Below are 72089 nucleotides of genomic sequence, written 5' to 3'. Positions count from 1 at the left end.
AAGGCCGAGCCACAGGGTGAAAACCCACCGGGAATGTTCCTGGTCCTCGGCCTGCCACAGGAGGAAGTTGATAAGATCAAGGCGAGAGATCGACGAGTCGCCTACAGAACAGGCTCAATCTACGTCCTCTTCTTCAATGAGGCGCACGGAGGTGGTCTCCATAGTGAGTCATCGAAGGCGCCCATTGATAGTGCTGTGAGGGAGGCCCCAACGGGCCCAGACCCCACGGCTGTGGCTACCAGCAGTCACGGCGCAGCACTACCTCATCCGAGCTCGCAGCGCCAGACCATTCCGGCAGCGGAACGGAGCGATCCATGCTCGGTGAATGCATCCGGCGCGGTCTCAGGATCGCTGCCCAGTGCACTAACCGAGTGGGACGAGCGGTTGATGACCGAGGAGGACGTGGAAGCGATTCTGGGACGTAGCGATGGCTCCCCCTGCTCCTCTCCCTCTCCCTCCCCCCGCCTTGAGGACTAATGTCCTCCAAACAAACCTCCAGCACAGCCAAACTGCAACGGCTACCCTACGCAGAGTGCTGGAGGTGGAGACAGAGACCATTGCCCTGATCCAGGAGCCGTGGATCAGGAAAGGCAGGATTTGTGGTCTCAATAATATCGGTGGAAAAATTCTTCTGGATACCACCGTAAGTAATCCACGTACATGTATTTTTGTTCCCAAACATGTGCGTACCAACTTATTATATTAAAGGTTAATATTGTCAAAAAAAATTACTTGTTTTCGTCCCGTAAGTGCAAAATGGCGTTAAGTAATATTTTTCTAAATGAAGTAAGACTTTAGAAACAATTGATTTCGTAAGAATCAGTTTAGAAAAGTAAAGTCAAGTTGCACTTCATCAAGTACTAGTTAAGATAAATTTTACTTCAATTGTCTAGGAGTATACCCACTTAAGACAAAAAGTATTTAGTGAATTCCTACTTAAAACTCTTATATCTAAAGTTATCCTCTATTTTGATTTAGTGAAGTATTGTCGTAAAATCATGTTTGTTTATTTTGTGCCAGAATTAGCTATGTAACAAGTAACAATTAAAATCGAACAAGCTTTTAAAACGTATGGAAAGTATGTTTGTTTAAGAGGTAAGTTTTTCGACTCGTGGAAGATAAACAATATTGTTATGCTAAGTTCTTACTTGGATAGGAATGTGATTTACTTAATTGTTTAATATTTATCAGAAATGGAACTAACAAACATAAACTCAATTTGCTAATGAGTCTCCGCGCATACATTCTCATAGGTTACCTACATGGTTCGCTGACGCAAAGTAGGTACGATCACCGCGCTTCTAATTGCCAACGGAAACAATGTGATTATTGTAAAAATTTACGAGTGTCCGTTGAATATTGTATATACGAAGAACCCTTGCAATTTGATTAACGTCGTGTGTGTGCGCGGTAGTTTCTAATCCCACCAAAAACATTATTGTTAATAAAGGCGGCCAAATTCCCGATGACTTTTATCAAGCTAAAAACATATTGGAATCGAATCTAATGCTCACTTTAAATGCATTTAACCATACACAAAACTTAAAATGTATTTATGATTGTGAATAAAGCTTAGTTAAAAATAGGTACATTTTTAAAATTATTAAAAGAAATAATGAAATGAAAGAAGAAAGAAAAGTATCTAGACACGCGGTAGCGTGTCAAGCCAAGTTCAAGAAATAGAACTGGCGAGCCGCACCGTGTGTAATATTACACGAACCATCTGGAGCCACTTTTGACCCCCTCATAAATCAAAAACTATATCACATAAACGTATCAAATTTGGCTCATATATTGAGACTTGCAACATACATATGTGTTCTAAATTTCATAAGCTTATCTCAAACGGTTATTTAGATATTAATATCCAAAAATCCTCATTTTTATCATTGACTGACTGACCTATAGATCAAAACTCTAACCCAGTTGCAGATGACCTAGAAAGTTAAAATTTGGTATGCAGATAGGTAATTAGATGAATACAAAGGAAAAAAAACTAGCAACTTTTAAATAATTAGATTCTATTATGAACGCTTAACATAAATACCTAATTAGTGCCTGTACCTAACTATAGATGTAAGAATCAGTAAGTAATCAAAACTCATGACAGCCGGTCTTTTTGTGGTAGGTATGTAGATTAACTTAACATAACATATCACGCCTATATGCCCTATCGGGGTAGGCAGAGCACTAAGTGATCATGGAACCACTTGATGCCACATTCGACAAGTACTATGAGGGTAGGTAAGCAAGTTGGAACATGTGTTTAGCGGTGATAGGTTGTCAGCTTTTCGCCCATGATACAACACAACTCTCATCCATTTTACTGGCATATATTTTTTTTAACTTAACGTGAATCTTAAACAAGTTTAATAGGTATTCAAATGTTTTATTTTTATAAAGTCGACTTTTAGTTTTGAATTTGTCCTTTTAAAAGGACCCACGCGTTACGAGGATATGTACTTACCTACAAAAAGTAATGATATCCAATCAAAAACATAAATGTGAAATGAGAGCCAAGTTCAATATTATCGTTAGCAAAGTTTTTTAGTTACAAACAAACTCAATTTGCTAACGAGTCACCGCGCATACATTCTCATAGGTACATGGTTCGCTGACGCAAAGTTGGTACGATCACCGCGCTTCTAATTGCCAACGGATACAATGTGATTTTTGTAAAAATTAACGAGTATCCGTTGAATATTGTATACACGAAGAACCCTTGCAATTTGATTAACGACGTGCGTGTGCACGGTAGTTTCTAATTCCACCAAAAACATTATTGTTAAAAATGGCGACCAAGTTCCCGATGACTTTATCAAGCTAAAAAAATATTGGAAGCGAATCTAATGCCCACTTTAAATGCATTTTACCATATACAAAACTTAAAATAGATATGTTTATGATTGTCAATGAAACTTTGTTAAAAATAGGTACATTTTTAAAATTATTAAAAGAAAGAATGAAAGAAGAAAGAAAAGTATTTATTTATTATTAGACTAATAGGTACCTACTTTTAAATTTGAACTTAGCAGGTTTTTAATATAAAACTCGATTTTTCATGGTGTAGTGTTGCCGTGCGCTTAGACTAGGTTAGACTAGTTTAATCATTTTTGAGAAGATTTGTGCGAGACGTAGGTACCTGGGCCGCCACACGCTGGTTCGGAATTGAAAAACAGGAACTTACGATTTTTTTGACAAAATTGAATGATTGTGTTATACTAATCGATAGAAAAAATTGATAGCAATGAAGAAGATATCGCATCGCTAACAAAAACAGTAGGATGTGCATTATCACAGGTTAATTTTCTGTATTTAATTTTCTGCATTCGAAAACCACCAGATCTTTTTATTTTTTGAACTTCGTCCATCTTTCTGCTTGCTTCTATTTCGATTTTATCGTCCAGTGAATAGACTTTTCTTATGTTTTACTTATTGTAGTCAAAAACGAATAAAACAGTCTTGTATAAGAGCAACAAATAATCTTAACTAATCTAATCTCAAAGCTTAGTATTAAAATTGCCTTAAGTATATCTAGGCAATTCATTTTTTACTTTACAAGACTAAACTGATACTTCAGTAAATCAATTTAGTATTAAGTGAGCCTTCAAATAATCTGAGTAAAGTAAAAATATACTTTTAGACTTAACAGTAGGCTGAGATAAGACTAAATAGTTTTGAGAATACTTAACTTGGTTTTGTGTATTCTAAATTATCTAAAGTAGGATTTGTTGAAAACTATATAGTATTAAAGAAGGAAAAGAATTTATGAAGTCCTAATAAGTCCTATTTGATTTGGATAAATCTCACTTTAGCTAAAGTTTAGACATATATGACTTAATCACAATTCTTGTTTGCTACTTGGGCGCGTATAAGTTGGTGTGCGATCTAATAGCTCCAAAAAAGGTCGATTCCTTGGGCTATGGAGAAATAATCAAAGAAATTGATAAACATTTACTACCTAAGAAGTCTTTGTTCGCGGAAAGACACTATTTCCACAGTGCCACACAGAGGGTAGGAGAAGATTATACACAATGGGCGGCTCGAGTCCGTCAGCTGTCAATGGATTGTGCGTTCGGATCGACGGTTGACGACATGCTGCGAGATCGATTTATTTTGGGCATGCAACCTGGAGCCGAAAGGGATAAGATGTTCATGGAAGACCCGGATTCACTAACATTTGTCAAAGCAATAGAAACGGCAGTGGCGGTGTACAGTGCGCGACAGGCCGCGCGTCGATCCACAGTGGCGCCGGCGCAAGCCGCGCCTTCGTTTCCCGTACAGGCTGAAGTTTTTAGAGTAGAATCAGATCCTAAAGTGATGCAGTGTGAGGTATGCGGTTATAGAAACCACGGTGGGGAAAAGTGCAGGTTCAAAACTTATACGTGTAAAAAGTGCGGCAAAAAAAGGTCATCTTAAACGAATGTGCAAGGATAAGCGTCAAGTAAACAATATAAACATGTTGCAAACGGCTGACGAAAGTCACGACGATGACGGTAAGCGATTTACTATCTATAATATACGTAGCTATAGCGGCGAGGCGATGAAGCTGTCCGTTGAGGTATGTGGGGAATTAATTGATTTCGAGGTAGATAGTGGATCTTGCGCAACAGCTATTCCGATAGAAATATATAATCGTCATTTTAGTCGTATTCCATTGTCGTCGCCTAGGACAATATTAAAGTCGTATTCAGGTGAAATTGTAAACGTAGCTGGTGTTTTAAATGTTCCAATTAAATACGAATCTGAACGTAGAAATGTTGACATTTACGTTGTGAACGGTCAGGGGCCGGCTTTATTGGGTAGAGACTTTTTATCTTCCTTTAACTTACAACTATCAAAAGTAAATCATTGTTCGGAAAAATCAGAAGTTGATTTTTATATAGAAAAATTTCCTAAACTTTTTTCAAAGAGATTAGGCTGTTTGAATAAATTTACAGTAAAATTAACTCTTAAGCCAGACAGCCAACCAATTTTTTTTCGACCACGCCCAGTTCCCTTCGCACTTAAAACAAAAATTGAACAAGAGATAGATAGGTTAGTGGAGGAGGGAGTTTTGCAGCCGATTGACAAGTCAGATTTTGCTAGCCCAATAGTACCAGTTTTAAAACATAACGGTGAAATTCGCTTATGCGCGGATTTCTCAGTTACACTGAATAAATTGCTGCAAATAGAGAAATATCCACTACCTAGAACAGAAGAATTGTTCTCTAAACTTCATGGAGGCCAGCAGTTCTCTCAGTTAGATTTGAGCAAAGCTTGTCTGCAACTTTGCCTAGATGAGGATTCACAGATTTTGACAACGATAAACACCCATAAAGGGTTGTTTAAATTCACTCGGTTAGTGTTCGGCCTTGCGAACGCGCCAGCTATTTTCCAAAAACCAATGGAAAATTTGTTGGAAGGTATTGATGGAGTACTGTGTCTTTTAGACGACGTTTTAGTGACCGGAAAAACAAAAGAGGAACACTCTGAAAGGCTTGAACTGGTGTTTAACCGTCTTGAAGAAGCCGGGTTAGTGCTAAATAAAGATAAGTGTCATTTATTTCAAGACACAGTTACATACTTAGGGTTTCAAATTGATAGGCATGGGATACATAAATGCCCAGACAAAGTGAAGGCCATGTTGAGCGCTAAACCACCCAGTAATATACACGAATTAAAATCTTTTTTGGGGCTGGTCAATTATTATAGGGGTTTTGTTCCCCAAGCCTCATCAATATTATTTCCGCTGAATAATTTACTTCAAAAAGATGCGAAATGGGAATGGACCAAAGTACATGACGACGCCTTTAATAAAATAAAAAAAGAGTTGGCTTCGGACGTATTTTTGGCTCATTACGATCCGCAATGTAAGTTGGTTTTGACAGTTGATGCTTCCCCATGGGGCTTAGGGGCGGTTTTAGCGCAGCTTGAGGGTGACAGCGAGCGTCCAATAGCGTACGCGTCGAGGTCACTAAACAGTGCGGAGAAACAATATAGTCAGATACAAAAAGAGGCAACCGCAATTATATTTGGTATAAATCGGTTTCATCAGTACTTATACGGATTAGATACACCCTTCATATTACGTACAGACCACAAGCCCTTAATATATATATTTCACCCCCATAAAGGCTTACCAGAAGTTAGCGCGAACCGGTTACAACGGTACGCTTTATTTTTACACAGCTATAACTACGAGATACAGTACGTAAACACGACTCAAAACTTTGCGGATTACTTAAGCCGTTCATCAGCTGATAGTAGTAGTAAACAGGTTCCGGATACGTCATCGCATTCCATCACCGCGCACTGCAGTTCGTTACCTATTCAACCACAGAGGTGCATTGTTGTAACTATGGCGGATCGAGCGACTTACATTAATTTTATTACAGAAGGCGATCTACCTATCACATTAGAACACTTACGTAATGAAACACAAGGTGATCCCTTGCTGAAATTAATTTGTAATTATGTTATGAAGGGTTGGCCGGCTAAAAATAAACGTATAGAATTGCAGACATTTTTTAGTTGTAGACGTGAATTATCCTTGGAACAAGGATGTTTAATGCGGGGACATAAAATAGTGGTGCCTAAAAATTTACAACCAAAAATATTACGGGAACACATTTTGGCGTTAATAAAACAAAAACGGAGGCTCGTTCTCTATTTTGGTGGCCTAATATAGACCGTGATATAGAAAATATGGTAGCAGAATGTCCTGTCTGCATGCAATTAAAGCCGACCCCTCCCCGCGCCCCGCTAACCCCATGGCCTTTCCCACCAGCACCGTGGTATAGGGTTCACATGGATTTTTTTGGCCCACTACAGGGTAAAATGTTTCTTATATTTGTGGATGCGTATACAAAATGGATCGAATGTTTTCCACTCTGTGGGAGTTATAGTTCGACGGTAGTTATAGAGAAACTACAAGAAGTGATGTCGCGGTTCGGAAATATTCATACATTAGTGTCAGATAATGGTTCGTCCTTTACATCTCAACAATTTCAAGAGTACTGCATATTAAATGGAATTATACATCTCACGTCACCGACGTACTCACCGTCCAGTAACGGACAGGCAGAAATATGTGTAAAAATTATAAAAAACCACATTAAAGCATTATTTATGGAAGGCAAATCTTGGTCCGAGGTTAATGCAAGAATTTTAGAATTTTTATTTAGGTACAGGAATTCCAAACATACCACAACGGACAAATCGCCCGCCGAGTTAATGTTGGGCAGAACACTTAGGACGCGTTTTGATTTATTGAAATCACGTACAATAGAATCATCGTCGTCACTTACGTCACGGGAGTTAGCTAATCATGTGAATGATAAACAGTGTTCGCAGATTAAATATTATGATGAAAAAAGGAAAGTACAAATACAGTTAAACGATACTGTGTTAATTAAAATACAAAATAATAATAGATGGATTAAAGGAATTGTAACAAAAAAAATTGGCAAAAGTTTATATTTGATACATGTACCAGAATGGAATCAAACCATAAAAAAACATATTAACCAATTGTACAAATTCAAAGAAAAACAAGATGGGCTGAGGGATGAAACGCAGTGGACCTTCATGGACACAAACGGTCAAACAACAAACCCACCCTCCGGGCAGCTAATGCAGCAGCTAGTCACAACGCCGCCACCGTCGTCAACCACAGGACCCGGATCGGCACCTGAATTGGAAGGGGAAGAGGAATGGTCCGACGCTGACCCGGCATTACAAACTGGAATGACACAGGGCACTTCTACGGAATACGATCAATCAGAGACTCCTGGCCACAGCCTTAGAAACGTGTCACCATTAGCGGTGAACCCTCGAACTGTAATTGGTTCTAATTTAGTTTTAAGAAGTTTGCCTAAAGTTAATTATAAAAAGTATTTTTAATAAATTGTTGTACTTAGCAAAATAAAGGTGGAGGGATGTTGGGTATTTGCATTATGTGTATTTAGTAGGTAGTCGGAGTGCATTAAACGAACTTGAACCGTACGCACGTCGTTTCATTCACAACAGGTGGGTTTAAAATTTCAATATATGGCAGTTGCCTTTGGGTCTGAAGATTCACTTCTATTTTGACTTTTTTGATGTCTTAGCCACCTGAAAATCCTGGTTATCGTCAGCTGAAGGCTGCGACTGCTCACCCTGCTCGTAAGTTACTTCGGATTGTTCTTCATATACAAAGTTCGTATTATCGTACTCATAACCGTTATGCGAATCATAAGCCGTGTAATAAGATCCCTGCTCGTAATACTCCGGCTGATAGTAGGTTGCGTAATCGTCATATGGCATACACTCGTTTACGTTTACATCGTTAGGATATATGGCGTGAAGATTAGGTTCTCTATTTTTACGCATATTTTTTTATGTAATAATTTACCATGGCATAATGTTACTTGTCCTATTATTAGTTACGCATAGTATCAATTTGTCATAACTTTTTAAGCATAATTTTGAAACTCATAACTACCATAAGCATAATAATTAATGACAATAATGACATATAAGCATAAAAACTATACTCCGAATAAGAAAAGTTTTGGCACAACTTTGAACATTTCCGGAACTTACTTTTTCCTTGGCTGCATTTGGTTCATGATTGTGACTTTTTATATTTTTTGACTCTATTTCATGCTGTTGGTGATCATTCAGTATACTTTTCGTGTGTAAGATAAACATGCTGGCGGCGTAGGCCGCCGCACCCTAACCTACTACTGTTATGCCTTGTAAAAATTATGACAAAACACTATTATTCTAAAAAAGAATTATGGATACCTATTTATATGCGAAACAAAGGAGAATGGTGTAACGCACCCCCCCTTACATATATTACTTAAAAACCCCACACACTCAACTCCACTGACTAAACTGACCAGGATTCGACCCTGGGTTATAGTCAAATTAAGTGATTAAAATGGCCATTATTATTGTTGTGATCGTCTAGTATAAAGGTAGGACCTTATGTTGTGTTTTGTAGTAACTCAAATTCTTTTATATGAAGGTAGCTGAGTCAGATATGAATGCATGTTATTGAGGGCATGTAAATAAAGAATAATACTAACTTAATATACTACATATATACTTAATAACAATAAAAATAGGTTATAATTATGTCACTATGGTATATGAGAAAGTCAAGTAAGTATCTAAGTAATAGGGCAATGGGATGTGAGATATTATAAGTATTTATAGTTTAAAAACAGTCAAATCAACGCCAAGCAAACCTAAACTTAATGACACTGATTAAAGCTTATAATTAAACAAGAGAGACTTACAAGAAGGTAAGAAATTAGTTAGTTATTTCAAATATGATTAGGAATTAAGTTTTATTATTGTAAAAGATCCAGGAACACAGGAAAAGGATTAAAATACCATACCAACAATGTAATAGTATAGGGTGCCGTTTCGAGCCCCGACCACGCTCACCGGCGAATGAGGCCCTACCCTGATTTAGGCCCCTCTCCGAAAGAAACATATAGGTTTTTATGGAATGATAAGCACAAAAATGTGACATATCAGGAGCATTAGGTAAATAGTTGGTAGGTAAAGGGAAGAGCTTCCCAACACCAATTTCACATATGTAATAAAATTATTTAAGTTAGACAGATTTACATCCAATCTAACAACACAACTCATTGTGATGCATAGTTAGCACCATAGCCATGGCGCAAAAAGGTAAGTATGTGAGCGACTTAGCAACCGGAAGCCAATATGCAGCTACTCATCACTGTCCTCCCCCCAATACACCACAGTGCAAGAGGATCAACAGAAGCAGTGACTACCGAACTGGATTGACCCCAAATATACTAAGCAAAAGGTCCCTAACAAAACGAATGAGCGACTTAGCAACCGAAGGCAATACGCAGCTACTCATCACTGTCCTCCCCTCAATACACCACAGTGCAAGAGGATCAACAGAAGCAGAGACTACCGAACTGGATTGACCCCGAGTATACTAAGCAAAAATGTCCCTAACGTCCCTACTATGGCTTCAGCGGCATTGCAATAACACCAGCCATAGGAATAAGTATGATTGTGAGATGGATGGTCATGAATATGACACCAACCATGAATCACAAGAATATATGCAGTCAAACTGGATGTAATTGTTATGCATAAATGCATTATAGCAATAATATTGCATGTTAGTAAGCAAACAAGTTGCATAGTGAAATTAGGCCAGGTAAACCCCTGGACAAGGTATAGGTTGTAAAGTTAGGTATGTCACAAACTAGCAGCAGTGACATTAAGGTATTATCAGGTAGAAGAATAGTAAAATAACACAAATAAATTGTGTTGAATTGGTTTGTATATCAGTGTAATCAAGCCAGGCAGGCCCAGACAATGCAAGTAAGTAAGTAAATATATAAGAAGTCATGTTAAGTCACATAGGTGAAATAACAACACAGATTCAGAGTATATAAGTTTATTCAAAAGCCATTATCAATACCATTACCTTCATCTCATGGTATCCAGACTTTTATAATTCAATTCAAATTAGTAATTAATTGTATTATTTACATGACTTAATAAGCCACAATGAGCTGATAGGTCCAGAGTGGGTCATAATAAATTTACATTATAACACAAGAGGACAAAGTTGACCCATACCATACAATACTGATTATATGGCATCGGCTAGAGTCTTCATACTCGAAAGCATCGCCACGCACAACCGCTCATCAGGAGGAGGCAATCCAACCTGACTATCCAAGTCGCAGCGCTGGCTCGATACTGATTATCTAGCTTCATCTCATATTGGCGGATGGTCATCCTGTCCCAATATCAGAAAGAAGGTCATGGATAATAATATCTCACCGCCCCACTCCTGTAGATAGCTGTATCTCCCAAAGCACCACTATAGAACAATCCAGAACCATGTTACAGTGGTAACAACAACTGTTCCTACAATTATTCTACATTGACACAGTGAGGTAGCAGGCCGTAAACCATAAAGGTTCACCCTGTGTAACTTCAGATTGGTTTTCGAATAGAATCCTCAGGGGAATTCTAACTACAATAAAACACAGCAAGATTACAATCCAACCTGGACCAACAGTCTAGGTTCACAGTATAAAGTAAAAATCTAAATCCATGAGGTTACCTCTAAAACAAGGATACCTCATTCTGCATACTGATCTCCCCATCTCCAGGCAATAATTATATTACCTCGAAATGCGAATCGCAACACACAGAACTACGAGAACATATTTTGTTCAGTCTATGCGGCAATATGTACAATTTTCATTGTAAACATTGACACACAGCCCGAACATAACCAATAAGAAAAATAAAGTCCAGTCAGAATATCGCAAGCAGTCATTCCCTACGCGTCAGTAAAATGTCAGTCAAAAAGTTAAATAGATAAACATACATAAACTACATAAAATAACATAAATAATAACAAAACACAAACAAAGGTAAACAATCACAAACAGCACATGATCCCTACGTTCGCAAGCTTCCCTACACACTTTTGACACATCCTACTCCTATCGGGCCCTATCTTTAGCGTAAAATTGTACCTGTCGTCTGAGATCTGATGATCTCAGACCTGTTTCCAACGATGCCTGTAAGAAAAAGGTAATTAGTACACCACACTTCCTATTTTAAAACCTAACAAGGTCCCTACAGCGCACTCCGCGGACTTTTGTCGGACAAAACCTACATAATTTCACGTAATCTACGCACGGAAGCTAATTCTAATCCCTATTCTAACGCGGTAGACGATCAGCTACACCACGGAAGGTTCGAATAGCTGATTAAAGAGCAAATTTACATATTTTGACAAAATAACAATCGCGCACTGTAATCCTGAGCTACGGAGCTCTCAAAAGTCGCGACAGCTGGTAATCCAGCAGAACGGATCCCTACCAACTTACAGAAACTCTAGTCCGACCTGAAATTCCTAAACCGGCAGCACCTCCTGCTGTCGTAGTCACCAACGAAGTTCCTCAAAAAATCGTGCAAAACCCCTTTTATACCCGTTATGCTCCGTCTCATCTCTCAGGCAATCGCGATATTGCTACCACTCGCGCCTCAAAAACATCCAAATGACATTTACCCGACATTGACAATCGAGGTATTTATTGAAAATCTCATACTTCTTATTGACATAAAAATATTCATTTAATTTTATTTTTATTCTTAAGTAGACTATAATACTAATGATGTTATTTATTTAATCAAATTCTATTTAATTTATCAAATCAGAACTGCAGAATTTTAGATAAAAAATATATCCAATTTTGTAGAATTTCTAAAAAGCCAAACACTCGCTCGACCATTTGCCTGACGTTTCTCGCACACATCTGTAATTTACATAATCTACACAAACCAAGCTCCTCAACCTTATTGGCTGTTTCTCTGTGTACGCGAAAAGTGGCGTGACTTCTGGATTGTTCTATTTTAGGGTCTAAAACGCGTACAATACAACACCTTGTCAACAATCCAAAAACGGTTCCGTTTTTGGAGACAAAAACCATGAATAATACCTAAATTCCTCTATATCTCTTAAACTGTGACAATTAGGTAGCTGAAACTTTCAAAAACAATGCATCTCCATTGCCATCACAACTACAAATTCAAAGAAACACAATAAATCAAACATTTAAAAAGATCCCCCACTCTACAAACCCGATCCTCCAATGCATGTTTTGGCTTGTCATTAACAACGACAACATACTAGCAATATAAAATTCACGATCAACTCACGTTCATGTTTTTGTTCACTAAATGTTCTTTCAATTGTAGGCACGGAACCCCTTAAAATAATGCGATTCACACTTGGCATTATTTTAGTTTTACTTTTTTTTCCATGATTTTTTCAATTTTCACGAATTACAGTTCTAAAAAATTAGAATAATATTTTAAACGATAGGTACGAACTTCGTATGCTTTATAAATCAATTTCAACAAGAAATACTACGTAATATAGCTATTATTTTCAATTTTGTAAAATATACCAGCTCAAAACCCTTCATTCATATATTTTTACATCGACACCCTTTAGGTGCTTGCTACTCCCGCGAAAATTCAAACTATCCTAATGTCTATTTTTGTATTTTAAATAATTTTATTCCATAAATTCGTACATATTCTTTCAAAATAACATCCCTATCTCAAATCCTAATTAACAAACTCTAAAATTTCGTATACCTTTTTATAATCTATGTATTCCTGTGACGTAAACTGAACATATCCTTCATTCGTTCTCACAGTTAAACAAAACACTTGAATCAAGTAGTGTGGTTTGTATTGTTTGGACAATTAGTGTACTTATGTGTTAAATATAATTATGAAACCTTTCAGATCGTGTTTAATACGACTACAGAATAGTGGGAAACATAATGGAAGGAAGACAAAATAAGATGCAACGTACGGGTTTTAGCTACAATAATTAGTAAGATTGAAGACTTCTTGACGATGTTTATAATGTATCCTATAAAATATTCACTCACCAGGTAAGAAATTAATAAATACCTTTTGTATTCGTTAAGTATTTTATAGAGAAATTCGTAGTGCAAAAAGTCACTGTTTCAACCATTTATTCCAATTTTTGTTACGATAATTTCAACTATCAAACAGCAATCAAGCCAAATTTTATTACTTAACTCCATGTGTGGGGAGATAGTTCTTATCAGGACTACAAGAATTATTTGAATCTGTTTAGGATTTAATGAGATATTAACAGATGAAATTTTTCAAATATTCCTTAGATTCCTACACATGCTCAGTCACTAACAACCTTGTTTTATTGATGAGTAATATAATAATTAGTAAATTACATACCTACCAGACATGAAATCAACCAATAGTTTCTGGACTGATAAATAAAATATAAAGTTATTAGCAAAACGGTTTCGGTTAAAACTGGCTTTCATGATGAGATTTGATCTCCCTTCATATTGTTTTGAGAATAAAAATGAATCCTACTCCTATTGTACTTACGTGTTTTTATTAGTTTATTAGAGTCCTGTGAGTCATAAATAATATCTGTAGAAACAATAAGTAAATGCAAGTCATCGTCTTAGTAGGTACTAGACAGTGATTATGCTCTTACATAAAATTTACCCCTAATTTCAGTTATGAATTACTTTCAGAATCGTCCAAAGATCCAGTAGAGACAGATATCTACTCCAAACCTGGAATCTGTTGCAGAATATAAAAAAAATTATGGGAAAACAAATGTGAATGACGGACAGATTTAGCAAGATGAAAGATTTAAGCCTACAAGCACGCTACTGTTTCTCACATCAAAGGTACATTGTTAATTATGCGCATCAATATTAAATAAAGCAGTTTTGGAGAAAAATAGTATGTTTCATTAATAATACCCTGGTTGATTATTTTTATTGATATCGTACAGCTCCATCTATTGGCAAGCTATGGTACTACAATGACTTCTAGCTATCAAGCTGCCTAGAAATGAAGTCCTGCTTTTCACAAATGTCAGTCCTTTTCCCACTCCATCTATGTACGAGTAGACGCACTTATCCAAATCTATTCCCTAATAGATGGCGTTAAATTTATAAAAATAATAAAAAAATTGCCTTATAGAAACACTAGATTCGAATTAAGAAATAAGTATTTACATAATGGTATAATCACTAAAAAATCATTATCACTTCCATATAGGTTTGTGCATACATACACACATACATAAACTCACGCCTACCTTCCACCAGGACAAGCAGAGACCACTGAATTCCATTTGTTTGTAGATCTATGAAATTATGAAACCTAAAGGTGAAACAAAGCCTACATGTTTCTCAAAGTTCTAATTATGTTTTTCCTGTCTAAAGTCATAAAAACAAAAGAATATTATAATAATAAAAATATAAATTCAAAAAAAGACGAAAATAATAAATAAATGTCGAAAAAATATTTCACCCCATAGCCAAACCTTTTAGTTACAGTTAAGTACTAACTTTTAGACAAATATTTGTACACATTATTGATGTACGTTAAAGTTTATTGAAAATAAACTAGATGACTCCATCCGCGACGATTATTGTGGTGCGTTCTGTTACAATCGCCCCCTAAATTATTACGTAGTTTATCGTAGTGATAATTTATAAAATAAAAAGAAACACCACAATAAGCTAGCCTTAGAGAAATAAATAAAGCAAACTTTCATATTACTATAATAAGACTTCCAAAAGAAGATCTTATTCAACCTTTATTAAATCTTATATACAATGACAATTTATCTAATTTCCCCCCAGGAATGACCGTCAACTCCCCTCAAGAGTAAATAAATACTAAAATAATAGCGATATTTGAAAATCAAATAAGTAAATATAATACTTTATTTAAAAAATACTGTAACCATAATGATATACAAGTACAGTCATGTAAGTATACAGGTATACTAAAAATGTTTCCTAATTACTTACCTAAATATAAGATATAAAATAAAAATAAATACATAATATTATATACTACTGCTTACTCCTTTGGGAACACGAGCGTGATGTCAAAATATTACTATATATAAAAAAAAATATATATCATAATTATACATCAATAATATTATTAAATAACCATAATAATTAATAATATACTAATTATTTTAATAATTAAACCTTTGCTGAATATAATAATAAATTTAATAAATATCTCTTATAACAATTCCCATAATAACAATAAAAACGTAAAAAAAAAACAAAAATAAATAAATAATTACTCAATAATTGAGTAATAAACAAAACAAAAGTAAACTATTTAAAATTATTTAAATTAAATCTATCAAATTCAATTAAATCTAAACATAAAGATAGATTTCAAAACTACTAGCGCCATCTATGAGAGAACATTGGAACTAATGGAAGTAGGTCAAGTCAATAACCTAACCTATAATCCGGTCAACGACCACTTATCCCTGACCTCTATCAATGACCTCGACTAATGACCCCCGGTATCAATGACCTTGACCAATAAAACCGATCAATGACCCCGTGTCAATGACCCGGTATCAATGACCTTGACCAAAAAAACCGATCAATGACCCCGTGTCAATGACCCGGTATGAATGACCTTGACCAATAAACCGATCAATGACCCCGACCATTGACCCTTCCGATTATTGACCTTGATCAACACTAACCCTAGCTAAATTACCTACCTTGGTCAACAATAACCCTATTTAAATTACCCGCGTATCACAACCGCGGTCATCAACACGTTTACGTTAATAAACTAAACATACAATAACAAGCAAATAAAACATTTAAAATCCCTATCTAATTTTAATCTAACTTATTATATAAAATAAAAATAAAAAATACGATAAAAAAAAACAAAACAAAACAATTAAATAATACATATCAACGCTCTCTAACGGTGAACAACGGAACTAATAATTTGTCCGTCGATATGAGACTCTATGCGAAGTCTATCTAATAAAATGTCAAACTAATACTCTTACTCGTCACCAGATGGCAGGCAAAATAAAGCATCTATACACGAACCGATTAATATCGATTTTAGTTTAGATCGATCGATTTTGTTAATTATTTTATTATATTTTTATTAAAAGTAAGATAAACCTACATCAAAACGCGCCAATTACATTCTATAGCTTTAGATAAATTGTATCTATAAAAATACTAAATAAACACGCTTATTTAATAAAAAATGTTTGCCTTTGTCAAAGTATGAACCTAAAACAAGGCTGTATGTAAGATGATCCTTGTCTACGTACTTAGATGAACCAAAAACAAACAAATTTAATGTCAGATTGACAACTGGAGAGAACCATCTGTTGTAATACGATTATTTCGTCGTGATTATTAAAGAAATCATCGTAAATAAGAAGATTCTACCTAGTAAAAACATATAAAAGATGACACAAGGTAATTATAAAAGTTTGGTTACTTAAAATAATACGTCTGTACGTTGGAAAACCTTCACTTGCATCTTGTTCACAACACGCTTACAATGCTATTTTATTTTGTTTTCAGTTACGCGCATGTTTCTACATAACCTACAGCTTCGGAATGATAATATAGCCCTGCCTAACTATGCAAGAATGAAACCCTACAATGCTAGCAAGTCAAACTGCCTATCGTCCTACAGCCCTAGCCCTAGACATACCTACACAGAAAATATATAAATAGATACATAGGGCGGGATACCTGCACCATGAGACCTAAGGCAACAGGCGGATAGTGGAAAGGAGAAGGTGTAGGAAGGATTTTCTTACTGCCAATCACACAGACTCATGTGACCGTGGTTAGGCTAAAGGTGTCTAGGCCACAGTAAGAGGATACTGAAAGTGACACATAGAAAATAATATAAGCATGCACAGTGAGATAAAACAAAAATTATATGAACATACACAGTGAAATTAAAGTGAAATAATAATAAATAAAAGCAAGCAGAATATGACACCTGTACTTATTATAAAATTAAATAATATTAAAATGTTGATGATAACCAGTCTCTTATTTATAATAATTGATAATTAAACCATAAGATGGAACCGTTTTAACACAAACTTCACCCCTTTATGATATCAGGGTTGGCAGGTTAGTCTCAGACCCTTACTATTCACAAAAATAGAACGCCCCTGCTGGACATTTAAGATACATACATAGCTTCACGCCCCCACATAATTCTCTAAGTACATACATAGCTTTACGCCCCCATATAATTCTTGAGATACATACATAACTTTACTCTCCACATAATTCTTGAGGTACATACATAACTTTACGCCTCCACATCATTATTGATGTACATACATAGCTTTACGCCTTTCCTAGGTTACATTAATACATACATAAACATTTCACACATTTATAAGCCATAGTTTTACATACATACATGTACATTTTCACGCCCCCACTTTATTTTAACCATACATACACATCTTTATGTCTCCCTAGATTACACATACATAAACATTTCACATCTTTATAAACCCCTAGTTATATACACGTACATATCAAATTTCACGCCCCCAAGACATCCAATCTTTTCCCAGCATTTGAGACCTCATAATCCTGGTCACGGCACCAAATTGTAACGCACCCCCCCTTACATATATTACTTAAAAACCCCACACACTCAACTCCACTGACTAAACTGACCAGGATTCGACCCTGGGTTATAGTCAAATTAAGTGATTAAAATGGCCATTATTATTGTTGTGATCGTCTAGTATAAAGGTAGGACCTTATGTTGTGTTTTGTAGTAACTCAAATTCTTTTATATGAAGGTAGCTGAGTCAGATATGAATGCATGTTATTGAGGGCATGTAAATAAAGAATAATACTAACTTAATATACTACATATATACTTAATAACAATAAAAATAGGTTATAATTATGTCACTATGGTATATGAGAAAGTCAAGTAAGTATCTAAGTAATAGGGCAATGGGATGTGAGATATTATAAGTATTTATAGTTTAAAAACAGTCAAATCAACGCCAAGCAAACCTAAACTTAATGACACTGATTAAAGCTTATAATTAAACAAGAGAGACTTACAAGAAGGTAAGAAATTAGTTAGTTATTTCAAATATGATTAGGAATTAAGTTTTATTATTGTAAAAGATCCAGGAACACAGGAAAAGGATTAAAATACCATACCAACAATGTAATAGTATAGGGTGCCGTTTCGAGCCCCGACCACGCTCACCGGCGAATGAGGCCCTACCCTGATTTAGGCCCCTCTCCGAAAGAAACATATAGGTTTTTATGGAATGATAAGCACAAAAATGTGACATATCAGGAGCATTAGGTAAATAGTTGGTAGGTAAAGGGAAGAGCTTCCCAACACCAATTTCACATATGTAATAAAATTATTTAAGTTAGACAGATTTACATCCAATCTAACAACACAACTCATTGTGATGCATAGTTAGCACCATAGCCATGGCGCAAAAAGGTAAGTATGTGAGCGACTTAGCAACCGGAAGCCAATATGCAGCTACTCATCACTGTCCTCCCCCCAATACACCACAGTGCAAGAGGATCAACAGAAGCAGTGACTACCGAACTGGATTGACCCCAAATATACTAAGCAAAAGGTCCCTAACAAAACGAATGAGCGACTTAGCAACCGAAGGCAATACGCAGCTACTCATCACTGTCCTCCCCTCAATACACCACAGTGCAAGAGGATCAACAGAAGCAGAGACTACCGAACTGGATTGACCCCGAGTATACTAAGCAAAAATGTCCCTAACGTCCCTACTATGGCTTCAGCGGCATTGCAATAACACCAGCCATAGGAATAAGTATGATTGTGAGATGGATGGTCATGAATATGACACCAACCATGAATCACAAGAATATATGCAGTCAAACTGGATGTAATTGTTATGCATAAATGCATTATAGCAATAATATTGCATGTTAGTAAGCAAACAAGTTGCATAGTGAAATTAGGCCAGGTAAACCCCTGGACAAGGTATAGGTTGTAAAGTTAGGTATGTCACAAACTAGCAGCAGTGACATTAAGGTATTATCAGGTAGAAGAATAGTAAAATAACACAAATAAATTGTGTTGAATTGGTTTGTATATCAGTGTAATCAAGCCAGGCAGGCCCAGACAATGCAAGTAAGTAAGTAAATATATAAGAAGTCATGTTAAGTCACATAGGTGAAATAACAACACAGATTCAGAGTATATAAGTTTATTCAAAAGCCATTATCAATACCATTACCTTCATCTCATGGTATCCAGACTTTTATAATTCAATTCAAATTAGTAATTAATTGTATTATTTACATGACTTAATAAGCCACAATGAGCTGATAGGTCCAGAGTGGGTCATAATAAATTTACATTATAACACAAGAGGACAAAGTTGACCCATACCATACAATACTGATTATATGGCATCGGCTAGAGTCTTCATACTCGAAAGCATCGCCACGCACAACCGCTCATCAGGAGGAGGCAATCCAACCTGACTATCCAAGTCGCAGCGCTGGCTCGATACTGATTATCTAGCTTCATCTCATATTGGCGGATGGTCATCCTGTCCCAATATCAGAAAGAAGGTCATGGATAATAATATCTCACCGCCCCACTCCTGTAGATAGCTGTATCTCCCAAAGCACCACTATAGAACAATCCAGAACCATGTTACAGTGGTAACAACAACTGTTCCTACAATTATTCTACATTGACACAGTGAGGTAGCAGGCCGTAAACCATAAAGGTTCACCCTGTGTAACTTCAGATTGGTTTTCGAATAGAATCCTCAGGGGAATTCTAACTACAATAAAACACAGCAAGATTACAATCCAACCTGGACCAACAGTCTAGGTTCACAGTATAAAGTAAAAATCTAAATCCATGAGGTTACCTCTAAAACAAGGATACCTCATTCTGCATACTGATCTCCCCATCTCCAGGCAATAATTATATTACCTCGAAATGCGAATCGCAACACACAGAACTACGAGAACATATTTTGTTCAGTCTATGCGGCAATATGTACAATTTTCATTGTAAACATTGACACACAGCCCGAACATAACCAATAAGAAAAATAAAGTCCAGTCAGAATATCGCAAGCAGTCATTCCCTACGCGTCAGTAAAATGTCAGTCAAAAAGTTAAATAGATAAACATACATAAACTACATAAAATAACATAAATAATAACAAAACACAAACAAAGGTAAACAATCACAAACAGCACATGATCCCTACGTTCGCAAGCTTCCCTACACACTTTTGACACATCCTACTCCTATCGGGCCCTATCTTTAGCGTAAAATTGTACCTGTCGTCTGAGATCTGATGATCTCAGACCTGTTTCCAACGATGCCTGTAAGAAAAAGGTAATTAGTACACCACACTTCCTATTTTAAAACCTAACAAGGTCCCTACAGCGCACTCCGCGGACTTTTGTCGGACAAAACCTACATAATTTCACGTAATCTACGCACGGAAGCTAATTCTAATCCCTATTCTAACGCGGTAGACGATCAGCTACACCACGGAAGGTTCGAATAGCTGATTAAAGAGCAAATTTACATATTTTGACAAAATAACAATCGCGCACTGTAATCCTGAGCTACGGAGCTCTCAAAAGTCGCGACAGCTGGTAATCCAGCAGAACGGATCCCTACCAACTTACAGAAACTCTAGTCCGACCTGAAATTCCTAAACCGGCAGCACCTCCTGCTGTCGTAGTCACCAACGAAGTTCCTCAAAAAATCGTGCAAAACCCCTTTTATACCCGTTATGCTCCGTCTCATCTCTCAGGCAATCGCGATATTGCTACCACTCGCGCCTCAAAAACATCCAAATGACATTTACCCGACATTGACAATCGAGGTATTTATTGAAAATCTCATACTTCTTATTGACATAAAAATATTCATTTAATTTTATTTTTATTCTTAAGTAGACTATAATACTAATGATGTTATTTATTTAATCAAATTCTATTTAATTTATCAAATCAGAACTGCAGAATTTTAGATAAAAAATATATCCAATTTTGTAGATAGATAGATAGATAGATAGATAAATCATTTATTTGGTCTACAATCACACATGCATACAATACAAATCAACAACAATACACACGACATACAAAATGTTTAACACAGGCTAGGTATGTATGTGTGCTGCAGCAGCGCAAAACGGTCATAGCTCAGCGCAAGTTTTTGCCCTTTGGAGCAAATCGCTGATTTTCAGCTACAACCCGGATAGAGGAAACCGCGGATACGGTAACCGAACTAATTGACGATGTTTACAAATAATAAATAATGCATGCAGAAGATAATCGTAAAAATGCGTTGTAAAATTAGTGATATACCTACGTACATAATAAAGAGATACTTGTTTGATATTTATATATGTATACAATAACAATCTAAATGCATAGATAAAATAACTATAAAGTAGTATTCGCTACCTATGCAAGAAGTTGTGAATTTTCTTGTTTCTGACAATATAGAAGTATTTTTTTTACTTTTTCCTTAAAAGATAATTTTGATGTAAGAGCTCTTATTGGTGGTGGAATATTATTCCAACACTTCGTTGCATGGTAGCGAAAACTGCCAGTGAATGCTACTGTTCTGTGTTGATGTACACTTAAAGGGGGGCGTAAAGTTCGGGGCTCATTCCCACTTTTGTATAGTTTATCAAAATGTGGGAATTTCAGTTTCGAAAAAAGATAATCGGGATTTTTGAATTTTATTATGTCGAACATTAAGGAAGCGATGTGTAACTGTCTACGATACTGCATATTAAGTATACTGGCATTATTTAGAAATGGTGTAATATGACTCCTCGGCGGTACATTAAAGATGTATCTACAACATGCATTCTGCACGCGCTGTATTAACCGACTTGTTTTATATAACAGTCGAGGGCCATATACAAGATCTGCATAGTTGAGACGAGACAACACTAGTGACTCACACAGGGTAATTCTTGCTTCTACAGATATTATGTTTCTAATTTTATACAAAACCTTCAACCTATAAAAACAGTTCCTTACGAGATTTTCAACATGTTGTTCGAAACGCAGTCGACTATCCATCAGAACACCCAAATTTTTGGCTTCCTCAACCCGGTTGAGGGTTATGTCCCGAATGTTTACCACCGGTTGTCGAAATAGAATTTTTTCAATTTGTACCTTCGACCCTAGCACCATGTACTGTGACTTATGAGGATTCAAAACTAACGCATTCCTGTCCGACCATTCAGCTATACGTTTCAAATCCTCATTGAGCAAATGTATTGCGTCTGGTATTTTACCCGGAACGTCTGAAATATATAACTGAACGTCATCTGCATACAAATGATATTTACAGTTCTGTATCTCTTTAACCATGTCAGCACTGTATAAAATGAATAAAAGCGGACCTAGTATGGAACCTTGAGGTACACCGCGTCGAACCACCTGAGAGCCGGAAACCAAGCTAGTACCATCATGCTTTTTAAGTCTTACAGACTGGTGACGGTTATGTAAATAACTACTAAACCATTTTACGGCCTGCGAGTCCAGTCCATAATAGGCTAGCTTTGACAATAAAAGAGAAATCTCAATGCTATCAAAGGCACGAGAAAAGTCCAAAAGTGTAAGAATTGTCCCACGGCCAACGTCCTGTTCAGCGATAACATTGTCAGTCACGTCCAATAAAGCTGTAACTGTGCCGCGACCTCTACGGAAACCCGACTGGAGTGCGGGAAGAAGGTCATTCCTCTCTGCATGATTCATGAGCTGGTGATATACTGCTTTCTCTAGTATTTTCGAAAGGAATGGTAATACACTGATTGGTCTAAGTTCTTTTAATTCACTAGGACTGCTAATCTTAGGCAATGGCGTGACTAACGCTTCTTTCCACATTTCGGGCACCACCCCAGTCGCGATAGATTTGTTTACAATCATAGTGATCGTCGAAAGTGTCCTGGGTAGAGTCAGAACAATCATGTCTCTGCTAATACCGTCACAGCCCGTTGCATTAGTTTTAATGGACATGATGTATTTTGAAATAGCAAGTTCTGTAACTGGTGTTAGATTCAAAGAGTCAACCCCAGAGATTGAATTATCGAACTTACTTTTTTCCAATGTGGTTGCCATAACATCATGTCCTGGGATATTTAAAAAGTGATCATTAATTTTATCAGGGTCATTAAAGCAGTCGGGTAAGCAGTCATCTTTGCTTGGATCTATTAAAATTTTGCCTTTCAAATTTTTCCAAAACTGAACACTGTTATTTATATTAGAGTTAATACAATGATTGAAATATGCTCGCTTTTCATTATGGATACTAGTTACTACAAGCTTTTTGAGATCTTTATAATATTGTTTGTCTGTTTCTAAATTTGATTTTCTTTGCTTTATATGGGCTTCGTTACGTAAATCTATCATAAGTTTAACTGTTTCCGTGATCCATGGTAGAGATTTTTGGCTTTTAATACGCACAGTTTTACAAGGAGCGTGTCTATCGAATAAATCTGTGATTAATGTGTTAAATTTGGTAACCATAGCATCAACAGATGGCTCACCAGCCACAGACTCAAAGTCGATGGAAATTAGGTCACTATTAAAATTGTCCAAAACAATTTCCTGTAGGGGCCTGTAGGTAACAAATCTAGGAGGTATTTTAGCTTTTTTCAACGTCAGCGCCACATTAATCATTGCATGTCCGAGTTCTCCAGTAATATTGGTAACTGATACTTCACGAACCGGACAATTAGTACATACTACATCGATTAGCTTCTCGGAATGTGCAGTGAAGTGAGTAGGTTCAGTTACAACTTGTCGCAAATCCACATAATTTAAAAACTGATTCATCTTTATGGTTTTACTGTCATTGGGTAGAAGCATGTCGACATTAAAGTCACCCATAAGAACTACATAGTCGTAGTGTGAAAACCTAGAGACGGAATCTGTCACAGCGTCTATGAATGTATCTATAGTCACCCAACTTGGCCTGTACGCAGTACCGATCACCAAGGAATATCCATTGGTTTTAGTAGCTAGCCACATCTGTTCTATAGAGGTATTTGAGGTTTTGAAATAACGAACGCGGATCTCTTCTTTTACATAAAATCCCACACCGCCACCCCATCCACCCTTCATATGCTGCGGGCGCGGCGTGAGGCGCAGTCGATAGCCCGGCGGCGCCGGCGCGCACCCCGTATGCCCGTCCCGCAGCCATGACTCATTGATGGCGACTATGTCAGCATTAAAGCGATTCATTGCGACCAGAAAATCATTATGTCCTGTGTTTAGTGATCCTGCATTATATAATCCCAACTTAAAGAATTTAGTTTTAGGAGCCATTTGTTTTGTTTTTGTGCTGGTAATTAATAACATCAACACTGTTATATAAATGTAAGTAAATGAATAGTAAATCGTTGTAAATAGTGTATAATTCGGTGACATAGATTAAAACAATATGTGTATATAACATGCAGCAAAATGAGTAACTATGTATAATTGGTAATTCCATAAAACAAGTATTCAAAAATGAAATAAAATAATTCATCGTAAATATTATGACGATACATAAATAGTGCATTATATAAAATATATTCAAAAATATGAGCTTGAGCTGTGTTGCACCGGTACACCACACCATACCATTAATAAAAAATATCACAAATAACAAATACCATAGAAAATACAACTCGTTTCGATACATTAAACTTTGACATAAAAAGCATACTGCAAACAAAGCAAGCAAAATAAAAGTACCACAGCATATTTCAATTTTCAAACAAAGTAATTTTAACAAGATAATAAGAGACAACTTATTTAAAACCCTTCTACATTCAAAAACAATTAAATTAAAGTAAAATGGACAAAATGATAGTGTAATGATCAAATTCTTAATCTGTGGCCAGCTTAAAAAAAGAATAATCAATAGAAAGCTAATAAACTTATTTAATGACACAAACGGTATTAAGTCCAAAAACACGAGATATGTCTGCCTCAGTGCGCAGGCGATACCGCGGCGCATCACCGCCCTGATGCTGACGCACAAACACGCGGCCGTCGCGCGACCACACGTAGCGCCAGTTAAGCCGTGCCGCTTCCTCGCGTGCGCGCTTAAAGACCGCCCTGTTGGCGCGGGTCAGGCGCTCATTGGCGTAGAAGCGCCGCGGCGGGCCCGGCAGCCCGGTACCCTCGGTGGTGGCACCGCGCCGCACTCGCGCCTCTTGCAGCATCCGGTCTCGCAGCGCACGCCGCGCCAGTCGAACTACGATCAGTCTCGGCCGCGCAGACGAGGCCGCCAGCACATCTGCCTCTTCCGGAGGACGCCCCACTCGCATCGCAGAGACGATCTCTTGCTCACCCAGACTGATACCCAATTTGCTTGCAATCGTAATTACGGTGTGTAACACGTTTTCACCCTTTTGTTCGGGAACACACGATAACTCAATATCGTTCTGCAACAGCTCCTGGTCTCTTTCATTAAGTTCCGCTTTTAAATCCTCAATAGAAGCAAGCAGTGACGAGTCTGTTCCCCCGGATGTGTCCTCAACCCGAAGTTCTAGAGCTGTTATACGTTCGTCGAGTTTGCTCACACGATTTTCGCAGGCGTCCATTCTCGTCACCAGCCTACTCATGTTATCATTGAGAGTAGCAATAAGCTGTCTAGTGGTTGCCAACTCCTCTCGAAAGAGACGCATCTCCGTCACCAGTGCGCTGGCAGCAGACGACCCGTCCTTATTCGCACAGGGTTCCGAACTGTTCAGCGTAGTGTCCATGTCCAATATGGAGACATCCATCAAGTCTGGAGGGCTAGCAGCCATTCGAGTCCCTCTACGAATTGTAACTCCATCCATTGCTGCCTCAGAACGCACCGGAGTATTTACGTTACCGGTTTTAGGCTGCTTGCTAATACAAGCAGCACACTTCCAAGCCGCTCTATGTTCGCCGGTTAGGGTGCTACAGAAACGTTGCTCGGAGACACCGGCACATATTATGTCATAATACTCATGACATAAACTGCAGCGCAAATATAGCTCCTCTCTGATTGGCAGTCGGCACCCAGAGCAATTAAAATGTTTTATAGACATAGTGAAATATCGTTTAGCTTTATATATATATATAAAAAAAAAGAGTGCAAACAAAACGAACAGTTAAAAATTGTCACTAGGATTCGAACCGGGTATCACCACCGTTACGCAGAAGTTCAAGCGCTTTAAACCACAGGGCTAGCGAGCGTTAAGCGTAACTGGTGAAAGTGTTAACCACTTATGTGCGAGCGATGCGTAAGCAGTAGGTAAGCTATACGAGAACGAGTTTACTCGCCAAGACAACCGACGATTCCAATGTCTCACTGCACAGATACCCACTTTGTTGTACAAATAAATTGTTCACAGCAAAGATAAATTGTTATATTATAGCACAGTCACTAAATGTTTAATAATTTTAACCACAAGTTTTTGTAGGTCGTACTTTAGGCTAACTTTTTAGATATACAAACAGTGTATTAACTTCGACTTTGTATTTTAAATCCGAATCAAACACGAGCGTGAGGTAAACACGTCAGTTGCGGTACCGCGCCCCGCTTCCCCTCTTGTAGTTGTAGAATTTCTAAAAAGCCAAACACTCGCTCGACCATTTGCCTGACGTTTCTCGCACACATCTGTAATTTACATAATCTACACAAACCAAGCTCCTCAACCTTATTGGCTGTTTCTCTGTGTACGCGAAAAGTGGCGTGACTTCTGGATTGTTCTATTTTAGGGTCTAAAACGCGTACAATACAACACCTTGTCAACAATCCAAAAACGGTTCCGTTTTTGGAGACAAAAACCATGAATAATACCTAAATTCCTCTATATCTCTTAAACTGTGACAATTAGGTAGCTGAAACTTTCAAAAACAATGCATCTCCATTGCCATCACAACTACAAATTCAAAGAAACACAATAAATCAAACATTTAAAAAGATCCCCCACTCTACAAACCCGATCCTCCAATGCATGTTTTGGCTTGTCATTAACAACGACAACATACTAGCAATATAAAATTCACGATCAACTCACGTTCATGTTTTTGTTCACTAAATGTTCTTTCAATTGTTGGCACGGAACCCCTTAAAATAATGCGATTCACACTTGGCATTATTTTAGTTTTACTTTTTTTTCCATGATTTTTTCAATTTTCACGAATTACAGTTCTAAAAAATTAGAATAATATTTTAAACGATAGGTACGAACTTCGTATGCTTTATAAATCAATTTCAACAAGAAATACTACGTAATATAGCTATTATTTTCAATTTTGTAAAATATACCAGCTCAAAACCCTTCATTCATATATTTTTACATCGACACCCTTTAGGTGCTTGCTACTCCCGCGAAAATTCAAACTATCCTAATGTCTATTTTTGTATTTTAAATAATTTTATTCCATAAATTCGTACATATTCTTTCAAAATAACATCCCTATCTCAAATCCTAATTAACAAACTCTAAAATTTCGTATACCTTTTTATAATCTATGTATTCCTGTGACGTAAACTGAACATATCCTTCATTCGTTCTCACAGTTAAACAAAACACTTGAATCAAGTAGTGTGGTTTGTATTGTTTGGACAATTAGTGTACTTATGTGTTAAATATAATTATGAAACCTTTCAGATCGTGTTTAATACGACTACAGAATAGTGGGAAACATAATGGAAGGAAGACAAAATAAGATGCAACGTACGGGTTTTAGCTACAATAATTAGTAAGATTGAAGACTTCTTGACGATGTTTATAATGTATCCTATAAAATATTCACTCACCAGGTAAGAAATTAATAAATACCTTTTGTATTCGTTAAGTATTTTATAGAGAAATTCGTAGTGCAAAAAGTCACTGTTTCAACCATTTATTCCAATTTTTGTTACGATAATTTCAACTATCAAACAGCAATCAAGCCAAATTTTATTACTTAACTCCATGTGTGGGGAGATAGTTCTTATCAGGACTACAAGAATTATTTGAATCTGTTTAGGATTTAATGAGATATTAACAGATGAAATTTTTCAAATATTCCTTAGATTCCTACACATGCTCAGTCACTAACAACCTTGTTTTATTGATGAGTAATATAATAATTAGTAAATTACATACCTACCAGACATGAAATCAACCAATAGTTTCTGGACTGATAAATAAAATATAAAGTTATTAGCAAAACGGTTTCGGTTAAAACTGGCTTTCATGATGAGATTTGATCTCCCTTCATATTGTTTTGAGAATAAAAATGAATCCTACTCCTATTGTACTTACGTGTTTTTATTAGTTTATTAGAGTCCTGTGAGTCATAAATAATATCTGTAGAAACAATAAGTAAATGCAAGTCATCGTCTTAGTAGGTACTAGACAGTGATTATGCTCTTACATAAAATTTACCCCTAATTTCAGTTATGAATTACTTTCAGAATCGTCCAAAGATCCAGTAGAGACAGATATCTACTCCAAACCTGGAATCTGTTGCAGAATATAAAAAAAATTATGGGAAAACAAATGTGAATGACGGACAGATTTAGCAAGATGAAAGATTTAAGCCTACAAGCACGCTACTGTTTCTCACATCAAAGGTACATTGTTAATTATGCGCATCAATATTAAATAAAGCAGTTTTGGAGAAAAATAGTATGTTTCATTAATAATACCCTGGTTGATTATTTTTATTGATATCGTACAGCTCCATCTATTGGCAAGCTATGGTACTACAATGACTTCTAGCTATCAAGCTGCCTAGAAATGAAGTCCTGCTTTTCACAAATGTCAGTCCTTTTCCCACTCCATCTATGTACGAGTAGACGCACTTATCCAAATCTATTCCCTAATAGATGGCGTTAAATTTATAAAAATAATAAAAAAATTGCCTTATAGAAACACTAGATTCGAATTAAGAAATAAGTATTTACATAATGGTATAATCACTAAAAAATCATTATCACTTCCATATAGGTTTGTGCATACATACACACATACATAAACTCACGCCTACCTTCCACCAGGACAAGCAGAGACCACTGAATTCCATTTGTTTGTAGATCTATGAAATTATGAAACCTAAAGGTGAAACAAAGCCTACATGTTTCTCAAAGTTCTAATTATGTTTTTCCTGTCTAAAGTCATAAAAACAAAAGAATATTATAATAATAAAAATATAAATTCAAAAAAAGACGAAAATAATAAATAAATGTCGAAAAAATATTTCACCCCATAGCCAAACCTTTTAGTTACAGTTAAGTACTAACTTTTAGACAAATATTTGTACACATTATTGATGTACGTTAAAGTTTATTGAAAATAAACTAGATGACTCCATCCGCGACGATTATTGTGGTGCGTTCTGTTACAATCGCCCCCTAAATTATTACGTAGTTTATCGTAGTGATAATTTATAAAATAAAAAGAAACACCACAATAAGCTAGCCTTAGAGAAATAAATAAAGCAAACTTTCATATTACTATAATAAGACTTCCAAAAGAAGATCTTATTCAACCTTTATTAAATCTTATATACAATGACAATTTATCTAATTTCCCCCCAGGAATGACCGTCAACTCCCCTCAAGAGTAAATAAATACTAAAATAATAGCGATATTTGAAAATCAAATAAGTAAATATAATACTTTATTTAAAAAATACTGTAACCATAATGATATACAAGTACAGTCATGTAAGTATACAGGTATACTAAAAATGTTTCCTAATTACTTACCTAAATATAAGATATAAAATAAAAATAAATACATAATATTATATACTACTGCTTACTCCTTTGGGAACACGAGCGTGATGTCAAAATATTACTATATATAAAAAAAAATATATATCATAATTATACATCAATAATATTATTAAATAACCATAATAATTAATAATATACTAATTATTTTAATAATTAAACCTTTGCTGAATATAATAATAAATTTAATAAATATCTCTTATAACAATTCCCATAATAACAATAAAAACGTAAAAAAAAAAAACAAAAATAAATAAATAATTACTCAATAATTGAGTAATAAACAAAACAAAAGTAAACTATTTAAAATTATTTAAATTAAATCTATCAAATTCAATTAAATCTAAACATAAAGATAGATTTCAAAACTACTAGCGCCATCTATGAGAGAACATTGGAACTAATGGAAGTAGGTCAAGTCAATAACCTAACCTATAATCCGGTCAACGACCACTTATCCCTGACCTCTATCAATGACCTCGACTAATGACCCCCGGTATCAATGACCTTGACCAATAAAACCGATCAATGACCCCGTGTCAATGACCCGGTATCAATGACCTTGACCAAAAAAACCGATCAATGACCCCGTGTCAATGACCCGGTATGAATGACCTTGACCAATAAACCGATCAATGACCCCGACCTTTGACCCTTCCGATTATTGACCTTGATCAACACTAACCCTAGCTAAATTACCTACCTTGGTCAACAATAACCCTATTTAAATTACCCGCGTATCACAACCGCGGTCATCAACACGTTTACGTTAATAAACTAAACATACAATAACAAGCAAATAAAACATTTAAAATCCCTATCTAATTTTAATCTAACTTATTATATAAAATAAAAATAAAAAATACGATAAAAAAAAACAAAACAAAACAATTAAATAATACATATCAACGCTCTCTAACGGTGAACAACGGAACTAATAATTTGTCCGTCGATATGAGACTCTATGCGAAGTCTATCTAATAAAATGTCAAACTAATACTCTTACTCGTCACCAGATGGCAGGCAAAATAAAGCATCTATACACGAACCGATTAATATCGATTTTAGTTTAGATCGATCGATTTTGTTAATTATTTTATTATATTTTTATTAAAAGTAAGATAAACCTACATCAAAACGCGCCAATTACATTCTATAGCTTTAGATAAATTGTATCTATAAAAATACTAAATAAACACGCTTATTTAATAAAAAATGTTTGCCTTTGTCAAAGTATGAACCTAAAACAAGGCTGTATGTAAGATGATCCTTGTCTACGTACTTAGATGAACCAAAAACAAACAAATTTAATGTCAGATTGACAACTGGAGAGAACCATCTGTTGTAATACGATTATTTCGTCGTGATTATTAAAGAAATCATTGTAAATAAGAAGATTCTACCTAGTAAAAACATATAAAAGATGACACAAGGTAATTATAAAAGTTTGGTTACTTAAAATAATACGTCTGTACGTTGGAAAACCTTCACTTGCATCTTGTTCACAACACGCTTACAATGCTATTTTGTTTTGTTTTCAGTTACGCGCATGTTTCTACATAACCTACAGCTTCGGAATGATAATATAGCCCTGCCTAACTATGCAAGAACGAAACCCTACAATGCTAGCAAGTCAAACTGCCTATCGTCCTACAGCCCTAGCCCTAGCCATACCTACACAGAAAATATATAAATAGATACATAGGGCGGGATACCTGCACCATGAGACCTAAGGCAACAGGCGGATAGTGGAAAGGAGAAGGTGTAGGAAGGATTTTCTTACTGCCAATCACACAGACTCATGTGACCGTGGTTAGGCTAAAGGTGTCTTGGCCACAGTAAGAGGATACTGAAAGTGACACATAGAAAATAATATAAGCATGCACAGTGAGATAAAACAAAAATGACATGGACATACACAGTGAAATTAAAGTGAAATAATAATAAATAAAACAAGCAGAAATATGACACCTGTACTTATTATAAAATTAAATAATATTAGAATGTTGATGATAACCAGTCTCTTATTTATAATAATTGATAATTAAACCATAAGATGGAACCGTTTTAACACAAACTTCACCCCTTATGATATCAGGGTTGGCAGGTTAGTCTCAGACCCTTACTATTCACAAAAATAGAACGCCCCTGCTGGACATTTAAGATACATACATAGCTTCACGCCCCCACATAATTCTCTAAGTACATACATAGCTTTACGCCCCCATATAATTCTTGAGATACATACATAACTTTACTCTCCACATAATTCTTGAGGTACATACATAACTTTACGCCTCCACATCATTATTGATGTACATACATAGCTTTACGCCTTTCCTAGGTTACATTAATACATACATAAACACTTCACACATTTATAAGCCATAGTTTTACATACATACATGTACATTTTCACGCCCCCACTTTATTTTAACCATACATACACATCTTTATGTCTCCCTAGATTACACATACATAAACATTTCACATCTTTATAAACCCCTAGTTATATACACGTACATATCAAATTTCACGCCCCCAAGACATCCAATCTTTTCCCAGCATTTGAGACCTCATAATCCTGGTCACGGCACCAAATTGTAACGCACCCCCCCCTTACATATATTACTTAATAAATAAACCCCACAGACTCCACTCCAATGACTAAACTGACCAGGATTCGACCCTGGGTTATAGTCAAACTAAGTGATTAAAATGGCCATTATTATTGTTGTGATCGTCTAGTATAAAGGTAGGACCTTATGTTGTGTTTTGTAGTAACTCAAATTCTTTTATATGAAGGTAGCTGAGTCAGATATGAATGCATGTTATTGAGGGCATGTAAATAAAGAATAATACTAACTTAATATACTACATATATACTTAATAACAATACAAATAGGTTATAATTATGTCACTAGGGTATATGAGAAAGTCAAGTAATTATCTAAGTAATAGGGCAATGGAATGTGAGATATTATAAGTATTTATAGTTTAAAAACAGTCAAATCAACGCCAAGCAAACCTAAACTTAATGACACTGATTAAAGCTTATAATTAAACAAGAGAGACTTACAAGAAGGTAAGAAATTAGTTAGTTATTTAAAATATGATTAGGAATTAAGTTTTATTATTGTAAAAGATCTAGGAACACAGGAAAAGGATTAGAATACCATACCAACAATGTAATAGTATAGGGTGCCGTTTCGAGCCCCGACCACGCTCACCGGCGAATGAGGCCCTACCCTGATTTAGGCCCCTCTCCGAAAGAAACAAATAGGTTTTTTTATGAAATGATAAGCACATAAATGTGACATATCAGGAGCATTAGGTAAATAGTTGGTAGGTAAAGGGAAGAGCTTTCCCAACACCAATTTCACATATGTAATAACATTATTTAAGTTAGACAGATTTACATCCAATCTAACAACACAACTCATTGTGATGCATAGTTAGCACCATAGCCATGGCGCAAAAAGGTAAGTATGTGAGCGACTTAGCAACCGGAAGCCAATATGCAGCTACTCATCACTGTCCTCCCCCCAATACACCACAGTGCAAGAGGATCAACAGAAGCAGTGACTACCGAACTGGATTGACCCCAAATATACTAAGCAAAAGGTCCCTAACAAAACGAATGAGCGACTTAGCAACCGAAGGCAATACGCAGCTACTCATCACTGTCCTCCCCCCAATACACCACAGTGCAAGAGGATCAACAGAAGCAGAGACTACCGAACTGGATTGACCCCGAGTATACTAAGCAAAAATGTCCCTAACGTCCCTACTATGGCTTCAGCGGCATTGCAATAACACCAGCCATAGGAATAAGTATGATTGTGAGATGGATGGTCATGAATATGACACCAACCATGAATCACAAGAATATATGCAGTCAAACTGGATGTAATTGTTATGCATAAATGCATTATTGCAATAATATTGCATTTTAGTAAGCAAACAAGTTGCATAGTGAAATTAGGCCAGGTAAACCCCTGGACAAGGTATAGGTTAATGTTAGGTATGTCACAAACTAGCAGCAGTGACATTAAGGTATTATCAGGTAGATGAATAGTAAAATAACACAAATAAATTGTGTTGAATTGGTTTGTATATCAGTGTAATCAAGCCAGGCAGGCCCAGACAATACAAGTAAGTAAGTATATAAGAAGTCATGTTAAGTCACATAGGTGAAATAACAACACAGATTCAGAGTATATAAGTTTATTCAAAAGCCATTATCAATACCATTACCTTCATCTCATGGTATCCAGACTTTTATAATTCAATTCAAATTAGTAATTAATTGTATTATTTACATGACTTAATAAGCCACAATAGCTGATAGGTCCAGAGTGAGTCATAATAAATTTACATTATAACACAAGAGGACAAAGTTGACCCATACCATACAATACTGATTATATGGCATCGGCTAGAGTCTTCATACTCGAAAGCATCGCCACGCACAACCGCTCATCAGGAGGAGGCAATCCAACCTGACTATCCAAGTCGCAGCGCTGGCTCGATACTGATTATCTAGCTTCATCTCATATTGGCGGATGGTCATCCTGTCCCAATATCAGAAAGAAGGTCATGGATAATAATATCTCACCGCCCCACTCCTGTAGATAGCTGTATCTCCCAAAGCACCACTATAGAACAATCCAGAACCATGTTACAGTGGTAACAACAACTGTTCCTACAATTATTCTACATTGACACAGTGAGGTAGCAGGCCGTAAACCATAAAGGTTCACCCTGTGTAACTTCAGATTGGTTTTCGAATAGAATCCTCAGGGGAATTCTAACTACAATAAAACACAGCAAGATTACAATCCAACCTGGACCAACAGTCTAGGTTCACAATATAAGGTAAAAATCTAAATCCATGAGGTTACCTCTAAAACAAGGATACCTCATTCTGCATACTGATCTCCCCATCTCCAGGCAATAATTATATTCCCTCGAAATGTGAATCGCAACACACAGAACTACAAGAAGAACATTTTTGTTCAGTCTATGCGGCAATATGTACAATTTTCATTGTAAACATTGACACACAGCCCAAACATAACCAATAAGATAATAAAAATTCAGTCAGAATGTCGCAAGCAGTCATTCCCTACGCGTCAGTAAAGTGTCAGTCAAGAAGTTAAATAGATAAACATACATAAACTACATAAAATAACATAAATAATAACAAAACACAAACAAGGGTAAACAATCACAAGCAGCACATGGTCCCTACGTTCGCAAGCTTCCCTACACACTTTTGACACATCCTACTCCTATCGAGCCCTATCTTTAGCGTAAAATTGTACCTGTCGTCTGAGATCTGATGATCTCAGACCTGTTTCCAACGATGCCTGTAAGAAAAAGGTAATTAGTACACCACACTTCCTAGTTTAAACCTAACAAGGTCCCTACAGCGCACTCCGCGGACTTTTGTCGGACAAAACCCTCAATATTTCACGTAATCTACGCACGGAAGCTAAATCTAATCCCTATTCTAACACGGTAGACGATCAGCTACACCACGGAAGGTTCGAATAGCTGATTAAAGAGCAAATTTACATATTTTGACAAAATAACAATCGCGCACTGTAATCCTGAGCTACGGAGCTCTCAAAAGTCGCGACAGCTGGTAATCCAGCAGAACGCATCCCTACCGACTTACAGAAACTCTAGTCCGACTTGAAATTTCTAAACCCGACAGCACCTCCTGCTGCTAATCTCGACGAAGCGAAGTTTCTCTCAAAAAATCGTGCAAAACCCCTTTTATACCCGTTATGCTCCGTCCCATCTCTCAGGCAATCGCGATATTGCTACCACTAGCGCCTCAAAAACATCCAAATGACATTTACCCGACATTGACAATCGAGGTATTTATTGAAAATCTCATACTTCCTATTGACATAAAAATATTCATTTAATTTTATTTTTATTCTTAAGTAGACTATAATACTAATGATGTTATTTATTTAATCAAATTCTATTTAATTTATCAAATCAGAACTGCAGAATCTTAGATAAAAAATATATCCAATTTTGTAGAATTTCTAAAAAGCCAAACACTCGCTCGACCATTTGCCTGACGTTTCTCGCACACATCTGTAATTTATATAATCTACACAAACCAAGCTCCTCAACCTTATTGGCTGTTTCTCTGTGTACGCGAAAAGTGGCGTGACTTCTGGATTGTTCTATTTTAGGGTCTAAAACGCGTACAATACAACACCTTGTCAACAATCCAAAAACGGTTCCGTTTTTGGAGACAAAAACCATGAATAATACCTAAATTCCTCTATATCTCTTAAACTGTGACAATTAGGTAGCTGAAACTTTCAAAAACAATGCATCTCCATTGCCATCACAACTACAAATTCAAAGAAACACAATAAATCAAACATTTAAAAAGATCCCCCACTCTACAAACCCGATCCTCCAATGCATGTTTTGACTTGTCATTAACAACGACAACATACTAGCAATATAAAATTCACGATCAACTCACGTTCATGTTTTTGTTCACTAAATGTTCTTTCAATTGTAGGCACGGAACCCCTCAAATAATGCGATTCACACTTGGCATTATTTTAGTTTTACTTTTTTTTTCATGTTTTTTTCAATTTTCACGAATTACAGTTCTAAAAAATTAGAATAATATTTTAAACGATAGGTACGAACTTCGTATGCTTTATAAATCAATTTCAACAAGAAATACTACGTAATATAGCTAATATTTTCAATTTTGTAAAATATACCAGCTCAAAACCCTTCATTCATATATTTTTACATCGACACCCTTTTGGTGCTTGCTACTCCCGCGAAAATTCAAACTATCCTAATGTCTATTTTTGTATTTTAAATAATTTTATTCCATAAATTCGTACATATTCTTTCAAAATAACATCCCTATCTCGAATCCTAATTAACAAACTCTAAAATTTCGTATACCTTTTTATAATCTATGTATTCCTGTGACGTAAACTGAACATATCCTTCATTCGTTCTCACAGTTAAACAAAACACTTGAATCAAGTAGTGTGGTTTGTATTGTTTGGACAATTAGTGTACTTTTTGTGTTAAATATAATTATGAAACCTTTCAGATCGTGTTTAATATGACTACAGAATAGTGGGAATCATAATGGAAGGAAGACAAAATAAGATGCAACGTACGGGTTTTAGCTACAATAATTAGTAAGATTGAAGACTTCTTGACGATGTTTATAATGTATCCTATAAAATATTCACTCGCCAGGTAAGAAATTAATAAATACCTTTTGTATTCGTTAAGTATTTTATAGAGAAATTCGTAGTGCAAAAAGTCACTGTTTCAACCATTTGTTCCAATTTTTCTTATGATAATTTCAACTATCAAACAGCAATCAAGCAAAATTTTATTACTTAACTCCATGTGTGGGGAGATAGTTCTTATCAGGACTACAAGAATTATTTGAATCTGTTTAGGAATTAAATGAGATATTAACAGATGAAATTTTTCAAATATTCCTTAGATTCCTACACATGCTCAGTCACTAACAACCTTGTTTTATTGATGAGTAATATAATAATTAGTAAATTACATACCTACCAGACATGAAATCAACCAATAGTTTCTGGACTGATAAATAAAATATAAAGTTATTAGCAAAACGGTTTCGGTTAAAACTGGCTTTCATGATGAGATTTGATCTCCCTTCATATTGTTTTGAGAATAAGAATGAATCCTACTCCTATTGTACTTACATGTTTTTATTAGTTTATTAGAGTCCTGTGAGTCACAAATAATACCTGTAGAAACAATAGCTAAATGCAAGTCATTGTCTAGTAGGTACTAGACAGTGGTTATGCTCTCACATAGAATTTACCCCTAATTTCAGTTTGAATTACTTTCAGAATCGTCCAAAGATCCAGGAGGGACAGATATCTACTCCAAACCTGGAATCTGTTGCAGAATATTAAAGAAAATTATGGGAAAACAAATGTGAATGACGGACAGATTTAGTAAGATGAAAGATTTAAGCCTACAAGCACACTACTGTTTCTCACATCAAAGGTACATTGTTAATTATGAACATCAATAGTAAATAAAGCAGTTTTGGAGAAAAATAGTATGTTTCATTAATAATCCCCGGGTTGATTATTTTTATTGATATCGTACAGCTCCATCTATTGGCAAGCTATGGTACTACAATGACTTCTAGCTATCAAGCTGCCTAGAATTGAAGTCCTGCTTTTTCACAAATGTCAGTCCTTTTCCCACTCCATCTATGTACGAGTAGACGCACTTATCCAAATCTATTCCCTAATAGATGGCGTTAAATTTATAAAAATAATAAAAAAAGTTGCCTTATAGAAACACTAGATTCGAATTAAGAATTAAGTATTTACATAATGGTATAATCACTAAAAAATCATTATCACTTCCATATTGGTTTGTAGATACATACATACATAACCTCACGCCCACTTCCACCAGGGCAAGCAGAGACCACTGAATTCCATTTGTTTGTAGGTCTATGAAATTATGAAACCTAAAGGTGAAACAGAAGCCTACATGTTTCTCAAAGTTCCAATTATGGTTTTTCCTGTCTAAAGTCTAAAAACAAAAGAATATTATAATAATAAAAATATAAATTCAAAAAGACGAAAATAATAATATATGTCGAAAAAATATTTCACCCATAGCCAAACCTTTTAGTTACTGTTAAGTACTAACTTTTAGACAAATATTTGAACACATTATTGATGTACATTAAAGTTTATTGAAAATAAACTAGATGACTCCAACCGCGACGATTATTGTGGTGCGTTCTGTTACAATAGCCCCCTAAATTATTACGTAAGTTTATCGTAGTGATAATTATAAAAAATAAAGAAACACCACAATAACCTAGCCTTAAATAATTAAAGCAAACCTTTATATTACTATAAGCAAACCTTTATAGTACTATAATAAGATTTTCCAACATCTTATTAAACCTTATTCAATCTTAATATACAATGACAAATTATCTAATTACCCCCCAGGAATGACCGACAACTTTCCTCCCCTCAAGAGTAAATATAAACTGAAATACATCTATTAATATTGAAATAAAATAAATATTTTTATTCAAATACTGTAACCCATAATTGAGTATACAAGTACAGTCCTGTAGTTATACAGGTATACTAAAAAATGTCTTAATGGCTTCCCTAATATAAATAATAAAACATTCAATAATAATATTATATACTACTGCTTACTCCTTTGGGAACACGAGCGTGATGTCAAAATATTACTATATATAAAAAAAAAATATATCATTATACATCAATAATATTATTAAATAACCATAATAATTAATAATATACTAATTATTTTAATAATTAAACCTTTGCTGAATATAATAATAAATTTAATAAATATCTCTTATAACAATTCCCATAATAACAATAAAAACGTAAAAAAAAACAAAAAAATATAAATAATTACTCAATAATTGAGTAATAAACAAAACAAAAGTAAACTATTTAAAATTATTTAAATTAAATCTATCAAATTCAATTAAATCTAAACATAAAGATAGATTTCAAAACTACTAGCGCCATCTATGAGAGAACATTGGAACTAATGGAAGTAGGTCAAGTCAATAACCTAACCTATAATCCGGTCAACGACCACTTATCCCTGACCTCTATCAATGACCTCGACTAATGACCCCCGGTATCAATGACCTTGACCAATAAAACCGATCAATGACCCGATCAATACTCGATCATGTCCCAATGTCCTTGACCGGTATCAATGACCTTGACCAATAAAACCGATCAATGACCTCCGTGTCAATGACCCGGTATGAATGACCTTGACCAATAAACCGATCATGACCCCGACCATTGACCCTTCCGATTATTGACCTTGATCAACACTAACCCTAGCTAAATTACCTACCTTGGTCAACAATAAACCCTATTTAAATTACCCGCGTATCACAACCGCGGTCATCAACACGTTTACGTTAATAAACTAAACATACAATAACAAGCAAATAAAACATTTAAAATCCCTATCTAATTTTAATCTAACTTATTATATAAAAAGAATAAAATAAAAATAATACGATAACAAAAAACAAAACAATTAATAATACATATCAACGCACTCTAGCGGTGAACAACGGAACTAATAATTTGTCCGTCGATATGAGACTCTATGCGAAGTCTATCTAATAAAATGTCAAACTAATACTCTTACTCGTCACCAGATGGCAGGCAAAATAAAGCATCTATACACGAACCGATTAATATCGATTTTAGTTTAGATCGATCGATTTTGTTAATTATTTTTTTATAAAAGTAAGATAAACCTACATCAAAACGTAACAAATTACATTCTATAGCCTTAGATAAATTGTATCTATAAAAATACTAATAAACACGCTTATTTAATAAAAAAAATGTTTGCCTTTGTCAAACTATGAACTTAAAACAAGGCTGTATGTAAGTATGATCCTTGTCTACGTACTTACACAAACCAAAAACAAACAATTTAATGTCAGATTGACAACTGGAGAGATCCATCGTTGTATTACGATTATTTCGTCGTGATTATTAAAGAAATCATTGTAAATAAGAAGATTCTACCTAGTAAAAACATATAAAAGATGACACAAGGTAATTATAAAAGTTTGGTTACTTAAAATAATACGTTATTACATTGGAAAACCTCTCACTTGCATCTTGTTCCAACACGCTTACAATGCTATTTTGTTTTGTTTTCAGTTACGCGCATGTTTCTACATAACCTACAGCTTCGGAATGATAATATAGCCCTGCCTAACTATGCAAGAACGAAACCCTACAATGCTAGCAAGTCAAAATGCCTATCGTCCTACAGCCCTAGGCCCTAGCCATACCTACACAGAAAATATATTAAATAGATACATAGGGCGGGATACCTGCACCATGAGACCTTAGGCAACAGGCGGATAGTGGAAAGGAGAAGGTGTAGGAAGGATTTTCTTACTGCCAATCACACAGACTCATGTGACCGTGGTTAGGCTAAAGGTGTCTTGGCCACAGTAAGAGGATACTGAAAGTGACACATAGAAATAATATAAGCATGCACAGTGAGATAAAACAAAAATGACATGGACATACACAGTGAAAATTAAAGTGAAATAATAATAAATAAAACAAGCAAAATATGACAACTGTACTTATTATAATATGAATTAATATTAGAATGTTGATGATAACCAGTCTCTTATTTATAATCTTTGATAGTTAAACCATAAGATTGAACCGTTTTAACACAAACTTCACCCCTTAATGATATCAGGGTTGGCTAGGTTAGTCTCAGACCCTTACTATTCACAAAAATAGAACGGCCCCTGCTGGACATTTAAGATACATACATAGCTTCACGCCCCCACATAATTCTCTAAGTACATACATAGCTTTACGCCCCATATAATTCTTGAGATACATACATAACTTTACTCTCCACATAATTCTTGAGGTACATACATAACTTTACGCCTCCACATCATTATTGATGTACATACATAGCTTTACGCCTTTCCTAGGTTACATTAATACATACATAAACACTTCACACATTTATAAGCCATAGTTTTACATACATACATGTAAATTTTCACGCCCCCACTTTATTTTAACCATACATACACATCTTATGTCTCCCTTAGATTACACATACATAAACATTTCACATCTTTATAAACCCCTAGTTATATACACTGTACATATCAAATTTCACGCCCCCAAGACATCCAATCTTTTCCCAGCATTTGAGACCTCATAATCCTGGTCACGGCACCAAATTGTAACGGCACCCCCCCTTACATAATTTACTTAAAAACCCGCACACACTCAATCACACGACTAAACTGACCAGGATTCGACCCTGGGTTATAGTCAAACTAAGTGATTAAAATGGCCCATTATTATTGTTGTTGATCGTCTAGTATAAAGGTAGGACCTATGTTGATGTTTTGGTAGTAACTCAAATTTCTTTTATATGAAGGTAGCTGAGTCAGTTATGAATGCATGTTATTAGGGCATGTAAATAAAGAATAATACTAACTTAATATACTACATATATACTTAATAACAATACAAATAGGTTTATAATTATGTCACTATGGTATATGAGAAAGTCAAGGAATTATTCTAAGTAATAGGGCAATGGAATGTGAAGATATTATAAGTATTTATAGTTTAAAACAGTCAAATCAACGCCAAGCAAACCTAAACTTAATGACACTGATTAAAGCTTATAATTAAACAAGAGAGACTTACAAGAAGGTAAGAAATTAGTTAGTTATTTAAAATATGATTAGGATTAGGTTTATTATTGTAAAAGATCTAGGAACACAGGAAAGGATTAGAATACCATACCAACAATGTAATAGTATAGGGTTGCCGTTTCGAGCCCCGACCACGCTCACCGGCGAATGAGGCCCTACCCTGATTTAGGCCCCTCTCCGAAAGAAGAAATAGGTTTTTTTTATGAAATGATAAGCACATAAATGTGACATATCAGGAGCATAGGTAAATAGTTGGTAGGTAAAGGGAAGAGCTTCCCAACACCAATTTCACATATGTAATAACATTATATTAAGTTAGACAGATTTACAATCCAATCTAACAACACAACTCATTGTGATGCATAGTTAGCACATAGCCATGGCGCAAAAAGGTAAGTATGTGAGCGACTTAGCAACCGGAAGCCAATATGCAGCTACTCATCACTGTCCTCCCCCCAATACACCACAGTGCAAGAGGATCAACAGAAGCAGTGACTACCGAACTGGATTGACCCCAAATATACTAAGCAAAAGGTCCCTAACAAAACGAATGAGCGACTTAGCAACCGAAGGCAATACGCAGCTACTCATCACTGTCCTCCCCTCAATACACCACAGTGCAAGAGGATCAACAGAAGCAGAGACTACCGAACTGGATTGACCCCGAGTATACTAAGCAAAATGTCCCTAACGTCCCTACTATGGCTTCAGCGGCATTGCAATAACACCAGCCATAGGAATAAGTATGATTGTGAGATGGATGGTCATGAATATGACACCAACCATGAATCACAAGAATATATGCAGTCAAACTGGATGTAATTGTTATGCATAAATGCATTATTAGCAATAATATTGCATGTTAGTAAGCAAACAAGTTGCATAGTGAAATTAGGCCAGGTAAACCCCTGGACAAGGTATAGGTTGTAAAGTTAGGTATGTCACAAACTAGCAGCAGTGACATTAAGGTATTATCAGGTAGATGAATAGTAAAATAAAACACAAATAAATTGTGTTGAATTGGTTTGTATATCAGTGTAATCAAGCCAGGCAGCCCAGACAATGCAAGTAAGTAAGTATATATAAGAAGTCATGTTAAGTCACATAGGTGAAATAACAACACAGATTCAGAGTATATAAGTTTATTCAAAAGCCATTATCAATACCATTACCTTCATCTCATGGTATCCAGACTTTTATATTTCAATTCAAATTAGTAATTAATTGTATTATTTACATGACTTAATAAGCCACAATGAGCTGATAGGTCCAGAGTGGGTCATAATAAATTTACATTATAACACAAGAGGACAAAGTTGACCATACCATACAATACTGATTATATGGCATCGGCTAGAGTCTTCATACTCGAAAGCATCGCCACGCACAACCGCTCATCAGGAGGAGGCAATCCAACCTGACTATCCAAGTCGCAGCGCTGGCTCGATACTGATTATCTAGCTTCATCTCATATTGGCGGATGGTCATCCTGTCCCAATATCAGAAAGAAGGTCATGGATAATAATATCTCACCGCCCCACTCCTGTAGATAGCTGTATCTCCCAAAGCACCACTATAGAACAATCCAGAACCATGTTACAGTGGTAACAACAACTGTTCCTACAATTATTCTACATTGACACAGTGAGGTAGCAGGCCGTAAACCATAAAGGTTCACCCTGTGTAACTTCAGATTGGTTTTCGAATAGAATCCTCAGGGGAATTCTAACTACAATAAAACACAGCAAGATTACAATCCAACCTGGACCAACAGTCTAGGTTCACAGTATAAAGTAAAAATCTAAATCCATGAGGTTACCTCTAAAACAAGGATACCTCATTCTGCATACTGATCTCCCCATCTCCAGGCAATAATTATATTACCTCGAAATGCGAATCGCAACACACAGAACTACGAGAACATATTTTGTTCAGTCTATGCGGCAATATGTACAATTTTCATTGTAAACATTGACACACAGCCCGAACATAACCAATAAGAATAATAAAGTCCAGTCAGAATATCGCAAGCAGTCATTCCCTACGCGTCAGTAAACTGTCAGTCAAAAAGTTAAATAGATAAACATACATAAACTACATAAAATAACATAAATAATAACAAAACACAAACAAAGGTAAACAATCACAAGCAGCACATGATCCCTACGTTCGCAAGCTTCCCTACACACTTTTGACACATCCTACTCCTATCGGGCCCTATCTTTAGCGTAAAATTGTACCTGTCGTCTGAGATCTGATGATCTCAGACCTGTTTCCAACGATGCCTGTAAGAAAAAGGTAATTAGTACACCACACTTCCTATTTTAAAACCTAACAAGGTCCCTACAGCGCACTCCGCGGACTTTTGTCGGACAAAACCCTACATAATTTCACGTAATCTACGCACGGAAGCTAATTCTAATCCCTATTCTAACGCGGTAGACGATCAGCTACACCACGGAAGGTTCGAATAGCTGATTAAAGAGCAAATTTACATATTTGACAAAATAACAATCGCGCACTGTAATCCTGAGCTACGGAGCTCTCAAAAGTCGCGACAGCTGGTAATCCAGCAGAACGGATCCCTACCAACTTACAGAAACTCTAGTCCGACCTGAAATTCCTAAACCCGGCAGCACCTCCTGCTGTCGTAGTCCACCAACGAAGTTCCTCAAAAAATCGTGCAAAACCCCTTTTTATACCCGTTATGCTCCGTCTCATCTCTCAGGCAATCGCGATATTGCTACCACTCGCGCCTCAAAAACATCCAAATGACATTTACCCGACATTGACAATCGAGGTATTTATTGAAAATCTCATACTTCTTATTGACATAAAAATATTCATTAATTTATTTTTATTCTTAAGTAGACTATAATACTAATGATGTTATTTATTTAATCAAATTCTATTTAATTTATCAAATCAGAACTGCAGAATTTTAGATATAAAATATATCCAATTTTGTAGATAGATAGATAGATAGATAGATAAATCATTTATTTGGTCTACAATCACACATGCATACAATACAAATCAACAACAATACACACGACATACAAAATGTTTAACACAGGCTAGGTATGTATGTGTGCTGCAGCAGCGCAAAACGGTCATAGCTCAGCGCAAGTTTTTGCCCTTTGGAGGCAAATCGCTGATTTTCAGCTACAACCCGGATAGAGGAAACCGCGGATACGGTAACCGAACTAATTGACGATGTTTACAAATAATAAATAATGCATGCAGAAGATAATCGTAAAAATGCGTTGTAAAATTAGTGATATACCTACGTACATAATAAAGAGATACTTGTTTGATATTTATATATGTATACAATAACAATCTAAATGCATAGATAAAATAACTATAAAGTAGTATTCGCTACCTATGCAAGAAGTTGTGAATTTTCTTGTTTCTGACAATATAGAAGTATTTTTTTTACTTTTTCCTTAAAAGATAATTTTGCTGTAAGAGCTCTTATTGGTGGTGGAATATTATTCCAACACTTCGTTGCATGGTAGCGAAAACTGCCAGTGAATGCTACTGTTCTGTGTTGATGTACACTTAAAGGGGGGCGTAAAGTTCGGGGCTCATTCCCACTTTTGTATAGTTTATCAAAATGTGGGAATTTCAGTTTCGAAAAAAGATAATCGGGATTTTTGAATTTTATTATGTCGAACATTAAGGAAGCGATGTGTAACTGTCTACGATACTGCATATTAAGTATACTGGCATTATTTAGAAATGGTGTAATATGACTCCTCGGCGGTACATTAAAGATGTATCTACAACATGCATTCTGCACGCGCTGTATTAACCGACTTGTTTTATATAACAGTCGAGGGCCATATACAAGATCTGCATAGTTGAGACGAGACAACACTAGTGACTCACACAGGGTAATTCTTGCTTCTACAGATATTATGTTTCTAATTTTATACAAAACCTTCAACCTATAAAAACAGTTCCTTACGAGATTTTCAACATGTTGTTCGAAACGCAGTCGACTATCCATCAGAACACCCAAATTTTTGGCTTCCTCAACCCGGTTGAGGGTTATGTCCCGAATGTTTACCACCGGTTGTCGAAATAGAATTTTTTCAATTTGTACCTTCGACCCTAGCACCATGTACTGTGACTTATGAGGATTCAAAACTAACGCATTCCTGTCCGACCATTCAGCTATACGTTTCAAATCCTCATTGAGCAAATGTATTGCGTCTGGTATTTTACCCGGAACGTCTGAAATATATAACTGAACGTCATCTGCATACAAATGATATTTACAGTTCTGTATCTCTTTAACCATGTCAGCACTGTATAAAATGAATAAAAGCGGACCTAGTATGGAACCTTGAGGTACACCGCGTCGAACCACCTGAGAGCCGGAAACCAAGCTAGTACCATCATGCTTTTTAAGTCTTACAGACTGGTGACGGTTATGTAAATAACTACTAAACCATTTTACGGCCTGCGAGTCCAGTCCATAATAGGCTAGCTTTGACAATAAAAGAGAAATCTCAATGCTATCAAAGGCACGAGAAAAGTCCAAAAGTGTAAGAATTGTCCCACGGCCAACGTCCTGTTCAGCGATAACATTGTCAGTCACGTCCAATAAAGCTGTAACTGTGCCGCGACCTCTACGGAAACCCGACTGGAGTGCGGGAAGAAGGTCATTCCTCTCTGCATGATTCATGAGCTGGTGATATACTGCTTTCTCTAGTATTTTCGAAAGGAATGGTAATACACTGATTGGTCTAAGTTCTTTTAATTCACTAGGACTGCTAATCTTAGGCAATGGCGTGACTAACGCTTCTTTCCACATTTCGGGCACCACCCCAGTCGCGATAGATTTGTTTACAATCATAGTGATCGTCGAAAGTGTCCTGGGTAGAGTCAGAACAATCATGTCTCTGCTAATACCGTCACAGCCCGTTGCATTAGTTTTAATGGACATGATGTATTTTGAAATAGCAAGTTCTGTAACTGGTGTTAGATTCAAAGAGTCAACCCCAGAGATTGAATTATCGAACTTACTTTTTTCCAATGTGGTTGCCATAACATCATGTCCTGGGATATTTAAAAAGTGATCATTAATTTTATCAGGGTCATTAAAGCAGTCGGGTAAGCAGTCATCTTTGCTTGGATCTATTAAAATTTTGCCTTTCAAATTTTTCCAAAACTGAACACTGTTATTTATATTAGAGTTAATACAATGATTGAAATATGCTCGCTTTTCATTATGGATACTAGTTACTACAAGCTTTTTGAGATCTTTATAATATTGTTTGTCTGTTTCTAAATTTGATTTTCTTTGCTTTATATGGGCTTCGTTACGTAAATCTATCATAAGTTTAACTGTTTCCGTGATCCATGGTAGAGATTTTTGGCTTTTAATACGCACAGTTTTACAAGGAGCGTGTCTATCGAATAAATCTGTGATTAATGTGTTAAATTTGGTAACCATAGCATCAACAGATGGCTCACCAGCCACAGACTCAAAGTCGATGGAAATTAGGTCACTATTAAAATTGTCCAAAACAATTTCCTGTAGGGGCCTGTAGGTAACAAATCTAGGAGGTATTTTAGCTTTTTTCAACGTCAGCGCCACATTAATCATTGCATGTCCGAGTTCTCCAGTAATATTGGTAACTGATACTTCACGAACCGGACAATTAGTACATACTACATCGATTAGCTTCTCGGAATGTGCAGTGAAGTGAGTAGGTTCAGTTACAACTTGTCGCAAATCCACATAATTTAAAAACTGATTCATCTTTATGGTTTTACTGTCATTGGGTAGAAGCATGTCGACATTAAAGTCACCCATAAGAACTACATAGTCGTAGTGTGAAAACCTAGAGACGGAATCTGTCACAGCGTCTATGAATGTATCTATAGTCACCCAACTTGGCCTGTACGCAGTACCGATCACCAAGGAATATCCATTGGTTTTAGTAGCTAGCCACATCTGTTCTATAGAGGTATTTGAGGTTTTGAAATAACGAACGCGGATCTCTTCTTTTACATAAAATCCCACACCGCCACCCCATCCACCCTTCATATGCTGCGGGCGCGGCGTGAGGCGCAGTCGATAGCCCGGCGGCGCCGGCGCGCACCCCGTATGCCCGTCCCGCAGCCATGACTCATTGATGGCGACTATGTCAGCATTAAAGCGATTCATTGCGACCAGAAAATCATTATGTCCTGTGTTTAGTGATCCTGCATTATATAATCCCAACTTAAAGAATTTAGTTTTAGGAGCCATTTGTTTTGTTTTTGTGCTGGTAATTAATAACATCAACACTGTTATATAAATGTAAGTAAATGAATAGTAAATCGTTGTAAATAGTGTATAATTCGGTGACATAGATTAAAACAATATGTGTATATAACATGCAGCAAAATGAGTAACTATGTATAATTGGTAATTCCATAAAACAAGTATTCAAAAATGAAATAAAATAATTCATCGTAAATATTATGACGATACATAAATAGTGCATTATATAAAATATATTCAAAAATATGAGCTTGAGCTGTGTTGCACCGGTACACCACACCATACCATTAATAAAAAATATCACAAATAACAAATACCATAGAAAATACAACTCGTTTCGATACATTAAACTTTGACATAAAAAGCATACTGCAAACAAAGCAAGCAAAATAAAAGTACCACAGCATATTTCAATTTTCAAACAAAGTAATTTTAACAAGATAATAAGAGACAACTTATTTAAAACCCTTCTACATTCAAAAACAATTAAATTAAAGTAAAATGGACAAAATGATAGTGTAATGATCAAATTCTTAATCTGTGGCCAGCTTAAAAAAAGAATAATCAATAGAAAGCTAATAAACTTATTTAATGACACAAACGGTATTAAGTCCAAAAACACGAGATATGTCTGCCTCAGTGCGCAGGCGATACCGCGGCGCATCACCGCCCTGATGCTGACGCACAAACACGCGGCCGTCGCGCGACCACACGTAGCGCCAGTTAAGCCGTGCCGCTTCCTCGCGTGCGCGCTTAAAGACCGCCCTGTTGGCGCGGGTCAGGCGCTCATTGGCGTAGAAGCGCCGCGGCGGGCCCGGCAGCCCGGTACCCTCGGTGGTGGCACCGCGCCGCACTCGCGCCTCTTGCAGCATCCGGTCTCGCAGCGCACGCCGCGCCAGTCGAACTACGATCAGTCTCGGCCGCGCAGACGAGGCCGCCAGCACATCTGCCTCTTCCGGAGGACGCCCCACTCGCATCGCAGAGACGATCTCTTGCTCACCCAGACTGATACCCAATTTGCTTGCAATCGTAATTACGGTGTGTAACACGTTTTCACCCTTTTGTTCGGGAACACACGATAACTCAATATCGTTCTGCAACAGCTCCTGGTCTCTTTCATTAAGTTCCGCTTTTAAATCCTCAATAGAAGCAAGCAGTGACGAGTCTGTTCCCCCGGATGTGTCCTCAACCCGAAGTTCTAGAGCTGTTATACGTTCGTCGAGTTTGCTCACACGATTTTCGCAGGCGTCCATTCTCGTCACCAGCCTACTCATGTTATCATTGAGAGTAGCAATAAGCTGTCTAGTGGTTGCCAACTCCTCTCGAAAGAGACGCATCTCCGTCACCAGTGCGCTGGCAGCAGACGACCCGTCCTTATTCGCACAGGGTTCCGAACTGTTCAGCGTAGTGTCCATGTCCAATATGGAGACATCCATCAAGTCTGGAGGGCTAGCAGCCATTCGAGTCCCTCTACGAATTGTAACTCCATCCATTGCTGCCTCAGAACGCACCGGAGTATTTACGTTACCGGTTTTAGGCTGCTTGCTAATACAAGCAGCACACTTCCAAGCCGCTCTATGTTCGCCGGTTAGGGTGCTACAGAAACGTTGCTCGGAGACACCGGCACATATTATGTCATAATACTCATGACATAAACTGCAGCGCAAATATAGCTCCTCTCTGATTGGCAGTCGGCACCCAGAGCAATTAAAATGTTTTATAGACATAGTGAAATATCGTTTAGCTTTATATATATATATAAAAAAAAAGAGTGCAAACAAAACGAACAGTTAAAAATTGTCACTAGGATTCGAACCGGGTATCACCACCGTTACGCAGAAGTTCAAGCGCTTTAAACCACAGGGCTAGCGAGCGTTAAGCGTAACTGGTGAAAGTGTTAACCACTTATGTGCGAGCGATGCGTAAGCAGTAGGTAAGCTATACGAGAACGAGTTTACTCGCCAAGACAACCGACGATTCCAATGTCTCACTGCACAGATACCCACTTTGTTGTACAAATAAATTGTTCACAGCAAAGATAAATTGTTATATTATAGCACAGTCACTAAATGTTTAATAATTTTAACCACAAGTTTTTGTAGGTCGTACTTTAGGCTAACTTTTTAGATATACAAACAGTGTATTAACTTCGACTTTGTATTTTAAATCCGAATCAAACACGAGCGTGAGGTAAACACGTCAGTTGCGGTACCGCGCCCCGCTTCCCCTCTTGTAGTTGTAGAATTTCTAAAAAGCCAAACACTCGCTCGACCATTTGCCTGACGTTTCTCGCACACATCTGTAATTTACATAATCTACACAAACCAAGCTCCTCAACCTTATTGGCTGTTTCTCTGTGTACGCGAAAAGTGGCGTGACTTCTGGATTGTTCTATTTTAGGGTCTAAAACGCGTACAATACAACACCTTGTCAACAATCCAAAAACGGTTCCGTTTTTGGAGACAAAAACCATGAATAATACCTAAATTCCTCTATATCTCTTAAACTGTGACAATTAGGTAGCTGAAACTTTCAAAAACAATGCATCTCCATTGCCATCACAACTACAAATTCAAAGAAACACAATAAATCAAACATTTAAAAAGATCCCCCACTCTACAAACCCGATCCTCCAATGCATGTTTTGGCTTGTCATTAACAACGACAACATACTAGCAATATAAAATTCACGATCAACTCACGTTCATGTTTTTGTTCACTAAATGTTCTTTCAATTGTTGGCACGGAACCCCTTAAAATAATGCGATTCACACTTGGCATTATTTTAGTTTTACTTTTTTTTCCATGATTTTTTCAATTTTCACGAATTACAGTTCTAAAAAATTAGAATAATATTTTAAACGATAGGTACGAACTTCGTATGCTTTATAAATCAATTTCAACAAGAAATACTACGTAATATAGCTATTATTTTCAATTTTGTAAAATATACCAGCTCAAAACCCTTCATTCATATATTTTTACATCGACACCCTTTAGGTGCTTGCTACTCCCGCGAAAATTCAAACTATCCTAATGTCTATTTTTGTATTTTAAATAATTTTATTCCATAAATTCGTACATATTCTTTCAAAATAACATCCCTATCTCAAATCCTAATTAACAAACTCTAAAATTTCGTATACCTTTTTATAATCTATGTATTCCTGTGACGTAAACTGAACATATCCTTCATTCGTTCTCACAGTTAAACAAAACACTTGAATCAAGTAGTGTGGTTTGTATTGTTTGGACAATTAGTGTACTTATGTGTTAAATATAATTATGAAACCTTTCAGATCGTGTTTAATACGACTACAGAATAGTGGGAAACATAATGGAAGGAAGACAAAATAAGATGCAACGTACGGGTTTTAGCTACAATAATTAGTAAGATTGAAGACTTCTTGACGATGTTTATAATGTATCCTATAAAATATTCACTCACCAGGTAAGAAATTAATAAATACCTTTTGTATTCGTTAAGTATTTTATAGAGAAATTCGTAGTGCAAAAAGTCACTGTTTCAACCATTTATTCCAATTTTTGTTACGATAATTTCAACTATCAAACAGCAATCAAGCCAAATTTTATTACTTAACTCCATGTGTGGGGAGATAGTTCTTATCAGGACTACAAGAATTATTTGAATCTGTTTAGGATTTAATGAGATATTAACAGATGAAATTTTTCAAATATTCCTTAGATTCCTACACATGCTCAGTCACTAACAACCTTGTTTTATTGATGAGTAATATAATAATTAGTAAATTACATACCTACCAGACATGAAATCAACCAATAGTTTCTGGACTGATAAATAAAATATAAAGTTATTAGCAAAACGGTTTCGGTTAAAACTGGCTTTCATGATGAGATTTGATCTCCCTTCATATTGTTTTGAGAATAAAAATGAATCCTACTCCTATTGTACTTACGTGTTTTTATTAGTTTATTAGAGTCCTGTGAGTCATAAATAATATCTGTAGAAACAATAAGTAAATGCAAGTCATCGTCTTAGTAGGTACTAGACAGTGATTATGCTCTTACATAAAATTTACCCCTAATTTCAGTTATGAATTACTTTCAGAATCGTCCAAAGATCCAGTAGAGACAGATATCTACTCCAAACCTGGAATCTGTTGCAGAATATAAAAAAAATTATGGGAAAACAAATGTGAATGACGGACAGATTTAGCAAGATGAAAGATTTAAGCCTACAAGCACGCTACTGTTTCTCACATCAAAGGTACATTGTTAATTATGCGCATCAATATTAAATAAAGCAGTTTTGGAGAAAAATAGTATGTTTCATTAATAATACCCTGGTTGATTATTTTTATTGATATCGTACAGCTCCATCTATTGGCAAGCTATGGTACTACAATGACTTCTAGCTATCAAGCTGCCTAGAAATGAAGTCCTGCTTTTCACAAATGTCAGTCCTTTTCCCACTCCATCTATGTACGAGTAGACGCACTTATCCAAATCTATTCCCTAATAGATGGCGTTAAATTTATAAAAATAATAAAAAAATTGCCTTATAGAAACACTAGATTCGAATTAAGAAATAAGTATTTACATAATGGTATAATCACTAAAAAATCATTATCACTTCCATATAGGTTTGTGCATACATACACACATACATAAACTCACGCCTACCTTCCACCAGGACAAGCAGAGACCACTGAATTCCATTTGTTTGTAGATCTATGAAATTATGAAACCTAAAGGTGAAACAAAGCCTACATGTTTCTCAAAGTTCTAATTATGTTTTTCCTGTCTAAAGTCATAAAAACAAAAGAATATTATAATAATAAAAATATAAATTCAAAAAAAGACGAAAATAATAAATAAATGTCGAAAAAATATTTCACCCCATAGCCAAACCTTTTAGTTACAGTTAAGTACTAACTTTTAGACAAATATTTGTACACATTATTGATGTACGTTAAAGTTTATTGAAAATAAACTAGATGACTCCATCCGCGACGATTATTGTGGTGCGTTCTGTTACAATCGCCCCCTAAATTATTACGTAGTTTATCGTAGTGATAATTTATAAAATAAAAAGAAACACCACAATAAGCTAGCCTTAGAGAAATAAATAAAGCAAACTTTCATATTACTATAATAAGACTTCCAAAAGAAGATCTTATTCAACCTTTATTAAATCTTATATACAATGACAATTTATCTAATTTCCCCCCAGGAATGACCGTCAACTCCCCTCAAGAGTAAATAAATACTAAAATAATAGCGATATTTGAAAATCAAATAAGTAAATATAATACTTTATTTAAAAAATACTGTAACCATAATGATATACAAGTACAGTCATGTAAGTATACAGGTATACTAAAAATGTTTCCTAATTACTTACCTAAATATAAGATATAAAATAAAAATAAATACATAATATTATATACTACTGCTTACTCCTTTGGGAACACGAGCGTGATGTCAAAATATTACTATATATAAAAAAAAATATATATCATAATTATACATCAATAATATTATTAAATAACCATAATAATTAATAATATACTAATTATTTTAATAATTAAACCTTTGCTGAATATAATAATAAATTTAATAAATATCTCTTATAACAATTCCCATAATAACAATAAAAACGTAAAAAAAAAAAACAAAAATAAATAAATAATTACTCAATAATTGAGTAATAAACAAAACAAAAGTAAACTATTTAAAATTATTTAAATTAAATCTATCAAATTCAATTAAATCTAAACATAAAGATAGATTTCAAAACTACTAGCGCCATCTATGAGAGAACATTGGAACTAATGGAAGTAGGTCAAGTCAATAACCTAACCTATAATCCGGTCAACGACCACTTATCCCTGACCTCTATCAATGACCTCGACTAATGACCCCCGGTATCAATGACCTTGACCAATAAAACCGATCAATGACCCCGTGTCAATGACCCGGTATCAATGACCTTGACCAAAAAAACCGATCAATGACCCCGTGTCAATGACCCGGTATGAATGACCTTGACCAATAAACCGATCAATGACCCCGACCTTTGACCCTTCCGATTATTGACCTTGATCAACACTAACCCTAGCTAAATTACCTACCTTGGTCAACAATAACCCTATTTAAATTACCCGCGTATCACAACCGCGGTCATCAACACGTTTACGTTAATAAACTAAACATACAATAACAAGCAAATAAAACATTTAAAATCCCTATCTAATTTTAATCTAACTTATTATATAAAATAAAAATAAAAAATACGATAAAAAAAAACAAAACAAAACAATTAAATAATACATATCAACGCTCTCTAACGGTGAACAACGGAACTAATAATTTGTCCGTCGATATGAGACTCTATGCGAAGTCTATCTAATAAAATGTCAAACTAATACTCTTACTCGTCACCAGATGGCAGGCAAAATAAAGCATCTATACACGAACCGATTAATATCGATTTTAGTTTAGATCGATCGATTTTGTTAATTATTTTATTATATTTTTATTAAAAGTAAGATAAACCTACATCAAAACGCGCCAATTACATTCTATAGCTTTAGATAAATTGTATCTATAAAAATACTAAATAAACACGCTTATTTAATAAAAAATGTTTGCCTTTGTCAAAGTATGAACCTAAAACAAGGCTGTATGTAAGATGATCCTTGTCTACGTACTTAGATGAACCAAAAACAAACAAATTTAATGTCAGATTGACAACTGGAGAGAACCATCTGTTGTAATACGATTATTTCGTCGTGATTATTAAAGAAATCATCGTAAATAAGAAGATTCTACCTAGTAAAAACATATAAAAGATGACACAAGGTAATTATAAAAGTTTGGTTACTTAAAATAATACGTCTGTACGTTGGAAAACCTTCACTTGCATCTTGTTCACAACACGCTTACAATGCTATTTTATTTTGTTTTCAGTTACGCGCATGTTTCTACATAACCTACAGCTTCGGAATGATAATATAGCCCTGCCTAACTATGCAAGAATGAAACCCTACAATGCTAGCAAGTCAAACTGCCTATCGTCCTACAGCCCTAGCCCTAGACATACCTACACAGAAAATATATAAATAGATACATAGGGCGGGATACCTGCACCATGAGACCTAAGGCAACAGGCGGATAGTGGAAAGGAGAAGGTGTAGGAAGGATTTTCTTACTGCCAATCACACAGACTCATGTGACCGTGGTTAGGCTAAAGGTGTCTAGGCCACAGTAAGAGGATACTGAAAGTGACACATAGAAAATAATATAAGCATGCACAGTGAGATAAAACAAAAATTATATGAACATACACAGTGAAATTAAAGTGAAATAATAATAAATAAAAGCAAGCAGAATATGACACCTGTACTTATTATAAAATTAAATAATATTAAAATGTTGATGATAACCAGTCTCTTATTTATAATAATTGATAATTAAACCATAAGATGGAACCGTTTTAACACAAACTTCACCCCTTTATGATATCAGGGTTGGCAGGTTAGTCTCAGACCCTTACTATTCACAAAAATAGAACGCCCCTGCTGGACATTTAAGATACATACATAGCTTCACGCCCCCACATAATTCTCTAAGTACATACATAGCTTTACGCCCCCATATAATTCTTGAGATACATACATAACTTTACTCTCCACATAATTCTTGAGGTACATACATAACTTTACGCCTCCACATCATTATTGATGTACATACATAGCTTTACGCCTTTCCTAGGTTACATTAATACATACATAAACATTTCACACATTTATAAGCCATAGTTTTACATACATACATGTACATTTTCACGCCCCCACTTTATTTTAACCATACATACACATCTTTATGTCTCCCTAGATTACACATACATAAACATTTCACATCTTTATAAACCCCTAGTTATATACACGTACATATCAAATTTCACGCCCCCAAGACATCCAATCTTTTCCCAGCATTTGAGACCTCATAATCCTGGTCACGGCACCAAATTGTAACGCACCCCCCCTTACATATATTACTTAAAAACCCCACACACTCAACTCCACTGACTAAACTGACCAGGATTCGACCCTGGGTTATAGTCAAATTAAGTGATTAAAATGGCCATTATTATTGTTGTGATCGTCTAGTATAAAGGTAGGACCTTATGTTGTGTTTTGTAGTAACTCAAATTCTTTTATATGAAGGTAGCTGAGTCAGATATGAATGCATGTTATTGAGGGCATGTAAATAAAGAATAATACTAACTTAATATACTACATATATACTTAATAACAATAAAAATAGGTTATAATTATGTCACTATGGTATATGAGAAAGTCAAGTAAGTATCTAAGTAATAGGGCAATGGGATGTGAGATATTATAAGTATTTATAGTTTAAAAACAGTCAAATCAACGCCAAGCAAACCTAAACTTAATGACACTGATTAAAGCTTATAATTAAACAAGAGAGACTTACAAGAAGGTAAGAAATTAGTTAGTTATTTCAAATATGATTAGGAATTAAGTTTTATTATTGTAAAAGATCCAGGAACACAGGAAAAGGATTAAAATACCATACCAACAATGTAATAGTATAGGGTGCCGTTTCGAGCCCCGACCACGCTCACCGGCGAATGAGGCCCTACCCTGATTTAGGCCCCTCTCCGAAAGAAACATATAGGTTTTTATGGAATGATAAGCACAAAAATGTGACATATCAGGAGCATTAGGTAAATAGTTGGTAGGTAAAGGGAAGAGCTTCCCAACACCAATTTCACATATGTAATAAAATTATTTAAGTTAGACAGATTTACATCCAATCTAACAACACAACTCATTGTGATGCATAGTTAGCACCATAGCCATGGCGCAAAAAGGTAAGTATGTGAGCGACTTAGCAACCGGAAGCCAATATGCAGCTACTCATCACTGTCCTCCCCCCAATACACCACAGTGCAAGAGGATCAACAGAAGCAGTGACTACCGAACTGGATTGACCCCAAATATACTAAGCAAAAGGTCCCTAACAAAACGAATGAGCGACTTAGCAACCGAAGGCAATACGCAGCTACTCATCACTGTCCTCCCCTCAATACACCACAGTGCAAGAGGATCAACAGAAGCAGAGACTACCGAACTGGATTGACCCCGAGTATACTAAGCAAAAATGTCCCTAACGTCCCTACTATGGCTTCAGCGGCATTGCAATAACACCAGCCATAGGAATAAGTATGATTGTGAGATGGATGGTCATGAATATGACACCAACCATGAATCACAAGAATATATGCAGTCAAACTGGATGTAATTGTTATGCATAAATGCATTATAGCAATAATATTGCATGTTAGTAAGCAAACAAGTTGCATAGTGAAATTAGGCCAGGTAAACCCCTGGACAAGGTATAGGTTGTAAAGTTAGGTATGTCACAAACTAGCAGCAGTGACATTAAGGTATTATCAGGTAGAAGAATAGTAAAATAACACAAATAAATTGTGTTGAATTGGTTTGTATATCAGTGTAATCAAGCCAGGCAGGCCCAGACAATGCAAGTAAGTAAGTAAATATATAAGAAGTCATGTTAAGTCACATAGGTGAAATAACAACACAGATTCAGAGTATATAAGTTTATTCAAAAGCCATTATCAATACCATTACCTTCATCTCATGGTATCCAGACTTTTATAATTCAATTCAAATTAGTAATTAATTGTATTATTTACATGACTTAATAAGCCACAATGAGCTAATAGGTCCAGAGTGGGTCATAATAAATTTACATTATAACACAAGAGGACAAAGTTGACCCATACCATACAATACTGATTATATGGCATCGGCTAGAGTCTTCATACTCGAAAGCATCGCCACGCACAACCGCTCATCAGGAGGAGGCAATCCAACCTGACTATCCAAGTCGCAGCGCTGGCTCGATACTGATTATCTAGCTTCATCTCATATTGGCGGATGGTCATCCTGTCCCAATATCAGAAAGAAGGTCATGGATAATAATATCTCACCGCCCCACTCCTGTAGATAGCTGTATCTCCCAAAGCACCACTATAGAACAATCCAGAACCATGTTACAGTGGTAACAACAACTGTTCCTACAATTATTCTACATTGACACAGTGAGGTAGCAGGCCGTAAACCATAAAGGTTCACCCTGTGTAACTTCAGATTGGTTTTCGAATAGAATCCTCAGGGGAATTCTAACTACAATAAAACACAGCAAGATTACAATCCAACCTGGACCAACAGTCTAGGTTCACAGTATAAAGTAAAAATCTAAATCCATGAGGTTACCTCTAAAACAAGGATACCTCATTCTGCATACTGATCTCCCCATCTCCAGGCAATAATTATATTACCTCGAAATGCGAATCGCAACACACAGAACTACGAGAACATATTTTGTTCAGTCTATGCGGCAATATGTACAATTTTCATTGTAAACATTGACACACAGCCCGAACATAACCAATAAGAAAAATAAAGTCCAGTCAGAATATCGCAAGCAGTCATTCCCTACGCGTCAGTAAAATGTCAGTCAAAAAGTTAAATAGATAAACATACATAAACTACATAAAATAACATAAATAATAACAAAACACAAACAAAGGTAAACAATCACAAACAGCACATGATCCCTACGTTCGCAAGCTTCCCTACACACTTTTGACACATCCTACTCCTATCGGGCCCTATCTTTAGCGTAAAATTGTACCTGTCGTCTGAGATCTGATGATCTCAGACCTGTTTCCAACGATGCCTGTAAGAAAAAGGTAATTAGTACACCACACTTCCTATTTTAAAACCTAACAAGGTCCCTACAGCGCACTCCGCGGACTTTTGTCGGACAAAACCTACATAATTTCACGTAATCTACGCACGGAAGCTAATTCTAATCCCTATTCTAACGCGGTAGACGATCAGCTACACCACGGAAGGTTCGAATAGCTGATTAAAGAGCAAATTTACATATTTTGACAAAATAACAATCGCGCACTGTAATCCTGAGCTACGGAGCTCTCAAAAGTCGCGACAGCTGGTAATCCAGCAGAACGGATCCCTACCAACTTACAGAAACTCTAGTCCGACCTGAAATTCCTAAACCGGCAGCACCTCCTGCTGTCGTAGTCACCAACGAAGTTCCTCAAAAAATCGTGCAAAACCCCTTTTATACCCGTTATGCTCCGTCTCATCTCTCAGGCAATCGCGATATTGCTACCACTCGCGCCTCAAAAACATCCAAATGACATTTACCCGACATTGACAATCGAGGTATTTATTGAAAATCTCATACTTCTTATTGACATAAAAATATTCATTTAATTTTATTTTTATTCTTAAGTAGACTATAATACTAATGATGTTATTTATTTAATCAAATTCTATTTAATTTATCAAATCAGAACTGCAGAATTTTAGATAAAAAATATATCCAATTTTGTAGAATTTCTAAAAAGCCAAACACTCGCTCGACCATTTGCCTGACGTTTCTCGCACACATCTGTAATTTACATAATCTACACAAACCAAGCTCCTCAACCTTATTGGCTGTTTCTCTGTGTACGCGAAAAGTGGCGTGACTTCTGGATTGTTCTATTTTAGGGTCTAAAACGCGTACAATACAACACCTTGTCAACAATCCAAAAACGGTTCCGTTTTTGGAGACAAAAACCATGAATAATACCTAAATTCCTCTATATCTCTTAAACTGTGACAATTAGGTAGCTGAAACTTTCAAAAACAATGCATCTCCATTGCCATCACAACTACAAATTCAAAGAAACACAATAAATCAAACATTTAAAAAGATCCCCCACTCTACAAACCCGATCCTCCAATGCATGTTTTGGCTTGTCATTAACAACGACAACATACTAGCAATATAAAATTCACGATCAACTCACGTTCATGTTTTTGTTCACTAAATGTTCTTTCAATTGTTGGCACGGAACCCCTTAAAATAATGCGATTCACACTTGGCATTATTTTAGTTTTACTTTTTTTTCCATGATTTTTTCAATTTTCACGAATTACAGTTCTAAAAAATTAGAATAATATTTTAAACGATAGGTACGAACTTCGTATGCTTTATAAATCAATTTCAACAAGAAATACTACGTAATATAGCTATTATTTTCAATTTTGTAAAATATACCAGCTCAAAACCCTTCATTCATATATTTTTACATCGACACCCTTTAGGTGCTTGCTACTCCCGCGAAAATTCAAACTATCCTAATGTCTATTTTTGTATTTTAAATAATTTTATTCCATAAATTCGTACATATTCTTTCAAAATAACATCCCTATCTCAAATCCTAATTAACAAACTCTAAAATTTCGTATACCTTTTTATAATCTATGTATTCCTGTGACGTAAACTGAACATATCCTTCATTCGTTCTCACAGTTAAACAAAACACTTGAATCAAGTAGTGTGGTTTGTATTGTTTGGACAATTAGTGTACTTATGTGTTAAATATAATTATGAAACCTTTCAGATCGTGTTTAATACGACTACAGAATAGTGGGAAACATAATGGAAGGAAGACAAAATAAGATGCAACGTACGGGTTTTAGCTACAATAATTAGTAAGATTGAAGACTTCTTGACGATGTTTATAATGTATCCTATAAAATATTCACTCACCAGGTAAGAAATTAATAAATACCTTTTGTATTCGTTAAGTATTTTATAGAGAAATTCGTAGTGCAAAAAGTCACTGTTTCAACCATTTATTCCAATTTTTGTTACGATAATTTCAACTATCAAACAGCAATCAAGCCAAATTTTATTACTTAACTCCATGTGTGGGGAGATAGTTCTTATCAGGACTACAAGAATTATTTGAATCTGTTTAGGATTTAATGAGATATTAACAGATGAAATTTTTCAAATATTCCTTAGATTCCTACACATGCTCAGTCACTAACAACCTTGTTTTATTGATGAGTAATATAATAATTAGTAAATTACATACCTACCAGACATGAAATCAACCAATAGTTTCTGGACTGATAAATAAAATATAAAGTTATTAGCAAAACGGTTTCGGTTAAAACTGGCTTTCATGATGAGATTTGATCTCCCTTCATATTGTTTTGAGAATAAAAATGAATCCTACTCCTATTGTACTTACGTGTTTTTATTAGTTTATTAGAGTCCTGTGAGTCATAAATAATATCTGTAGAAACAATAAGTAAATGCAAGTCATCGTCTTAGTAGGTACTAGACAGTGATTATGCTCTTACATAAAATTTACCCCTAATTTCAGTTATGAATTACTTTCAGAATCGTCCAAAGATCCAGTAGAGACAGATATCTACTCCAAACCTGGAATCTGTTGCAGAATATAAAAAAAATTATGGGAAAACAAATGTGAATGACGGACAGATTTAGCAAGATGAAAGATTTAAGCCTACAAGCACGCTACTGTTTCTCACATCAAAGGTACATTGTTAATTATGCGCATCAATATTAAATAAAGCAGTTTTGGAGAAAAATAGTATGTTTCATTAATAATACCCTGGTTGATTATTTTTATTGATATCGTACAGCTCCATCTATTGGCAAGCTATGGTACTACAATGACTTCTAGCTATCAAGCTGCCTAGAAATGAAGTCCTGCTTTTCACAAATGTCAGTCCTTTTCCCACTCCATCTATGTACGAGTAGACGCACTTATCCAAATCTATTCCCTAATAGATGGCGTTAAATTTATAAAAATAATAAAAAAATTGCCTTATAGAAACACTAGATTCGAATTAAGAAATAAGTATTTACATAATGGTATAATCACTAAAAAATCATTATCACTTCCATATAGGTTTGTGCATACATACACACATACATAAACTCACGCCTACCTTCCACCAGGACAAGCAGAGACCACTGAATTCCATTTGTTTGTAGATCTATGAAATTATGAAACCTAAAGGTGAAACAAAGCCTACATGTTTCTCAAAGTTCTAATTATGTTTTTCCTGTCTAAAGTCATAAAAACAAAAGAATATTATAATAATAAAAATATAAATTCAAAAAAAGACGAAAATAATAAATAAATGTCGAAAAAATATTTCACCCCATAGCCAAACCTTTTAGTTACAGTTAAGTACTAACTTTTAGACAAATATTTGTACACATTATTGATGTACGTTAAAGTTTATTGAAAATAAACTAGATGACTCCATCCGCGACGATTATTGTGGTGCGTTCTGTTACAATCGCCCCCTAAATTATTACGTAGTTTATCGTAGTGATAATTTATAAAATAAAAAGAAACACCACAATAAGCTAGCCTTAGAGAAATAAATAAAGCAAACTTTCATATTACTATAATAAGACTTCCAAAAGAAGATCTTATTCAACCTTTATTAAATCTTATATACAATGACAATTTATCTAATTTCCCCCCAGGAATGACCGTCAACTCCCCTCAAGAGTAAATAAATACTAAAATAATAGCGATATTTGAAAATCAAATAAGTAAATATAATACTTTATTTAAAAAATACTGTAACCATAATGATATACAAGTACAGTCATGTAAGTATACAGGTATACTAAAAATGTTTCCTAATTACTTACCTAAATATAAGATATAAAATAAAAATAAATACATAATATTATATACTACTGCTTACTCCTTTGGGAACACGAGCGTGATGTCAAAATATTACTATATATAAAAAAAAATATATATCATAATTATACATCAATAATATTATTAAATAACCATAATAATTAATAATATACTAATTATTTTAATAATTAAACCTTTGCTGAATATAATAATAAATTTAATAAATATCTCTTATAACAATTCCCATAATAACAATAAAAACGTAAAAAAAAAACAAAAATAAATAAATAATTACTCAATAATTGAGTAATAAACAAAACAAAAGTAAACTATTTAAAATTATTTAAATTAAATCTATCAAATTCAATTAAATCTAAACATAAAGATAGATTTCAAAACTACTAGCGCCATCTATGAGAGAACATTGGAACTAATGGAAGTAGGTCAAGTCAATAACCTAACCTATAATCCGGTCAACGACCACTTATCCCTGACCTCTATCAATGACCTCGACTAATGACCCCCGGTATCAATGACCTTGACCAATAAAACCGATCAATGACCCCGTGTCAATGACCCGGTATCAATGACCTTGACCAAAAAAACCGATCAATGACCCCGTGTCAATGACCCGGTATGAATGACCTTGACCAATAAACCGATCAATGACCCCGACCATTGACCCTTCCGATTATTGACCTTGATCAACACTAACCCTAGCTAAATTACCTACCTTGGTCAACAATAACCCTATTTAAATTACCCGCGTATCACAACCGCGGTCATCAACACGTTTACGTTAATAAACTAAACATACAATAACAAGCAAATAAAACATTTAAAATCCCTATCTAATTTTAATCTAACTTATTATATAAAATAAAAATAAAAAATACGATAAAAAAAAACAAAACAAAACAATTAAATAATACATATCAACGCTCTCTAACGGTGAACAACGGAACTAATAATTTGTCCGTCGATATGAGACTCTATGCGAAGTCTATCTAATAAAATGTCAAACTAATACTCTTACTCGTCACCAGATGGCAGGCAAAATAAAGCATCTATACACGAACCGATTAATATCGATTTTAGTTTAGATCGATCGATTTTGTTAATTATTTTATTATATTTTTATTAAAAGTAAGATAAACCTACATCAAAACGCGCCAATTACATTCTATAGCTTTAGATAAATTGTATCTATAAAAATACTAAATAAACACGCTTATTTAATAAAAAATGTTTGCCTTTGTCAAAGTATGAACCTAAAACAAGGCTGTATGTAAGATGATCCTTGTCTACGTACTTAGATGAACCAAAAACAAACAAATTTAATGTCAGATTGACAACTGGAGAGAACCATCTGTTGTAATACGATTATTTCGTCGTGATTATTAAAGAAATCATCGTAAATAAGAAGATTCTACCTAGTAAAAACATATAAAAGATGACACAAGGTAATTATAAAAGTTTGGTTACTTAAAATAATACGTCTGTACGTTGGAAAACCTTCACTTGCATCTTGTTCACAACACGCTTACAATGCTATTTTATTTTGTTTTCAGTTACGCGCATGTTTCTACATAACCTACAGCTTCGGAATGATAATATAGCCCTGCCTAACTATGCAAGAATGAAACCCTACAATGCTAGCAAGTCAAACTGCCTATCGTCCTACAGCCCTAGCCCTAGACATACCTACACAGAAAATATATAAATAGATACATAGGGCGGGATACCTGCACCATGAGACCTAAGGCAACAGGCGGATAGTGGAAAGGAGAAGGTGTAGGAAGGATTTTCTTACTGCCAATCACACAGACTCATGTGACCGTGGTTAGGCTAAAGGTGTCTAGGCCACAGTAAGAGGATACTGAAAGTGACACATAGAAAATAATATAAGCATGCACAGTGAGATAAAACAAAAATTATATGAACATACACAGTGAAATTAAAGTGAAATAATAATAAATAAAAGCAAGCAGAATATGACACCTGTACTTATTATAAAATTAAATAATATTAAAATGTTGATGATAACCAGTCTCTTATTTATAATAATTGATAATTAAACCATAAGATGGAACCGTTTTAACACAAACTTCACCCCTTTATGATATCAGGGTTGGCAGGTTAGTCTCAGACCCTTACTATTCACAAAAATAGAACGCCCCTGCTGGACATTTAAGATACATACATAGCTTCACGCCCCCACATAATTCTCTAAGTACATACATAGCTTTACGCCCCCATATAATTCTTGAGATACATACATAACTTTACTCTCCACATAATTCTTGAGGTACATACATAACTTTACGCCTCCACATCATTATTGATGTACATACATAGCTTTACGCCTTTCCTAGGTTACATTAATACATACATAAACATTTCACACATTTATAAGCCATAGTTTTACATACATACATGTACATTTTCACGCCCCCACTTTATTTTAACCATACATACACATCTTTATGTCTCCCTAGATTACACATACATAAACATTTCACATCTTTATAAACCCCTAGTTATATACACGTACATATCAAATTTCACGCCCCCAAGACATCCAATCTTTTCCCAGCATTTGAGACCTCATAATCCTGGTCACGGCACCAAATTGTAACGCACCCCCCCTTACATATATTACTTAAAAACCCCACACACTCAACTCCACTGACTAAACTGACCAGGATTCGACCCTGGGTTATAGTCAAATTAAGTGATTAAAATGGCCATTATTATTGTTGTGATCGTCTAGTATAAAGGTAGGACCTTATGTTGTGTTTTGTAGTAACTCAAATTCTTTTATATGAAGGTAGCTGAGTCAGATATGAATGCATGTTATTGAGGGCATGTAAATAAAGAATAATACTAACTTAATATACTACATATATACTTAATAACAATAAAAATAGGTTATAATTATGTCACTATGGTATATGAGAAAGTCAAGTAAGTATCTAAGTAATAGGGCAATGGGATGTGAGATATTATAAGTATTTATAGTTTAAAAACAGTCAAATCAACGCCAAGCAAACCTAAACTTAATGACACTGATTAAAGCTTATAATTAAACAAGAGAGACTTACAAGAAGGTAAGAAATTAGTTAGTTATTTCAAATATGATTAGGAATTAAGTTTTATTATTGTAAAAGATCCAGGAACACAGGAAAAGGATTAAAATACCATACCAACAATGTAATAGTATAGGGTGCCGTTTCGAGCCCCGACCACGCTCACCGGCGAATGAGGCCCTACCCTGATTTAGGCCCCTCTCCGAAAGAAACATATAGGTTTTTATGGAATGATAAGCACAAAAATGTGACATATCAGGAGCATTAGGTAAATAGTTGGTAGGTAAAGGGAAGAGCTTCCCAACACCAATTTCACATATGTAATAAAATTATTTAAGTTAGACAGATTTACATCCAATCTAACAACACAACTCATTGTGATGCATAGTTAGCACCATAGCCATGGCGCAAAAAGGTAAGTATGTGAGCGACTTAGCAACCGGAAGCCAATATGCAGCTACTCATCACTGTCCTCCCCCCAATACACCACAGTGCAAGAGGATCAACAGAAGCAGTGACTACCGAACTGGATTGACCCCAAATATACTAAGCAAAAGGTCCCTAACAAAACGAATGAGCGACTTAGCAACCGAAGGCAATACGCAGCTACTCATCACTGTCCTCCCCTCAATACACCACAGTGCAAGAGGATCAACAGAAGCAGAGACTACCGAACTGGATTGACCCCGAGTATACTAAGCAAAAATGTCCCTAACGTCCCTACTATGGCTTCAGCGGCATTGCAATAACACCAGCCATAGGAATAAGTATGATTGTGAGATGGATGGTCATGAATATGACACCAACCATGAATCACAAGAATATATGCAGTCAAACTGGATGTAATTGTTATGCATAAATGCATTATAGCAATAATATTGCATGTTAGTAAGCAAACAAGTTGCATAGTGAAATTAGGCCAGGTAAACCCCTGGACAAGGTATAGGTTGTAAAGTTAGGTATGTCACAAACTAGCAGCAGTGACATTAAGGTATTATCAGGTAGAAGAATAGTAAAATAACACAAATAAATTGTGTTGAATTGGTTTGTATATCAGTGTAATCAAGCCAGGCAGGCCCAGACAATGCAAGTAAGTAAGTAAATATATAAGAAGTCATGTTAAGTCACATAGGTGAAATAACAACACAGATTCAGAGTATATAAGTTTATTCAAAAGCCATTATCAATACCATTACCTTCATCTCATGGTATCCAGACTTTTATAATTCAATTCAAATTAGTAATTAATTGTATTATTTACATGACTTAATAAGCCACAATGAGCTGATAGGTCCAGAGTGGGTCATAATAAATTTACATTATAACACAAGAGGACAAAGTTGACCCATACCATACAATACTGATTATATGGCATCGGCTAGAGTCTTCATACTCGAAAGCATCGCCACGCACAACCGCTCATCAGGAGGAGGCAATCCAACCTGACTATCCAAGTCGCAGCGCTGGCTCGATACTGATTATCTAGCTTCATCTCATATTGGCGGATGGTCATCCTGTCCCAATATCAGAAAGAAGGTCATGGATAATAATATCTCACCGCCCCACTCCTGTAGATAGCTGTATCTCCCAAAGCACCACTATAGAACAATCCAGAACCATGTTACAGTGGTAACAACAACTGTTCCTACAATTATTCTACATTGACACAGTGAGGTAGCAGGCCGTAAACCATAAAGGTTCACCCTGTGTAACTTCAGATTGGTTTTCGAATAGAATCCTCAGGGGAATTCTAACTACAATAAAACACAGCAAGATTACAATCCAACCTGGACCAACAGTCTAGGTTCACAGTATAAAGTAAAAATCTAAATCCATGAGGTTACCTCTAAAACAAGGATACCTCATTCTGCATACTGATCTCCCCATCTCCAGGCAATAATTATATTACCTCGAAATGCGAATCGCAACACACAGAACTACGAGAACATATTTTGTTCAGTCTATGCGGCAATATGTACAATTTTCATTGTAAACATTGACACACAGCCCGAACATAACCAATAAGAAAAATAAAGTCCAGTCAGAATATCGCAAGCAGTCATTCCCTACGCGTCAGTAAAATGTCAGTCAAAAAGTTAAATAGATAAACATACATAAACTACATAAAATAACATAAATAATAACAAAACACAAACAAAGGTAAACAATCACAAACAGCACATGATCCCTACGTTCGCAAGCTTCCCTACACACTTTTGACACATCCTACTCCTATCGGGCCCTATCTTTAGCGTAAAATTGTACCTGTCGTCTGAGATCTGATGATCTCAGACCTGTTTCCAACGATGCCTGTAAGAAAAAGGTAATTAGTACACCACACTTCCTATTTTAAAACCTAACAAGGTCCCTACAGCGCACTCCGCGGACTTTTGTCGGACAAAACCTACATAATTTCACGTAATCTACGCACGGAAGCTAATTCTAATCCCTATTCTAACGCGGTAGACGATCAGCTACACCACGGAAGGTTCGAATAGCTGATTAAAGAGCAAATTTACATATTTTGACAAAATAACAATCGCGCACTGTAATCCTGAGCTACGGAGCTCTCAAAAGTCGCGACAGCTGGTAATCCAGCAGAACGGATCCCTACCAACTTACAGAAACTCTAGTCCGACCTGAAATTCCTAAACCGGCAGCACCTCCTGCTGTCGTAGTCACCAACGAAGTTCCTCAAAAAATCGTGCAAAACCCCTTTTATACCCGTTATGCTCCGTCTCATCTCTCAGGCAATCGCGATATTGCTACCACTCGCGCCTCAAAAACATCCAAATGACATTTACCCGACATTGACAATCGAGGTATTTATTGAAAATCTCATACTTCTTATTGACATAAAAATATTCATTTAATTTTATTTTTATTCTTAAGTAGACTATAATACTAATGATGTTATTTATTTAATCAAATTCTATTTAATTTATCAAATCAGAACTGCAGAATTTTAGATAAAAAATATATCCAATTTTGTAGAATTTCTAAAAAGCCAAACACTCGCTCGACCATTTGCCTGACGTTTCTCGCACACATCTGTAATTTACATAATCTACACAAACCAAGCTCCTCAACCTTATTGGCTGTTTCTCTGTGTACGCGAAAAGTGGCGTGACTTCTGGATTGTTCTATTTTAGGGTCTAAAACGCGTACAATACAACACCTTGTCAACAATCCAAAAACGGTTCCGTTTTTGGAGACAAAAACCATGAATAATACCTAAATTCCTCTATATCTCTTAAACTGTGACAATTAGGTAGCTGAAACTTTCAAAAACAATGCATCTCCATTGCCATCACAACTACAAATTCAAAGAAACACAATAAATCAAACATTTAAAAAGATCCCCCACTCTACAAACCCGATCCTCCAATGCATGTTTTGGCTTGTCATTAACAACGACAACATACTAGCAATATAAAATTCACGATCAACTCACGTTCATGTTTTTGTTCACTAAATGTTCTTTCAATTGTTGGCACGGAACCCCTTAAAATAATGCGATTCACACTTGGCATTATTTTAGTTTTACTTTTTTTTCCATGATTTTTTCAATTTTCACGAATTACAGTTCTAAAAAATTAGAATAATATTTTAAACGATAGGTACGAACTTCGTATGCTTTATAAATCAATTTCAACAAGAAATACTACGTAATATAGCTATTATTTTCAATTTTGTAAAATATACCAGCTCAAAACCCTTCATTCATATATTTTTACATCGACACCCTTTAGGTGCTTGCTACTCCCGCGAAAATTCAAACTATCCTAATGTCTATTTTTGTATTTTAAATAATTTTATTCCATAAATTCGTACATATTCTTTCAAAATAACATCCCTATCTCAAATCCTAATTAACAAACTCTAAAATTTCGTATACCTTTTTATAATCTATGTATTCCTGTGACGTAAACTGAACATATCCTTCATTCGTTCTCACAGTTAAACAAAACACTTGAATCAAGTAGTGTGGTTTGTATTGTTTGGACAATTAGTGTACTTATGTGTTAAATATAATTATGAAACCTTTCAGATCGTGTTTAATACGACTACAGAATAGTGGGAAACATAATGGAAGGAAGACAAAATAAGATGCAACGTACGGGTTTTAGCTACAATAATTAGTAAGATTGAAGACTTCTTGACGATGTTTATAATGTATCCTATAAAATATTCACTCACCAGGTAAGAAATTAATAAATACCTTTTGTATTCGTTAAGTATTTTATAGAGAAATTCGTAGTGCAAAAAGTCACTGTTTCAACCATTTATTCCAATTTTTGTTACGATAATTTCAACTATCAAACAGCAATCAAGCCAAATTTTATTACTTAACTCCATGTGTGGGGAGATAGTTCTTATCAGGACTACAAGAATTATTTGAATCTGTTTAGGATTTAATGAGATATTAACAGATGAAATTTTTCAAATATTCCTTAGATTCCTACACATGCTCAGTCACTAACAACCTTGTTTTATTGATGAGTAATATAATAATTAGTAAATTACATACCTACCAGACATGAAATCAACCAATAGTTTCTGGACTGATAAATAAAATATAAAGTTATTAGCAAAACGGTTTCGGTTAAAACTGGCTTTCATGATGAGATTTGATCTCCCTTCATATTGTTTTGAGAATAAAAATGAATCCTACTCCTATTGTACTTACGTGTTTTTATTAGTTTATTAGAGTCCTGTGAGTCATAAATAATATCTGTAGAAACAATAAGTAAATGCAAGTCATCGTCTTAGTAGGTACTAGACAGTGATTATGCTCTTACATAAAATTTACCCCTAATTTCAGTTATGAATTACTTTCAGAATCGTCCAAAGATCCAGTAGAGACAGATATCTACTTCAAACCTGGAATCTGTTGCAGAATATAAAAAAAAATATGGGAAAACAAATGTGAATGACGGACAGATTTAGCAAGATGAAAGATTTAAGCCTACAAGCACGCTACTGTTTCTCACATCAAAGGTACATTGTTAATTATGCGCATCAATATTAAATAAAGCAGTTTTGGAGAAAAATAGTATGTTTCATTAATAATACCCTGGTTGATTATTTTTATTGATATCGTACAGCTCCATCTATTGGCAAGCTATGGTACTACAATGACTTCTAGCTATCAAGCTGCCTAGAAATGAAGTCCTGCTTTTCACAAATGTCAGTCCTTTTCCCACTCCATCTATGTACGAGTAGACGCACTTATCCAAATCTATTCCCTAATAGATGGCGTTAAATTTATAAAAATAATAAAAAAATTGCCTTATAGAAACACTAGATTCGAATTAAGAAATAAGTATTTACATAATGGTATAATCACTAAAAAATCATTATCACTTCCATATAGGTTTGTGCATACATACACACATACATAAACTCACGCCTACCTTCCACCAGGACAAGCAGAGACCACTGAATTCCATTTGTTTGTAGATCTATGAAATTATGAAACCTAAAGGTGAAACAAAGCCTACATGTTTCTCAAAGTTCTAATTATGTTTTTCCTGTCTAAAGTCATAAAAACAAAAGAATATTATAATAATAAAAATATAAATTCAA

At 35.4% G+C, this 72089-nt stretch overlaps 1 long non-coding RNA gene across 1 annotated transcript; it reads right to left on the bottom strand.

Annotated features, from left to right (window-relative positions):
* Nucleotides 1-15775: 15775 nt before the first annotated feature.
* Nucleotides 15776-64252, bottom strand: LOC126380899 (uncharacterized). The gene is made up of 4 exons (XR_007568576.1): nucleotides 63949-64252; nucleotides 54727-54780; nucleotides 30703-30756; nucleotides 15776-15978 (listed from the first exon to the last, which is right to left on the bottom strand). It is a non-coding gene; the product is annotated as an uncharacterized LOC126380899 (long non-coding RNA).
* Nucleotides 64253-72089: the final 7837 nt, after the last annotated feature.

Source organism: Pectinophora gossypiella, unplaced genomic scaffold, assembly GCF_024362695.1.
Source record: "Pectinophora gossypiella unplaced genomic scaffold, ilPecGoss1.1 Pgos_30, whole genome shotgun sequence".
Taxonomy (NCBI): Eukaryota; Metazoa; Arthropoda; class Insecta; order Lepidoptera; family Gelechiidae; genus Pectinophora; species Pectinophora gossypiella.
The sequence above is the reverse complement of the archived record's forward strand: the minus strand, read 5'-3'. Positions and strand labels throughout refer to the sequence as shown.